Below are 72,089 nucleotides of genomic sequence, written 5' to 3'. Positions count from 1 at the left end.
TGACCCCACATAGTGGTTTCTGTTCTACTTTTGGAACATAGGGAAGGCTAAGCCCATAACAGGTTTTCTTGAGAAGGAAGAGTCCCATTTCCTCATGAAAGCAGAAGGACCTCTAATGGGTAGTCCATTTCCACTTTCCACAGACTTTTTAGGAGTTAGTCAAGCCTCAAGGAAGTTTCCAGGGAATGGAGCCATAGCTAGCTATGTGACTCACTTAGCAAAGAACTGATGCCTGAACAGAAGTCCTGCCCCACAGCCAATGGTCAGTTTATTTTTAGTCAAAACTCAGGAAAGACATGCAAAGAAGTTCTACCTCTTTCCTTGGTCACAGAACACAGAGGTCAATAAAAATCTTGACTTCCACTAAGGGGCATGGGAGACCAGGAAACCAGGCCCTAACCTTGGTTCTGACACTTAACTTTTTATGGGTCCTACAGAAAATTCTTTCACTTAGAGACTGAGTGGCAATGGTTCTGTTCTCATTTCTGCAGTCCCACTCCCTGAGTTTATCCTAATAGGATGACCTATTAGGTCATGACCTAATGACCTAATATGTATGACCATGAGAGAGCTATTTAAGCTCCTGTGTCCTGATTTACTCATCTATATAAAAAAACCCCACAGATAACAGTATTGGTTGTGGGCACTAAATGCTAAGGTACAGTACTTGGCACATAATAAGCACTTAGTAACAGTTGGCTCCTGTGTGGGCCTGTTTTATCTCCTGTAAAATGAAGTTCTAAGACTAATCTTCTTCCCAGCTCTGAAACTCTAAGATTTGGTGACAGAAAGGATTTGGGGTTATTGTTACTGTTTCACAGCTAGGATCAGCAAATGTTTTCTGCGAAGATCTGGGTGGTGATATTTTAGGCTTTGCATGTCATACAGTCTTCATCATGACTAGTCAGCACGGACATTGTAGTGTGAAAGCAGCCAAAGAGAACACTTAAAAGAATGGGCACAGCAGTGTTCCAACAAAACATTATTTACGAAACAAAGCGTAGCCTAGATTTGGCCCATGGGAAGTAGTGTGCTGACCTCTGTTCTGTAGGATAAAAATATGTGGAGAAGAGAAGTGGAGTGTAATTTGGGTTGGAAAAAGGACATGGGAAATCGTGTACTGCAGACTTGTATAAGCTTTGGCACATTTGTTTAGCTCAAAAACTTTTTTTGTATTGAGCATATGAAAGAAAGCAGATGTTCTACAACAAAGGTAGTTAATAGAAATACAATAAACAGCTTTCACAAGCTTAAATATTTATAAATATTGAACAGGCATAACTATGTAAAATAAGTGAAATGGAAAACAGTGAGTGGCCCAGAAATTCACATTTGCTACAATTTGAAAGAAGGTAAGAAGATGGCAATCACACAGAAAGCATGAGAAGCCCAGGTTGTAGCACAAAGCCAGGGTTGATTTGGACTCCTTAATTAGGGAGACAGTTATGCATTAAACTGGCTCCAACACTTGCAGGGTGATTGCTCAACCTTCAAATCACATTCGATCTGATCTGGTTATCTGAATATTACCATGACTGGACTGTGGGCTATTTTCTTTATTCGGTTGGTCTGTGACTAACGACTCAGCATCAGACTTTCGTGGTATCGAGGTGCCCTGGCAAAGTGGACGAGACTTGGTGATAGGCGTGTAGTACCTGGGAACACAGCCTGAAATTATGTCGAGGAGAGAAAAAGAAGAAGAATGCGATGAATAAAAAAGAGAGACATGACGTGAAAGGAGCAAATGAAGAAATGCGACTGGAGCAACATAGAATTAGAGGCTGTGTGCCCCCTGCCCCCCTAGGGCATTCGCTATGGGAGAATATAGGGAGATTACATACAGGGTCAGCAACTACTCCCAGCCCCCCAGCAGCTATCCCGGGCACCTCTGTAGGAATCTGTGTGTCACAGCGGCCTTTCTCCTTCCTACCACATCACCCCCTGATAGTTCTCTTAACTAGCGTTTACTCGTTTAAAAAAGAGTGAATGGGATGATAGCATTTGAGCAAAAATATTACTGTTGATATTTTTCCATCCTCTCCTTAAAGCGTCCTAATACTTGGCTTGCATCAAGGATTTTGCACAACAGAAGACTTGATGTCAGCGGCCTTTCTTGTCTTTTGTGAACACTTAAACCCTCTGAAGAAATTATACCAGGTGTTCCAGGGAGGAAAAAGAGAAAAATGGTGACTTTCAAAGTGGGGTGAGATTTCCTGAGATGGTGAAGGAAGGTGAAGGTCAGAGAGTCCCTGTAAGGTCAGGGATCACACACTGCTCCTTGACAGAAGCCTGAGGGAGGGATGAGAGCCCCAGGACAGCTATAGAGGGCATCTAGGAGAGCTGGCTCTAGATTCAGGGGCCCCAGCCTCACCTAAGCTCCCAGCACCCTGAGGATGGCTGCTGGGGCTAGTGGCCCCTTTTGGACCATGACAACAGGCGTCCTAGCAGCAGCCCTCAAGGACCATGGCCCGAGACCAGAGGGGCCACCCTGTTAATGGACAATACAGAAGTCCCCTTGCACAGGCCTTGAAGGTGGGGAGTCCTAGTAATGACTGGAATTACATTTCCCTATAGCCTTGAGGGAGGGGGACCCAGGGCAGATTTAAACTGATTTGAAGACAGGATTCTTGCAAAATAGCCTCTGTGGGCTGATATTCATGTACCAATAAACGTCTGGGGGTAGGGGATGGGAAGGAAGAGGGGCTCTCACATTCTACTTGGCACAGTCTCTGGTTGAGAACCAGCAAGCTCCCTGGGGAGCAGATTAGGTGTGTGGAGGCAGGGTGACCGCAGCGGCTGAGAAAGAGCAGAGGGCTGCCTTATAAATCCTTCAGCGGGTAAGTGAGTGCCCAGAAAAACAGAGAGAGTGGGTGGAGTAACATAATTGAAAACAGCTGATCTGCAAAGTAAGCCTAATTTTTTCTGAACTAAGAATGAGTAAAATGTCTTTTCAAGAACTGGGTATAAAAATGGACCAGGAGATAAAGAAAACCCACTATATTTAGTTGTTCACACACACACACACACGCACGCACAGCTAATACAGTAGCCCTGGAGGCATTAAGGAAATCTTCTCCTCCTGTACTTTTCATAACTTGTCTGGTTATTTGACAACCCAGTATTGGGAAACTGGGGAACATAAGGCTTCCTGACCCACAGATAGACTTTGAGAGCCTTTGGGTCCCAATCTCATTGGGAAACATAACCACTCAGGGGGCTCAGGGTGCACTTCTAGCTGCAAAGGCTGTGCTTTTTTGAGAAAAGCACAAGAGAGTAGAGAGATGAATGGGGACACCACCCCATCAGGCCAGGGTACCTGGGTCAGGCCTGACCTTCTGGGCAGCCGGTGCCCCGAGCTAACCTAACCTCACATCCACTTTCTCCCCCATCTCTTGTTTCAGTGAGATCAAACCGATCCAGGTAGTGGGTCACTTGCTTAATCAGTAAATTTCGTGTAACCTTCATTGTTATTATAAAATATTCCAGTCATATTCTGAGTAGTAAATAATTCCCTCAGGGCAATAATTCAAACTAGATTCTCTGGACCCAGAACTCACCGACTCACCCCCTCTTTGTCATGCTGCTTCTGCGAGCCCAGCGATGATTGCTTTCACCTGCATTCCACAGATGTGGCACCAGCTGTGGGCACCCATCAGTGGCACTAAGCCACTGAAGTCTGTTAGTAACCACACAAGGTCAATAGTTGATTTTGAAATGTCACATAAAGGAAAGCAGAAATCACATAAAGGAGAAGGAGTCCTTTTAGAAACAAACAATTCAGAGGGTCTTATATTTAGCCCCTGGGAAATATGATTTTACTTTTTTGTTATGTCAATAGACCCATTATTAAGGCCCAGTTCTGGCTGGAGGGAGTCCAGTAAGCTAGACAGACTTTGAAAAGAAGGACCCAAACAAAACCACTCATTTATTTTTATAAAATTCCATTAATTGATAATGAGAGAAAACATCCATAAAGGTGAGAAGACAATAAAACATATCTTTTCTACTTGAAGAATTATGCATCCCCAGTACACAGGAATTAGCCACTATCTGCAAATATGTTATTGAATTTCCCCTTTCTTTATACACACATCCTGTTTTTTTCCCTACAGAAATTGATCACCACAGATGTGGTCTTGAAATCCCTATGGTTTCTGAAATCCTGTTCAAAAGGAGCAATGTATTTTTCTATTCCTGCAGTTTGAGCCATGCCAAAGCAGAGGAACTAAGTCAAATTATTCAGTTTCTTTTTTTAAAAAAAGTAATATACTGGTAGATTAGCAGAATGCCATTGACATGGTCTATCTTTGTTCATTGGCTTAATCATCAATCAATAAGCGCTTAGTGACCATCCACTACGTCCCAAGCACTGGGAAAACAGACGCCAAACGTGGGTCCCTTGCCCACACGGAGCTGAATTTAGTAGGGTAGGTGGACAGATCAACACAGAATCAGGATAGTATTTTGAAATATTATGAAAAGTCTTTTTCTTTCTCAGAAAATCTTATTTTACCGTGTGATTCTTTCACCATTTAACCAGACCAAGAGACTAAGGCTGATTGCCCCAAAGAAGAAAAGACACAAAAGAATTGAGCCAGAACAGAGTCCAATTTCTGGCTGAGAATATAAAAAGAAAGCCTTTTTTGAAAAGCTTTCATTTCTAAGAGCCTGGTGATTGGGGAGGGGGTGAAGAAGTTGGGGATTTGCTTTTGTTTTATCTATTTTTTTATTTATTTATGAATTCTAAAACCTTGGCTCTGACTCAGTAGAGCAAAGCCTGAAAGACTAGCCAGTTTCTACCAGGGACTGGGGCAGAATGCATGATGATAGAAGCAGCAGCTTCCCAGCCTTGGAGGGGACTAAGACCTTTTCCGAGTTGGGAAAAGAGTTTTGAGTTGAGGAGAAAGAAGAGCTAGAGTGTTGACATGCAAATGTGGGCCTTGCCCGAACTGTGGGGTGGGAATGGAGGGTGTGGGAGGGTGCCACCTGGAAGCATTAGGGTCCAAGAAGAGAAGGTGCCCTGTTCCATTTGGAGTAGCCCTGTGGCCTTCTGTTTGGCCATTGCCCATTGTCAACTTCTTGTTAGATATTTCTAATATTATTCTTACTCTGGAGAGTTTTGGTGGGTTTTATTAAAGAGTGTCCGAGTGTCCCATGATATGGCCTGTACATCTGAAAGAACTTCAGTGAGGATGAAGAGCAGAAACTGAAGAAGAAATTTCCAGAGACATGGAGAGCAGCTTAGAGGCAGTTGCCCAGGCCTAATGGGGGAAGAGCACAGTTCAGTGGTGGCAATACTTCACTGCTTTACACCAGTCTAACCCTTATACCAGTTTGCTTCTGAAGAGCGCTCCCAGGATTCCAGCACAGTGGGCTGGGCGGTGGTGCCATCAACCAGTAGACTACTGAGTGGTAGGAGTGGCCGAGGAGGCAGGTAATGTGTTCAGTCTTCATCCAGGCCTGTTACCAGGTCTAAAGAAATCCTTGAGCAATTGGAGAACTGCAAACTGGTTGATACTATGGAAAGAGGATTGGAAGCTAGTGGAACACATGAGCCCACTGTGTATGTTAATGAGTCGTGATGTCTCTCAAGGGAGGTCCTCTGTTGTTCGGTTGCAGGGCTCCGCCCTTGGCATATTTTTTTCAAGAACTTGGATATGGACACAGAGGATGTACTCATCAAATTGGTATAGGATGCAAGTTCTGAAGAAATAGCTGTTACAGTACATGACAGAATAAAAAATTCAGGAGGCTGAAGCACGTGTCTGGACATAACAGGATGACACTTAACAGAATAAATATAAAGTCCTGCATTTAGGTTTAACGCAGAACGAACAGCACAATTAAAGGATGTGAAGACCTGGCTTGGCAGCAATTTCCCTGAACAATTACCTGAGGGTTTTAGTTGGCCTCAAGTTCTTGTGAAGCAACAGTGTGATGTGGCCACTTAAAGGCCACCCTCTCTTTAGATGTGATGAAGTGGAGCTGCAAAGACCTCCTTCCTAGCAAGGTAGGAGCCTCAGTTTTCCCAGGCTAAAATCAATTTTTGAGAAGAAAAAGAAATAGTTTAAAGAAGCCACAGATTAAAAACCATGGCTTTTGGTGACCCACTCCAGACATGCCAGACAGGGAACAGCTCCTCACTTGGTGACTTTATGTCTCTGACAGCATTGTTGCTTCACCCAGAGACAGCGAGGTGCTCCTTTATTTGTACTGTACTTACTCCTACATTTCTCAGGGTCCTTTCGGGCAGGTCAGGTCCATGTGACTGAGTTCTGGCAGGTAGGAATGCAAACAGAAGTCATACGGCACCTCTGGTTCCTTTTTTTTTTTTTTTTTAGATTTTTATTTATTTATTTGAAAGAGAGAGAATGAGAGAGAGCACATGAGAGGGGGGAGGGTCAGAGGGAGAAGCAGACTCCCCGCCGAGCAGGGAGCCCGACGCGGGACGCGATCCCGGGACTCCAGGATCATGACCTGAGCCAAAGGCAGTCGCTTAACCAACTGAGCCACCCAGGCACCCGGCACCTCTGGTCCTTAACCATTGGTGTGCCTTTCCTATCCGTCTGTCTCATCCCTTGAAGCATAAAGTTGGAGTTTTGTGTTGAGATGCTGGCCTGGACAGAGCCTGGACCTCGGGGTCACTGAAGGGCAGAAAACTGTGCTGACCCACATGACTTCACATGAGTAAGAAATAAACTCTTGTGGTTATCAAGCCCCTGAGATTTAGAGGTATTTCTGTTGCTGCCACTGCCATAACCTAACCCTATTAGTATTTATCCAACTAACCCTAATAGTATTTATCCCTCAGCATCCCTGGGGTCTGCTACGGTATGCCAGTGGTCTGGCCATTCTCCTCTTCTTCAGAGAAACTCAGCCTATGGCTCCAGGTCAGAGTCCTTTGATGGATTAATGCTGTAGTCACACACAGAAGGGCTAGGTAATACGAATTTTTGGTAACATAGTTGGAAGAAACCACTGTTTGATTTAGATAATCTATATTTCAAGGAAATTACCAGTTTATACCAAAGTATAAAAGGATTCACTCGTAAAACCCAATACATTTCCTGGGTTGTCTCATAGAATATTCTTATATGCGATGGGGGTTTTGACTAGATGACAGCCAAGGTCCCCTTCAGTTCTAAGAAGTAAAGCAGAAATCGTAAGTACTGGAGGAAATCTAAGAGGCCATCAAATGCCAGACTTTATGGATGAGGAAACTGAGCCCAAAAGAGGTTGTCATATTTGTCCCCAGTCTCAGGTCTCCTGAATTCTATTTTCAGTGCTTTTTCCAGTATATGGCTTTAAAAAGAGTATTTTAAAACAAACCAACCAACCAACAATAATGAAAAATCCTCCAGATTTTTTTTACCTTGAAGGTGAGCTAATTCCTTTCTCTTGGACCCATTCAATCTTTATGACTCCATGAAAAAGGGAGGGAAGTGTTCCATCAGCAGCAAAGAGAGGGAGCAAAGAGTGTTGCAGACAGGAAGAAGGGGAAATTTGTACAAGCATAACACCTGCCTGCCTCTCACAACTCTCTATGCCTTTCTTGGCCCCAAACCCCTGACCCGTTTTTCTTCAAGCCCTCCTCCTAGCCACACATATAAACACACACTGCAAAATCTGCCTGGAAGAGATTCCTTATCTTTTTCTCACTCCAGTTTAAACTTAGTCCATTACAGTGATATTTTTTAGTTCACTTCAGTTATAAAAATTCTGGTTTATAATTTCAACCCCCCAGAATACCCTATCTCAAGGATCTTTCCCTATTCTTTACCGCCTAGTTTTAACCCGTTGCTACAGAGCTAGGGAAGAAAGGGAACTTGCTAGCTGATTCAAGTGATGACTCCTCAGTAGAACCAGGGCAGCCAGCAGCTCACGTCAACACCTGCCAAGCTCTACATCCATGATCGCCACTGACCAGCTCCATCATGGGCCATCCTGGGCCCAGCCGGTCCTTTGTTGAGGATCCCACTCATCACTGCCATTTTCTCCCTCTCACCTTCTGACCTGACTATTTGTTACTTCGGTTGGAAATCTCACAGAGTGACCAGCAGGTCCCTGTGTCCCCTTCTTCTGCAATCCATCCAGGTTTATGGAAAACCTAAGAATGTCTTGATTCACCCTTCACTTGATTCCATGGGAAACCAGGGGAGTGATCCTGGCCCTTTCATCATTCACTACCCTTCTCTGCACCTCACCCAAGACCCTTTCCCGTGCTCCAGGAACACCACCTGCCACCATCCAGAAGCAGGGAGATGCTAGTCTCTGCTTTATGCATCTGCCCACATTTCACTAGGGAAGTCTTGGAAGAGCTCTGCCTTTGGGAAAGCAGATGTGAGTTGAGTTGGGAGGTGAAATAGAGAGGGATACTTACTGCTTCAATAATAACAACATCTACATACCACCTATTATGGGACAACTACATTTCAAACACTCTACATAACTCCCTCATTAATCCCTCACAAGGACTCCAGTGAGGTGGGAATTCTACAGAAGGTTGACTTTTGTTGTTTTATGGACATTGAAGTGGGAGTGTGGTGAAGGCTGCTTCATGGGTTTTGCTGAAATGCCCGGTCTTCACATCCCTGGCGGAGGGTGTCTAGCTCCTTTTGTTTTCATGTCAGAGCTGTCTCCAAAATTACCCATTCCTGCCAGCCAGGAATCTTGAAGGAGCAAGAAAGGATTTTGTTCTGTACAGCGCACTCTTACGCTACAGTGATCTTGGTGCTGCAAGAGGAGGATATATGAATGCGTGTATCTCTTTACATGTTTTCATTGTGCTTTTTAGCGATAAATGTAATAGATAATATGGCAACAAGTTCAAACAACACAGAAATACAACAGACAACATAAAAACCAATTTTCTGTTAGCTAATTGCCTCACCCTCCCTTACATTTAACTATTTTTATCAGTTTGGAGTGTTGTGTATGTGTTCTATGTATATGCTCTTTTTTTAAAAAAAAAAGATTTTATTTATTTATTTGACAGAGAGAGAGACAGCGAGAGCAGAACACAAGCAGGGGGAGTGGGAGAGGGAGAAGCAGGCTTCCTGTTGAGCAGGGAGCCTGACGCGGGGCTCGATCCCAGGACCCTGGGATCATGACCTGAGCCGGAAGCAGACGCTTAATGACTGAGCCACCCAGGCGCCCCTATATATGCTCTTTTAAGTGTATGTACAAACATAGATACGTAGATATTTGCTTTCATTTTTATAGAAATGGGATCATACAATATATATCTATATATATATGTACACATGTACCATATTTGTGTATTTTTCTGAGTCTTATTTTCATTTCACATTACTATGTCAGGACATTTAGATCTACCACATGATTTTGGTGGTTCCATAATATTCCCTGGTATGAATGTTCTATGATTTGTCTATTTTCCTATTGATGGTATTTGGGTTGTCTATAATTTGTTGCTGTTCCAGTAACATCACAATGTGTATGTACACACACACACACACATCTTTCCCTCTAGACTCAGAACTTTTCTGAAATAGAATCTTGTACGTGGGACTGCTTGGTTGGAAAATGTGTTTATTTTAAATTTGCTAAATTCTGCCAAATTGTCTTTCAAAAATGTCATACCAATTAACACACCCATTAACAGAATATAAAGGGGTTTTTATCTTCTTATCCTCTTATAAACACTATAGGTCATCAAAATATTTTTAAATTTTGCCAACTTAACAGAAAACCTCTTTTGTTTCCATTTAAATTACTATAACTTAGTTTGAGCATTTTTCAAATGCTATTGACCATTTGTTATTTTCTGCTCTAAAATGCTCTTCTTATCATTTGCCTATCACCCCCCATTTGGTCTTTTATATGTTTTGTAGGAGCACTTTAGTTATGATGGACGTTAACTTTTTGTTTTTTATATGTGTTGCAAATAGTTTCCCACAGTCCCCATTTGACTTTTAAATTTGTTCATGTGAGCTGATTTTGCCAAGTAGAGGTTTTGACTTCTTAATCATTGCAATCTGTCAGCCTTTTCCTTTATGGTTTCTGGGCCTCCTGTTAGCCTTAGATGGTTCTCCCCACTCCAGGTTTGTGAAAATACAGAGTGTGTGCTTACTTAGAGCATGAGATGATTAAATTCAAAGAGGCAACAGTAACATAATTGATGGGATGCCAAGGAAAATCGCCCTGAGCCCTGTGAGGAATTCGCCTGGCCCACATTTCCCCTCCACTGTACTTTTCCAGCCCGTGGTTATTTGTTATGCCTCCAGGCAGCCCTGACTTTCCACTAAGTTTGCCTCCTTCCCCTCTCATTCCTGTGCAGAGAGCTGCTGGTTTTCTGTTTTTTGCTTTTGTTTTCCCAGTCTGTTTGTGGCAATAAGTCGGCGGGGGGATCCATTTACCTATAGGTCTCCCATCCTGAGGCTGCGTGCAACATTCCTGGTTATATTTTCATCTTCCTGCCCCCCCCCCCCAACTAGATACTCCCCCCTCCGCCTCCCCCCCACTTCCTGGAGTGAGCAAGCAAGGCAGACAAAAGCAGCCATTTGACACATCTGCCCTGGGTTGGCTCAATTCCAGTGGGAAAGTTTGATGTTGCAATCTTTTAAAAGTCACTCACATTTCCCTGATTTACAATCATACAGGCTTCCTTGACTTCCTTCTAATTCAATTAGGACAAAGAAAGCAAGCTGAGTTTGCTGCTGCTTGGGTCCTGGGGGAACGAGCCCCAGGCAAGGAGATGACATAAGAGTCATTGTCTTGGGCCCCTTTCCTTCCTGCGAGGCTGCCCTTTCTCTCTTGGCTCTCTGGGCACAATCAGCTGTAAGGTTTCTTTCCCTAGTGGGGTCAACCACAAGCCAATGAAAAGCATTATCTTAGGATTTTTGCCCCACCATAGTCTTTGTCAGTGTCCTGACATCAGTTCTTTACGTTCCTTAAACATACTGTCAGAGTAAAAGCAGTGTGCCTGCTACGCAGATGCGACTTCATGACACTACCCAGCAATCCACCATGACCATAATTCCTTTCCGTTGAAAGCCTCCTGTGTAGACATCTTGGACCCCACCCCCTCTCGCCAAGTTCTCCAGGTAGTTGTGAGGGCAGGCGGAATGCAGGAGATGGAGGATTAAGCCCAAGGGCTAGGATTTCAGGTTTCAGTGAGCAAGCTTTAGAAGCATCCCACAGGTACCTCTGGACTCCCCATTGCGTGGTCAGGCCCTCCTCCTAACTTCTGCCCTGGAGGAACACTACTTCTCATTGGCCTCTGCTGGTGAATGCTACAGAGCAAGAGATTGGGGGCGCTTCCAGCATCTCCTTTTGTTTAGGTTGTCCATATTTCCTGATTTTTTTCTCCTGTTATCCTAAGCATTGCTTTTAATCATAAAACAAGGTTTTAGTCTAAAATTTTAAAAGCGTTATCCTCAGGGAAGCTCCCAAAAATCCCAGAAGAGTTTAAAGGATATTTCAATGCATGGGTAAGTTCCCAGCACTTGGGAAGTACTGGCTAAATGTCAGCTGTTATCAATACCATTATTATGATTGCTATTACTGCGCAGAAAGAACCCATCTGCAGGTAGAGTTAGCCCTGAGGGAGGGGCACACAGTTGCTTCTACCATCCGTTTCTCGTCTGCTCAGATTAGCCACATTTATGTTTGGAGTCTGCTGAAATTAGCCACGTTTACGTTTAGAAACCATCTGAGAGGTTTTCACCTAGTGAGGGTCCCAGCAGCACGAAGGATGCTGATGTCTTGATGTTTCTCCCTGTGACCTGGATGGTGGTCAGATAATTCAGGGAAAAAAAGAACTTTTATCAACATAAAACACTGAAGAGAGACTAGAAAAATGGAGAGGGCAGAAAGAAAAGACGGGAGGGGCTGACTTCCTACCTGATCCTGAAGCAGAGAAAGGTCTTTGGTCTAGTAACTACCGAAGGGCGCGCTTATCATATGTATGTAGGCTTTTCTGAGATAGTTCTGATTTTAGCTACTCCGTCCCTTCAGCAAATACAGGCAAGGGTTCTGATACTTAAATTAGAAAGCACGACCACCATATGTCTCCTTAAGCACGGAAAAGTTTCTAAATGATGCATGACTCCCTCTGTTCGGCATGCACCGTAAACCTCGCATGCCCCAGCCATTTTGAAGTCCCCCTTCACCAGCAGGACCCCAGGGGCAGCAGCTCAGTGGTGCACAAGGTGTGGAGAACGCGTTTTGACCAGAGGGTGCCGTGGCCTCCGTGGCCTCCTTGCGCTCGCACACAGGGCTTCCGCTGTTGCGGTGCCAGGAACCGCGCCGGGGAGCCAAGTTTCCAGGGCTAATGAAGATGGTTTAGGGGTGACGTCCGAACGGGTTGTGTGGCACAAAGCCTTCCCTGTATGGAATCCTGGCACGGCTGTGCAGGGAAGCGTGAGTGGGCGGGGCTGGCGGGGACCTGAGAAGGCACGCGGCCCTCCTCCGCCGGGCTGGCCGTAGAGACGAGTTAGAGCGCGCGACTCCTTTTTTGGTCCTAGCTCTGTCAATTTAATCTTTCTTTCTTTCTTTTCTTTTTTTTTTTAAGCTTCGCTTGAAATAGTTGGTGCTTCATCCAGTAAAGCATGCCTCTGTGCCTAAGTGGTGAGACTGACTTTTTAAAATGCAGGATTTACGATTACAGGATGAACAAGGGACAACACGATTACTGGAGCAAATGGCCCCTGACCACATAGCAAATCAAATAAACTTGAACCTTAGGAGGACGACAAGTGGACTGTGATCTAATCACTCACGAAGCATCAGGAAAACCTGAATAATTCCAGAGGGAACACTCTAGAGCATATATTCATTGGCCATACCTTTAAGCTAAATACTCACCAGCCACTGAGGAACCTAGAACCTTCCAACACACTAAGTGCAACACAATAGGCTGTTCTCATCCAATGGGAAAAAAAAAAAAAAAAAAAAGACGTGTAGCCTTTCACCTTGTCTCTTTGCTCTCAAGCCTGACCTTTAGCCCCCTTCAGAGATGGACGAGCCCAGTACAGTCCCTAATGCCCGGTGAGCTCAGCCTATGGGGCTGAGAGCCTGACCTAACAGTTAAATTGCTCATGCTTACTGATTTCCTTAGGTTTCTTTGCGTAGAAGGAGCACACGAAAGGCTCTGTAGGAATAAGGGACATGGCTGCGTAGCCACTGTCACCGCCTCACCAGGCTGATTTGTAAGATTAGAGGAGCAATTTTAAACCTGAAGAGGATATTAATGCTCTTTCCAAAGTTAAAACAAGAATGATCTGAACTGACTTAAACCTTCCGAGATGTGTTGCCTTTACAGGACAGCCTGTAATGACATGTCCAAAGAGAGTCACCATCCTTGGTGTTTAGGAAGAGCTCCCGCAGGAAGGGCTTCGCTCACCTGTCCTTCACCATTCCTTCAACACCGTGGCGTGGGCACCTGATGGCACGAGACCGAAACGTTCCCTATGTTGAAGAACACTCATAGGACTTTATTCTTGGAGTTAGGCCCTTTTCTACTACCATACATTAGTGACTTTCTACAAAGGGATCCTTTCTAGATTTTTAATAACGAGGACATTTATGAAGTGCTTTATTATACATTAAGCACTATATATGGATTTTCTCTTCTACTTCTCACAAAAATCCTGTGGGGTCACTTTTATTCTCATCCCCATATTATGGATGAGCAAATGAGGTATAGAGGCGTTAAGTAGCTTTTCCAGGGTCACAGAGCAATCCGTGGTAACACTGGGACTGTACTAGAGATATATCGAACAACACAGTCCTGGGTCCACTGAGACTCTTTTTTGGGGGTCTGTTTACAAAGAACTTTGTCCCATGTACTTCAAAACAGCCCTGTACTCAAAATGATATTATCCTCATCTTACAGATGAAACGAAGGTCAAAACATATACTTAGGTCCATTAGCTTTTTAAATAAATCATTTTAAATGCCAAACAATCATCTGAACCATTAAAAACTCTTAAATATGGTATTTTTCACATGGTATATTTTAAATATTCATCCCCTAAGAAAATGTTAATGTTTAATTTTAACATAAAATTTTGCCAACTCCCTTTCTGGATAGGGATGCCAGGTTTAACAAATAAAAATACAGAACGCCTAGTTAAATTTGAATTTGAGATAAACAGCAAATGATTTTCATGGGGCACTTATACTAAAAAAAGTATTCATTGTTTATCTGAAATGCAAATTTAACTGGGAGCCCTGAATTTTATCTGGCAACCCTATTTCTGGAGACCTGTTTAGTATGCAATAAATGAGGAAACTTGAAGCCAGTTGGAGAAGATTAGAAAACCATTCCTTTATCATCCACTATGTTGGTACTAAGCACAGGACTGTGGAAGGTGACTGCCTAGCAGCTCCACCACTCTGTGCCCTCCAGGAGTTTACGGTGTCAGGCAGTCATTATCAATGTAAAACGTAGTGATAAGTGATGATTCTTTAAATGCTTTCAGTGCTTGCTACTAGAAATTAATCGTAGGGATTGCCACTTGTGTAGCATTTGATGATTTGTGCTAATTTAAGAGTCATAAAATCTTATGGGTATTCCCATTTCACAGATGGAGAAAAAGACAGAAAGGTTACTTGTCTAAGGAAACAAAGCTCATAAGGAGCAGAACCGGAGTGCAAGTCTCCTGATTGCAGACTCACTCACCTTTCCTCTGCACTCCACCGCACCATGCTTCTCAAAACAGCGGGCTGGTCACAGAGGAGGACCACAGGGAGGATGCTGCCAGATAGAAAGAAATGCCCTGCCTTCCTGGGCACCTTTATGATGCCGCCATATGGAGCCCCGGATGACAGTAGTGGGTGATGATTCTCCAGGAAAGTGTCTTTAGGTTGGTCTTGGGCCTCTCAGACTCTGTTAATGGAGCAGTCAGGATGGGCTCAGGTGAACATAGAAGGCAAGTTTTTTGGGAGCAAAATGTAATCCAGGAGAAGCTCAGGTCCTCTAGACGTGGTTTGGCCGCCATCCAGGTCACATTTCTCTAAGTGGATATGATGGTGAATTTCATGAGTCACCTTGACCAGGCTGCAGGTTCCCAGATATTTGGTCAAACATTATCTGCAGTGTCTCTGTGAGGGTAGGCTGTCTTTGGATGAGTTTAATATTTAAATCAATAGACTGGTAAAGCAGATTGCCTTCCCTAATGTGGGTGGACCTCATCCAATCAGATGAAGGCCTGAATTGAACCCAGAACCAAACCACTGACACTTCTCCAAATAAGAGGGAATTCATCCTGCCTGATGGTCTTCGAGCTAGAAAACCCTCCGCTGCCACTTGCTGCCTTTGGACTTGAAGTGAAGCATCTACTCTTCCTGGGTTTCTCTAGCCTGTTGGTCTTTGCACTGGAGCTATACCATCAGCTCTCCTGAGTCTCCAGCTTGCCTACTGCAGATCTTAGGACTCGTCAGCCCCTGTAATCAATCAGCCAATGAGCCAATTCCTCATAATCCCTTTCTCTCTTTCTCCCTATATAGGGAGAGAGAGGGAGAGTATGTGTGTGTGTGTGTGTGTGTGTATACATCCTATTCTATTTCTCTGGAAAATTCTAAAAAGTACAGTGAATGTCCCCATCACCGCCTCTAGATCTGACAAGGAAAGTGAATGGGTCTTACCTCTTAAAAACCCAGCATGGCTTCATTCCCCAGTAGCTCATGTTGTCCTGCCCTTACTGCAGTCAAGAAAACTGACGTTTCAGGATAGTTCACTGAGCCGTCTATCCAAGGCAAAGGTTTTCGAACATTATTTTTATCAAGTCTATTTTTTTAAGCTTACAAAGAATCTCAATATGTAAAGTAGATAAAAAGGGGATCGACTTTGATGAAATTGGCAGCCCTGGGGCAGGGTGGGGTGGCATGGAGGTCCCCTCTTGTGCTGGTAACTCCTTGCTCAGGGCCTCTGTAGGTTTTGTTTTCATCATGTGGTGCAGAACTTTATCTCTTTTTTAACATCTTTTCCTTCTTGAAAAAAAAATTATTATATAAGTTACATATACTTACTGTAGAAAATTAAGGTGTGCTCAAATAAGAGCAAGAATTCCCCATTATTTCAAATTCTACCAACCACAGGAAACTAACATTTTCATGTTTCATGAATTGTTAACACACATGCACAAATAAACACATGCATATTCATATTTATATTTGCATAATATACATAGACCAAAGCCTTTCTGAAATAATTCCTTTCAGAATAGTTAGCCATAGAATTAGAATCCATCCTTTCATCAGGAAGTGGTAGAGTAGAATTTATATTGACTAAGAACAGTTTCATCTATTTAAGCTGACTTTTGATTACACATACCCGAGTCTTCATATACAGATGAGTTCGTTCCTTTTCCTAACAGGTACCTAGAGAGACTATAAATTCCAGTAATGCTGAAAAAGTTTTTTTTTTTTAAAGATTTTATTTATTTATTTGACAGAGAGCAAGAGAGAGAACACAAGCAGGGGGAGTGGCAGGGAGAGGGAGAAGCAGGCTACCTACTGAGCAGGGAGCCTGACTCGGGGCTCCATCCCGGGACTCTGAGATCATGACCTGAGCCGAAGGCAGACGCTGAGGCAACTGAGCCACTCAGGTGCCCCTGAAAAAGTTTTCTTCAGAATGTCTAGAGTCCTCAGTAAATTTCTCTTGAGTATTTCTAGTTGCAGTAAATCTATATTCTTTAGGAGTGACTCGAATGTCTAAAATGATAATAGACAAATCATCTTCGAGGGGGAACATTTTGCAAGAGTGCTGTCCAGAGTACCCATCCAATCTTTGCTCCTGTTTCTTGCCTGCACATGCCCTACTCTTTTTTTTTTTTTTAAGATTTTATTTATTTATTTGACAGACACAGCGAGAGAGGGAACACAAGCAGGGTGAGGGGCAGAGGGAGAAGCAGGCTTCCCGCGGAGCAGGTTGCCCGATGCGGGGCTTGATCCCAGGACCCTGAGATCACGACCTGAGCCGAAGGCAGTCGCCTAACCGACTGAGCCACCCAGGCGCCCCTGCACATGCCCTACTCTTGTCACTCGGGTTCCCTAACAGCTGTCTGAGTTTTCCTGAGTCCGTGCTCTTGACATACCATTCTACCTCCTCTGTGGAAAGCATACTCGTATTTTGAGCCAGTAGTTCTCCAACATCTGTGTGCATCTGAATCACCCAGGTTCTGGTTTGTTAAACCACAGCCAGCAGGGCTGCACTCCTGGAGTTTCTGATTCAGTAGGTCTGGAGTGGGGATGAAAAATTTGCGTTTCTAACACATTCCCAGGAGATGCTGACGGGGATCACGCTTAGAAGCACTACTCTGCAGGGCTTCCCAAATGTTGTTGTGTCTGTAATCATCGGAGCATCTTATTAAATGCAGGGCCTAATTCAGTAGGTCTAGGGTGGATTCTGAGGTTCTGCATTTCTAACACGCTCCCAGGGACCCCACTTTGAGCATTTTGATTGTAAGGCTCAGTTCAGAATACCCCTAGTTTTTGCTTTGTTTTGTTTTGGAGGAAGAGGGCTCCCCTTTCCTCCTTTCTGTCCATGGTTCCTCAACTTGTCTGCACACTGAAATCACCTGGGGGAGCTTCAGTACCTACTGGTGGCTGTGTCCCATCCCAGAGATCATGATGGATCTGACTTATGGCCTGTGCTTTGGGATTTTTAAAGATCCCCAGGTGACTCTAACATGTAAACAAGTTGAGAAACCACTACTCTAAACACTCAAGGTACCTCCTGTGCCTCCATGATATTTTCATTCTACCTAGTGCCTGTTTGCTTATTTTGTCTTTGCTTTTGTCTAAGCTGCACTACCCGCTCATTAACCCCTTGAAAGGAGGGATGGAGTCTTTGTTTCCCTCACCGTGTTTCATACACACTAGTTAGTGATTAGTGTTTGTTGAATAAATAAACAAGGAACAAAAATGAAAATCAAACGAATATGTGTAAGACATTACCCAGGCCACCAGCCCTCAGTAGAATAGGATTCCCCAAAAGGCCCTTTATCTAAAATAATTTGACTTTCTCAGACTTTTAGGAACTGCTGCTCTTTACACGTTCAACTTTCTCACCTTTTGCCTTAGGAATTCCATCAAGAAACTTCTCTGATACAGGCTTTATTTCACACGGTTGATTTTTTTCCACTTGCTCCTATGGGTAGGGAATTCAGCACCGTGCCAGATCCAGGGACATCTGACAGCCAGCTCCTGGGGTTCCAGAAGTGCAGGTGCACAGACTCTCTGCCACAGGGGAGCTCTGTTCTTCATCTGATGGGACCTGGAACATCAGGGTGTGGCCTCCCCCATCCCTCATTGAGGGGGCCCCTTTAGGGGCCAAAAACCTCAGAGAAGATGGGCTCGGTTTTCTCTGCTGTCACACTTTCCCCATTCGGACCTCTAGGCAGCTGCAGGTGTAGCCGCGTCAGCCGAGTGTAGGCAGCTGAAGCCCGGGGCTCAAGGTCCTCTGTCTCGTGATGGAGTGACCACTTCTGTGGGTTCATGATGACAAGCATGGTTTCCTACCATCCTGTGGCTCCGTCGTCCCATCTGGAGAGGGCATTCATTCTCTGAGAACCTAGAAAGTCTTACACTCACCCGCTGTGCTCCTGGCTAGTGGAGCCTGGCTCCAGGTCCTCAGGCTGCTTCCTGAGGTTCTGAGCAGATTGGTGTCCAGTCCCACCACCGTGCCTCCTCCGGGAACAGTGCTGAGGCCCTGCCGCGATGCAGGGGTTTGGAGAGAAGGGAGCTGCTCAGAACAGAAAACCAAATCCCCACCTAAGCAAGTAGGATGTAACTTGTTTTTCCTCATCAAACAAGGCTTTTGGCTGATGCTGCAACTCAAAATACCATTAGGAGCAAGGCCCCTTCTATTTTCTGCTCTACTGTCGTTACTGAGAAGACATCATGGTTCCATGGTTGCAAAATGTGTGCTGTAACTGTGGGTCTCACATCCTTCCTTCTAGACAGAATAAGGCAGAGGCAGGCAGCATTCCTTTCCGAAAATTCCAAGAAACCGAGCTGATGTCACAAGGCTACCCGACGCTGCAAGAGAGTCTGGTAAAGAGGAGTTTCAGTTGGTCCCAGGGTCAATATATCCACTAAGCCCATACTTTTAGGAGCCTAAAAAAAGTCTTAATTTTACTTCCTTTTAAAATCAGAAGTAAAAAAGAATACAATAAACATGAATATCAAATAATGAATCCAGCCTGGATTGTATTTGTCTCTCTACCCATGCAATTGTGAAATATAGTTTTAGTTTGGGTTTTTAAGTGAGAAGAGGGCCACAAATGCAAAAGCCCCTAAAGACTGTGAAAGCTATAATACAGCCTTGGTTGGGATGACCCCACTGCATTCCACACTGATGCCAGCCCGGCACTGTTGTGTCTTTGTTCCCTCACCTCGAAACCAGGCCTCAGAAGATTATGAGCATTAACAAACCAGTACACATAAATAATAATAATTCTGTTGTGTCCACCAGATAGCTCTCACTCACTAGAAGTATCTGTTAGTGTTTGTTAGTTTTTCTGAATGGTATACGAGACAATTTTTTTTCTTCGAAATAAGATGCTATTGTGCAATGCTAGCTAATTCTCTTGACATCATTTTCCAACCCAAGGATCTTAGTAGCTTCAACCTTTGGTGGCCCATTATTTATCATTGCCCACTCTGCTAATTCCTTTTCTTGATGTTTTGCCAGTAAATTGGGTATGACTTAGACCAGTGACTGCCACAGAGTATGTGCTTCCTAATTACCTGTGTACCTGCACAGCCCGCCACCTTGGCTCTTTCCTGAAAGACCATTTAAGGAAGAGTCAGACTAGTGATTACAGTATTTTCATTTGTGGTTAGAAAAGAATGGGTTTTTCTTCTCTGCAAACATTTGGCCGCCAACTGCCAGGAGTACCACTTATGAGCCATTTGGAGGAGCTGCTGGTCCTTAATTGTTTCCAGATGACATTTAAAATGGATCATGTGGTTGAATTTGATTCCTGTTCTCAGAGTGCAGAGGATAAGCTTAGCACCTCAAAGGATGCTCAAAGCATCACACCTGGAACATTCTACAGAGAGCTCCTACCATGTAACCTGTCCCTACAGAGGAAGCTTTAGTTAACCGTACTAATGCAAAATCCTCAAAGCAAGGACGTTTGCTTGTTCAACTTGGTATCCCCATGGCACAGCGTACAGAATGGCCTTTCTAGCCTCCTACTGAATCTTGGTCCAATTGAATTAAATTACCAACCTAAAAGAAGTTGACCTTAAAACCATTTTATGCTTCCAAAACCAATTCAGAATATTAGGTTTTCCTGGGAAAAACAAACTGTCCTTACTTACAATCTTGGCTAAGAGGAATGCCAATATCCAATTAAATAAAGTATCATTAGCATCATGTTCTCTTAGACAAAAGGATATCCCTAAAATCAGCTTAAGATGAAAAAAGGAAAGAGAGTAAAGGTTAAAAAAAAGCTTTTGAGAGGTGACATTAATGGGCAAAATGCTTTCCTTTCTAAACTGAGTTTCTTCATCTAGAAAATGGGGGTAGTATTACCAACCTGAGAGCAGGTTGTGATGAAGATCCTCAGGAGAAACAGCGCCTCTCACAGTGTGGGACCCAGACAGGCGCTGTCCCTACTGTTACTGTTGGTGTTTTTATTTACAGGGCATTGTTGTTGCCAGTCTGGCTCAGGAAATCCCTTCCGGTTGTCATCACCATAGTAGGGGTTGGGAAAGACGATAGTTGGGAAAGAAGAGTATGAGAAAAGCATGTACTCCTGAGGGATGTCTCTCCTTATCCCTAAATGTTCTTTTGTGAGGAAAGGTTTTTTTCTTATTAGTTCACAGCTCTCAACCACCATGAAGAAAATCTTTGAGAAAGCAGTAACCAGAGGCACAGTTCTTTTGCTGTCTACTAGATCAAGGAGTGGAGTCTCATGCATACCGAAGACATTTTGTGATTTTTTTTTAAATTAATTTTTAGTTAATTAATTTAGTGAACTATTTCCTGTGTAACTTACTCTCTTCAGTTACACAACAGTGTGCCAGATTTTGAAAAATGAAACACCGGACTGTGGGACTGCCTTATTGCATATGAGCTCATACCCTGTCGGTGGATGCAGGGATGTCCTCTGAAGGGTGGAGATGTCCCTCTGCCAACCATCCAGGGCAGATTATAAATCATGGCTTGATCCTATCTTCAAGGCAGTTCCCTTTCCTTAGAAATGAGATGATGTTGGAAGCCTCAGTTCTGGCTAAAGGAGAGCAAGGTCAGTACTTTTATGCATGGAGAAAAGATGGTTCTTTCATGGAAGGCTCTAAGTAGCTCAGGACCAAGATAGCCTATGGAAGAGCCTGGTGGAAGCCCCTAGGAGGATATTCTAGTCGACTCCTATCTACAAACTAGTTTTTAATCTTGGTTTTTTTGCAAGATTATTGCCTAACAGCCTATACTTTGATAACCTTTTGTTAAACGTTACTACATAGTCTCAGCTGGTACTCAGAGGAATTACCCATGTCCGTGTGGGAGAATCCTATGTTCCTCCTTAGGGAGGAGGCAAGTTATAGGATGGTAAAAGATGCATGGCTAGTTAGCGAGGAATGTCATTCAGAGCAAGAAAGCTGGCTGAGGGGTACAGGGATCACCAAGTCATTTAATGGAACATGAAAACATGCCTAAGTGAATTCTCAAACATTTAGTAAGGGTAGTAGAGTAGATAAGAATCTGGTACCACCAGACCTTCATCACTCGGAATGGGATTCCAGACTATTGGTGTGCTTGTTTGTTTGTTTACGGTCATTGTTTTCTGAATTGAAAGGAAGAATTACCCAAAAAACTGGAGAGTTTGCCAATACTGGGGGTTTATTAGTTTGCTCGGGCTGCCATAACAAAACACTACAGACTGGTTGGCTTAAAGAACAGAAACTTATTTTCTCACAGTTTCTGGGGGCTGGAATTCTGGGATCAAGGTGTGGGCAGGACTGGTTTCTCGTGAGGCCTCTCTCCTTGGCTTGCAGATGTCTGCCTTCCCCCTGTGTTCTCATGTGGACTTCTTTTCTGTGCATCGGCGTCTGGTGTCTCCTGCTCTTCTTTTAAGTACTCCAGTCCTGTTGAATGCGGGCCCACCCTCATGGCCTCATGATCCCTCCTGAAGACCTCATCTCCAAACGCAGTCGTATTCTGCTGGAGTGCCAGTGTGCTGAGGCCTCCACGTATGAGCTGGGGAGGGACACGAGTCAGAGGGTAATACAGCTGTCAAAATGCAATATCATCCAGGCCCTTAAAAATGAAACAGGGAGATGCAGGTGACGTCAGCGTCAGGGTGAGTCTTCCTTCTCTTCATTCTGATCTTCTCTCTTGTCTGCAAAGCACGGCATCATTTTTCACTGATTGTCTTTCTGGAAACCGTAGGCTGTGTCCTAAACGCTCACTTTCTAGAGGTTTCGATAGTTCTCCATCCAGGGGTGAGTGAAACGGTGTGATGGACAGGACTGCAGGGTTAAACTCAGTAAACAAACGAGTGTCCCGCCCCCACCCTGTCCTGGGCCCAGCAGTAAGGGCTTGGCTAGGACACAAGCTGTGCTGTGCAAATCTGCTTTCTGCGCTCGACTTCCCAGCTCCCCCTGGGCCATCCAGGCCTCCATTCACACACACTCGAGGCAGAGCGCTCCAGCGCTCCCCGGACATTTCTCTGGCAGGTTTCCCCTGCTTCATTCTTCTTGTTAATGGTAGCAGAGAAAATTACACAAGGTATCCAGGATGTTGATTTGCTACTTGCCTCGCAGCTTACTTCAAAGTCCCCTCAGAGTTTTCTGCATTTTACTTTCTAGAACAAATATTACTGCTATAAACATCAAGTACGCCTGTGCAATTATTCTTAATGGTTGTGGTAAGCGAGCTCTGGATTTTCAGGTCAGAAGCAGTCTGCCTTTTAGCAATTAGCAATTCATGGCCATGTCGTAATAAGTTCAGTTGGCGCAGGCTCATGTCTCCAGCTCACGGAGTCAACAATGACAACAGCAGCCGCAGAGTGTAAAGATGAGCACGTTCCCGTTGAGTTCTCTCCTTTAGCTCTTATCCTCACACTGTCGCACTACGTGGCATTGCCCAGGTTCTCCTCTAGTTGCCTTGACTGAAGATGGCATCAAAGGAGACCTATTGGATTAATCAAACCATAAAGTTAGACAGGAGCACAAGAAATTGTTCAGTTAAATCTTCCAGGAAAGCTTCAATGCAACCAAACCGTCAAAGTTTTCCAGGGCAGAAAGGCAGTGTTTCCTCTGTATTTCGCTGTCAGAAAGGCTTCCTTGGTCAAAGTCACCACCCTGCCAGTGTCTGAACTTGAATTAACTCTGCATCTTACCATATCTCCTGACTGATACCCAGTCTCAGGAAAAGGCCTGGTATTCCAACATTTTGCAAGAAAATACACAAACTGAACTCTGAGCAGTGACCCTGGGTTACCCTTGAAATCTTGATTCACGGTATTAGTCGTGGCCAAGCCAGAAGGCACTCAGCCTATGGCTGATCTAAAAATTCTTGCTTAATCAATGACTCATGTGGTCAATCCCTTGAAATCTGGTCATAAATATGAATTTCCAGGGAAACCCTCCATAATGCTGTTGAAACCCAGTTGTTTTTATGTTAGAAATTTGGCTCTTTGCTTATTTTCGGCTATTTGCTTATCGCTTTGCTGTGCCTTTGCATCGATGATCAAAGCCTACTTTATTGGGTTCCCTTCTTTCTGTGGTCTCCCATTCTGCTTTCTTTACGTCTTCGGCCAAGAGCAGCATTTTTAGGAATACCACCCGCCCAGGTGGCAACTCAGCAATGGTGTCAGTCGGTTCTGGCTCTAGATCCCAGCTTGTGCTATTAGACAAATAGGAAGGGGGATTTGCTCAGTGATCTGTTGTTTGCAAAAAAGAAACCAAGACTTAGTGACATGTGGCCAAGGAAGGACTTGGGCTGTACAATACTGAATGTTAAAATCCTGGATTTCTGGGCATAGTACCAAAGTGGGAATACTTGGGGAGCCATTGGCAGAGTTGAGCTGCATCCCTCACCACTGCCACACCTAGCCCAGTGCAGACACTGACCGCGTGGGTGAGGAAACTGAGTCCCAGAGACATGTATGGTCATTTGCCCCAGTTCATGTAGTTCACTGCTGCGAAGTTTTGTCTATAACTTGGGTCCCCTGACTTCCAGCTCAGCATTTATGACATCATACTCTGTGGCTCTCAAGGTCTTCCTCACCATCCTCCCCATCTCACAGAGCCACCCCAACCTCAGAACTATCCAAGTCAGTTCGCTGGATGCCAAACAAAATAACAAGTCTGAGTACATGAGCTGTGCAGACAAAAGTTCTGAGTGTAATCTCCTCTCCACAGCCCAGGAATCATCCGCTTCCTCACCAGCCAGCAGTGGTGGTTTTGCACACTCATTCTACAGAGAACATTCTACAGAGAACAAAAACCATGTCATATCATGGTCTCCTCAAATTCCTTCAGACTTTGAGTGTTTCCCAACAGAGGTTCAAAGCCCTTGCCTCAGTGTTAGAGGTACCCCTTAGCCTGCCCTAAGCCTCCCTGCTTCCTTTCTCCCCAGCTGCTCCTCCCCCTGTTTGTCCTTGTCATTGCTCTCTTCTTGCCCCCCTGCTATCCCATTCCCCTTGGCCAAAGTGCCCCTCCTACACTGTTCTTCACCTAATTCTAGCTGAACCTCTAGACCCAGATTCTTTATCCCAGGTTTTGTTCAAGAGGGATCCCTTCCACGTCCTCTCCAAAGTCATCTAAGCACCCCCTAAACCTTGAGTATATGAGGTCTGATACTGTCTTCGGTAGGCATGTCAGCCAGGCTTCTTCTTTCCTAAGGCTCCCAGGCTTTTCCATAACTCCAGAGCACACCTCGTGCTCCTCACCTCTGTGCCTTTGCCCACACTGTTCTTGCTTGGACCTCTATTTCTCATTTCTGCCTACTAGAATCCTACCTGTGTATCAAAGTTCAGCTGAAATATTCCCTCCATTAAACTTTCTCTCATCTTCTGTATTCTAATGCTGCTGTAACAAATTACCACAAACTTAGTGGCAACACAAATTTATTTTTTTATAATTCTGGAAGTCAGAAGTCTGAAATGGCTTGCACAATCAAAGTAACAGGTTTGTATCTTTGCCGGAGGCCCTAGAGGAGAATCCATTCCTTTGCCTTTTCCAACATCTAGAAGCCACTGGCATTCCTTGGCTTGTGGCCCCCTTTTTCCATCTTCAAAGCCAACAGGTTAGCATCTTGAAATATCTCTCTGTTTCTGTCATCACATTGCATTCTCTGTCTGAACTTCCTGTTTCCCTGTTATAAATACCCTTGTGATTACATTAGACCCACCTGGATATTCCAAGAACCCTCCCCACCCCAGTATCCTTTACTTAATCACATCTGCAGAGTCCCTTTTACCATGTAAAGTGACACATTCACAGGTTCTGCAGATTCCCCTCATAGACATTTGATATTTTGTATTTCTTTTACCTCATAACATTGTGTTCGAGTATCTATAATTCAGGGTTCCTCAGAGATTGTCTTGAGCCTACAAACAGGACACATTCTTTGAGAGCGAAGACTGTGTCTTGTCTTTATATTCTTAGAGCCCCAAGCTCAGCCAGTGAAGCTCTACTACTGACAAGTGCCTTGTTGGCTTGAAAGCCAGGCCATAGAGAGATGTGCCTTCTTTGCGGCTGACTGACTTGTGTTCCAGAACAGTTGGGCTACACACGAGGCCCTGGAAACTAGGTGGGGCGAGGCTTCCAGCTTCACATGGTGTGGTATACTCATGTTACAGCATATTAGCATATACCGTGGTTTAGCACAATGTATCTACACATAGCAAACCTAATAAAATATACCTGAGCCCTCATATTTTCTCTTGGTAGTTGTATAAATTAGTGCAGTTTTTCTAGGGAATAGTTTGGTAACAGATTTGAAAATTTTAATTGTGCGTAGCCTTTTTCCTTATGATTTCGTTTCTAGGAACACTCCAACCTTTCTCTCCCACTGTGATGCCCACACATGGACACAAAGATAATTTACACATTACGTTCATTGTAAAAGTATCTATTGTAATGGATAATTGGAAGCAATGTGAAAGTCTATCAGTATGGTACTAGTTATTGAGTTATGGTATAGTAAAAAAAACAGAATAGTAAGCAGATATTCAAAACAAGAGAGAGATGCACAAACTAGCATGGAAAATGTTCATGATATGTTGTTTAAAAAAAAGCAAGTTGTATACAGTACATCTAACACAATTTGGCTTTTGCAAACAAAATCATATGTATAATAATATATATACAACAGAAAGATCTGGAAGATAAAGAGATTTTCTCTTGGGTCTGTGATTTTGGAACATTTTCACCTTCTTTGAATATTTGAACTTGATTTTACAGTTATGGTTTGCTTTTATAGTTGGAAAGAGTGAAAGAAACCTATTTCTGAAAAATACAGCAACAGATGCCATGTGAATTCTGGAAATGAGAGAGGTCAGTAATGGGCATTTGGTTAGAGACCAAAACACAAGGCATTTTTTCAGAGGAAACTAAAAGCCGAGAAGGAGGTGACACCTCCTTTAAACTTATTGAAATCAACTGCTTTACATTTACTTTCTTTTCCACATTGTGACGGCAATCACGTAAAAATGTTTCTCAGTGGTATTAGGATGTCAAGATTCCACTACTCTCTACATCTGACCCTTTTCAGTACTTCTGCAGCTTGACCATAAGCTTAAGGAGATCTTCCAGAATTCCCAGGGTGAGGAGGGAGAAAAAATGCCTTTTTGTTACTGAATTTGCTAACCGTCCTACACCAGTTTGATCATTCACCGAATCTGAAGTTTTTCTTAGTATTTTGTTTGCTTTGTGGATAATGGTAGATGTTTTTGGTAGGCAATATTTAGAAGTGGATGAGATTAGTTACCTCCCCACAAAGTCACCACCAATGGTTCATAGAGTCTGAAGTGCCAGCTCTCTGTCTTTCTAACTCTGTGCCCTTTTCCTGAAAACCAGTCAGGAGCTCTTCCGCTTCATCTCTAGCCCCCTTACAAGCAGTGTAAATAATTTTCCCACATTTCTGCAGGTACGTACACATTCACCAGCCTGACCTTTCCCATTCCTCGATTACACCCACAGTCGTACACATCTTCAAACAACCCTAGCCCCATATTGGTTTTAAAAAATAAGTCTCTACTGAAACGGTAGGACCTTGTTTCTGGGATTAAATCTGTGCCCTGGCTATCTCTCTAGCTTTCTGTCATTTGTACTTTTATGCCATTTGATTCTTACATAATTTTTGTATATTTACCAGCCTCCCTGCTCCTTTTTTTCCAAGGAAAGGCTCTACGCAGCTCTTTACTCTTGGCCCCCCTCCCCCCACCCCCGCCCCGTGCTATTGCTATCTTTGCAAATTATTTGCTGACTTCACCTGGACTTAAATCATATCTTGTCTGGGTCCTACTTCTGACCTCGCTCTGGCTATGTCTGCTCATCCTCCCCACTCTTTCAGCTCAGGATTCCCCTAACAACCTGTCTGTCGTTTTTGCTGTAACTTTTAAAAAATTACAATCAATTTTTAACCAGCTCATAATGTTTCCAGTGCCCATTGCTTCATGCATGAAGGGTCAGAGGAATCCCTTGGTCTTGATGATTAGTCTAATCATAAAATGATATAAATGATTTATAAACATTAAAAATGTTCACCCTCACTAATACCAGAGAGAAAGTAGAGGCAATGAGGTACTATTTTTCACCTGCGGAATTAGCAGAGATTGGAAACCAGGTATGCACTGCAAGGCTGATGGGGGTCCTAGGGCAGACATACTCCCCTATTGATAAAAGTGTAATTTGGTGCAAACTCTTGGAAAAGCACTTCGGCAAAATATAAAAGGAAACACAACAGATACATAAAGAGCTTTTGGAGCATAAACGTCCACCACGGCATTATTTAGAGTGTGAAAAATAAGAAACAACACAAATGTCCAGTGTAGGTAATAGGTAAGGTTTGCTATAATGGAATATTTCCAGACATTGGATGTTTTTCTCTTCCTCTTTTTAAAATTAAACTTCCCATTTCGAGAGAATTGTAGATTCACATGCCATCATAAGAAATAACACAGCGGGATCCCATTTATGCTTTCCCCGGTTTTCCCAGTGCTATCTTGTAAGGCTGTGTCACAATACCACAGTCAAGATATTGGCAGAGACACGGTCAAGATGCAGAACATCTCCATCACTGCAAGGATCCTTTATGTTGAACTTTTATACCCTCCCTCCCGCCCACACCCCCTCTGTAGCCCCCAGCAACCACTAATCTGTTCTCTTTTTGTATACGTTTGTCATTTCAAAAAAGTTCTATAAATGAAATCATATGTAAGCTTTTGGAATTGGCATGTTTTCACTGAGCATAATTCTCTGGAAATTCTTCCAGTTTGTTGCACACATCAATTCATGTCTTTTTATTGCTGAGTAGTATTCCATGACATGGTGTACACAGTCTGTCTAGACAACCCATTGAAAGACATCTGGGTTGGGCGCGTGGGTGGCTCAGCTGGTTAAGCGACTGCCTTCGGCTCAGGTCATGATCCTGGAGTCCCGGGATCGAGTCCCGCATCGGGCTCCCTGCTCGGCAGGGTGTCTGCTTCTCCCTCTGACGCTCCTCCCTCTCATGCTCTCTGTCTCTCATTCTCTCTGTCTCAAATAAATAAATAAAATCTTTAAAAAAAAAAAAAGAAAAAGAAAGACATCTGGGTTGTTTGTAGTTTGGGGCTGTCATGAATCAAGCTGCTATAAACATTCACACATAGGCTTTTCCACGAACATAACTTTTTGCTTCTCTGGGATAAATACCCAGGAATGTAATCGTTGGGTCATATGTCAGTTGCATGTTTAGTTTTTTAAGAAACTCCAAACCGTTTTCTGGAGGGGCTGTATGTATCTTTTCACATTCTCACCAACAAAGTGTGAGTGATCCAGCTTTTCCTCATCTTCATCGGCAGTTGTCTCTCTGTTTTTTATTTTACTTAATCTGATAGGTGTCTAGTGATACCTCACTGTGGTTTTCATGTACATTTCCCTAGTGGCTAATGATGTTGGGTATCTGTATACTCAGCTGCTGTCTGTGTATTTTCTACATTGAAATGTCCCTTTATGCCTTGTGCCATTTTCTAATTGGATTGTTTATTATTGAATTTTTAAACACTGAGATATAATTAACATATGAAACTCATCCTTTTAAGGTATAAAATTCAGCAGAAGATTGCGTAACCCTCACAGTTTTTATAATTCCAGAACATGTTAATCATCCCAAAAAGAAAGCCCATGTCTGTTAGCAGTCAGTCTCCATCCTCTCCTTCCCCAGCCCCTGACAGCTTCTAATCTACTTTCTACTTCTGTAGACTTACCTATTCTGGACATTTAATACAAATGAAATCCTACAATATGTGGCCTTTTGTGACTGGCTTCTCTCTATTCAATGTTTTCAAGGTGCAACCTTAGTGTAGCCCGTATCATTCCTTTTTATGGCTGCATAATATGGCATTGTATGGATAAACCACATTTTGTTTAGCTCTTTATCAGCTGACAAACATTTAAGTTGTCCTCACTTTTTGGCTAGTATGAATAATGCCGCTGTGCATGTTTGTATACGAGTTTTTATGTACACCTGTTTTCAATTCTTTGGTTATATACCCAGGAGTGGAATTGCTGAGTCATATGCTAAATCTATGTTTAATTTTTTTAAGAAACTGCCAAACTGTTCGCCAAAGCTGCTGCCCCACTTTACATTCCCACCAGCAATGTATGAGTGTGTGGGAAAGGTAAAGATTTAAGGCAAAGACTCTGCCATCTTAGACAAGGTAGTTCCTTCTGGGCAGTGAATTACCCTTCCGCTGACCTGCTGATTCTGCCCTCACACTCAGAGACACAAGTGACTGCCCCTCGAGTTCCCTACGCAGGCAGTGAGCAAGGGCTGTCTTTCACAGCCTTCCCAGGGGCTGCGACCACACTTTTTCAGTGTCCCCTCCGAGCTAATCCTCCTCAAGAACTCACATCAAATACTCCCTCGTTATCACATCTGACAACGGAGATCCTAGCTGTTAATGACAAATCAGAAAGTTCCAGTTACCCCTCTCTCCTAGAAAGCAGTGTCCCTCAGCTCTGCAGGGAACATCTGCTTTTCAGAAACTAGGTTTGAGATTTGAAGGCGTGAGCCAGCAGGGCGCTCACCCCTGCAGAGGCCTGAGGAGCACTGCTGCTCGCTCCCCTCTCCCAGATAGCCAGCCCCTTTGGCAAGGGCTGCTCAAGGAAAGAACAGGAGGTGGTCTAGGGCCTTTGAAAAAGAAGCCACTGTCCATCTCCTTCTCGGGGCCCGTGAGGGCAGCACCGCAGGGAAGAGCATAATGGACACTTGGCTCAGGACTGGGGCTGCCCCACGTGTCGGGGGGAGCAGAGCAGCTATTAGTCAGTAACCGGGACTCCACGTTCTCAGCTTAGCTGCATCATAGGGCACCCTGATGGCCAGGGCCTCACTTGGTATGTGTTTTTTGTGGAAACCTCTGCCATCGAGCCTGTCATTTCTAAAAAGAAGCGGGGTCAGCTGCGAACAAGGGTCCTTGCAAGAGGGCAATAGGGGTGGCGAGAGTTCCAGAAAAGGGGTCACAGGGACACTGGCTAAAGGAACTGAGGTAGTTTGGCCTGGAGGAGAAAAAGGCAAGGGGAGCAGGATGCCAAATGCTGCTGTGTGGAAGAAGGAGCCCGCTTAGTCTGTGCAGCTCTGGGAACTCAGCTAGGACCCAGGGCTGGGTGGAAAGTAAGAGAAGGCGTTGGGCTCAGAAAGATTCCAACTAATAATTAAAGCTGCCCAACTTGGAAGAATCAGCAAATTAATGCATTCTTAAAATTCTCTATTCTATGAGGCTTTCACTTAGCCACATGGGTCTCTCAGTGAAATAGCTAAGCTGTGCATTAATGGCACTGTGTATTGTGTGAGCAAAGAGATTAATTCTGTATTGCTTCCAGTAGTTATGCTCGAGGGTAAGCCTAATGGACACATGCAATAAAAGAAAAGGTGACCCCCTTTTCCTGCCCTCATTCTCGAGCCGCCTGCTGCTCAATGGGCTTTTCCCCAGAGTGCTGGGGTCTCAAGGACTATGGAGTTGGGGGCCTGCTGTACAATCCCACTTCTCTCAGCACCCAGCCCCCTTCTTCTGTGACCATTAACCCAGCCTTTTTGGAGATGTTGGATAGGGATATAATGACATGTTTTTGAAGAATCTGGAGGAAAACGATTTTATTGCTAAAGAGATTTGACCTTGTAAGGGAATGAAGTAAAGGCTCTAAGAAGAATTGCCAGTCTTCTACAGACTCATCAAATTTGCAGCTCAGGAGGGTTGATGTCTAAGATGTGCCCCCCGCCCCCGTGTGATTGGTTGGTGCCTTAGTAGACCATCTACTGCCAGGCAGTCCGAATCTTTCCTTCATTTCCCCATCAAAATTTATTGGTGCTATGTTTTCTCAGGGTCTTATGCCCTGCAGTGCCATAAGTTCATGGCCAGCAACTTTAAAGGGCTTCCATCAGAAGAATGGGAAGACTTCAGCATTGTGGCTGGTTGGCAAGTATTTCTGGCCAAGAGTGAGTTCCTTAAAACAAAGTGTATAGGTGGTTGTCTAGCTCAGAGGTTTCCAGACTTTTTGGTTCTTACACTCTCTAAAAGAATCCTAATAAAGTATGTATCATCATGCAATTTTTAAGTTAATAAAGTTTTTCATCATAAGTTTAAATACTTTCAAAGAATGTAATTTGGAGCATATTATAAATGTTAACATTTTAAAATGAAAGTTGAATTTCTTTTGTAAATTAAATCTAAACACTATGGCAATTGATAATCCATCATTCCATTTTCTTTTAAAAAGAGATTTGAGAGAGAGAGCATGAGTCGGGGGGAAGGGGCAGAGGGAGGGGACAAGCAGACTCCCTGCTGAGCAGGGAGCCCAATGTGGGGCTCGATCCCAGGACCCTGGGACGATGACATGAGCTAAAGTCAGATGCTTAACTGACTGAGCCACCCAGGTGCCCTATCCATTACCCATTTTTTAAAAAACACCACTTATGAACTTGCAGAAATTTGACTCTTTTTCTTTTTCTCCTTCAACTCAAATTTTCATTCCATTCCCCTCCCTCAAATCTTACTCTGATAGAGTGTTTGTTTAAAAAGACTTTATTGGGCGCCTGGGTGGCTCAGTTGGTTAAGCAACTGCCTTCGGCTCAGGTCATGATCCCAGGGTCCTGGGATCGAGTCCCACATCGGGCTCCCGGCTCAGCAGGAAGCCTGCTTCTCCCTCTCCCACTCCCCCTGCTTGTGTTCCTGCTCTCGCTGTCTCTGTCTCTGTCAAATAAATAAATAAAATCTTAAAAAAAAAAAAAGACTTTATTAATTACCCTATTACATTTATCTTTAATAAAAATGTAAATTAAAAATTTTAACTTTTATTTTCTGTGACCATAAAACTAAGCATTAAAAAATCTGTGTGATTGAATTATTAGCAATACACTGATTAAAACAACACAAATATATTATACTAATTATTAAATGCAAAAAGTGAAATTATATTCTAAGTGCATCTCTTAGTGAGATGAAGAACTTTTTTCAGTTCATGTACCTGTGGAGGAATATTACTTATTGCTAGAATGAGATGGTCGGCTTCAATTCTATTTCTATTTTTTGGTTTTTATAGATGTAAGCTGCAGGAATTGAGAGTGTTTTATTATAGCAATGTAATTCGATTATTTGAACTTCTTCTATGTTATATGCCAGAATTCATATAATGAGCTATTATCAAAAAATATTTTTAATCTTCTGTCACCTGACAACTTGATCAGGTTCTTCTTCATTTTTCTTACAAGCAGTGAATCAGAAAGCACGTGACTTGCAAAGAGCTTTGTTCTCGTCGTTAGCATAATTCACTTTCTCAATTTATGGGAAGTATACCAAAAGAGCTCTACTAAGATTTATCATTGTTTTTATGCTGTAACACTTTCACATAGACTCACCTTTTAAAATTCTGTTCTTCAGAAATCATAGGAGAAACAGATACATTAATTTCATTACAGTTTTGCCAAAACAGTGCCTTGTGATAAAATACTTTGACCTTATTTTTGCTTTAAATGCATTGCTATTACTTTGGAGCTGAAGATTCAGCTCATTTGTAGAAAATGTCTATCACAAACCTCATTGGCAGAGCCAGTCTTCATTGCCAAACCAAGTAGCCAAATCAGATACACTTTCTGTCAGAAAAAAACTTTGGCTTCATTTTTCAATTCACTTAGCTGTTTTGAAGATTATAAAAATCAATGAAGATTAAAAGCATATCTTGTGAAACTGATCACTAAAACAAAAAATTAAAACGATATAGATGTAATATAATTAATTCCATGTTTAAGTTATAAAAACAAGGTAATCAGTAGATTCTTTTTCATATAAAATAAGAATGATAAAAGGCATGGTATATCTCTGGTAAAAATGGTTTATTAAATACTGCTGACTGGCTTTGGAGAATAAGAACTAGTATAAAATTTAGAAATACTACTAATAATATGGAAAGGTCCTAGGCTGCTAATCAGTTTGGCAGCACATAATTTTTTTATTATTATGAAAAAGATATTAAGCATTAAATAAGAATAAAGAGAATTGACTATAACTGAAACAATTATTTCATGCTCTGGTTTGATACAACAGGTTTTGACAACTGTATTAACTAATGCACACCAAATCTGAAAATGCACAGGGAAGTTTATCCTTGGGTTTTCTCCATCTTATCTTGTAAAAATTGGTATTCCTTGAAGGCATTCTAATTTCATTTACAATAATCACCATTGCAAACCTGTGTTCTTCCCAGTTAAGCTATATTCTAGGGATGAGTATGGAGAATTGTGTAAAATGATTGTGTACAAGTGCACGAAGAGGCCATTTTTGGTATTCATTGTCTCTGATTTTCTCTGTGCTTCATTCTCTCAGGACTCTCCCCCTCAAGAGCAAGGCGTTCTTTGACAAGCGTAAGGAGGTAGAAGAGGAAAAGGTATTAAAAAATTTGTCATTATTTCTGTCATTCTACTTTACCATATATATCTGAATTCTAAAAAGCCATATATGAGTCCAAACACTTTATTTCTGTGTTTTCTAACATAGCACTTTTAACATGTGTTTAAGAAGGGAAAGCCAAAAGTTCTGTGGCTTTCTGATTAAAGGAACCTTCAAAGGACCATAAAGGTTCCATTAAAGGAAATTTTCCTTTTGTTTGCCACATCTGGGAGTTTGGGATCATATTAAGGGCATATACTTTGTTGTTATAATGTGGGGCAGGGACTAATATGAATACAGATTCATTCTCAGTAGATCCATTTGGGGAAAGAGTAGGATATGTATAGGGAATCTGGAAATTAGTTCACTTAAAACTACCCATGAGCATGTACTCCTTGGAAAGACTTCACGTGTCCTGAGGCACACATACCCTAGTTTGAAAATCAGGAGTTTATCAGACCCCTATCTAGCCTAACCTGACCCAGTGCAAGATTTTTTACCATAGGGGTCTCAGTCCCTGAGGGAGGGCCACCGAAGAGTTTAAAAGAGGGTCTGGGAATGCAGATGGGACTGCAGCAGCCCCGTTTGGGGAGCAGTGATGAGAAGCCTGTTCCCAGTCTGGTGCTCACAGACCTGCATGTACTCCAGCTGCTGAACAGAAAGATCTCAGAAGGTCCCCTGGCCCTTTGTGGGTGAATAAGCACGTTACCATTGCCTGAACCCGGAGGATGAGTGCTGCAAATCCACAAGGCAACGGAGGCAGGCAGGGTACAAGAAAATAAGAGGTCATGAGCACTGGATCGTGGAGGGGTAGGGGTGGTTCCTCACCAAAGGTGCAGGCCCCACTCAGCTCCAACCCCTCTATTGCCAGACCTTCCAGTTTTCCAGGGAAGACAAAAACCCGCATTTTCACATGAAATCTTCCCATCTGTAAATGTTGGCAATTAAATCAAGAGTTTTATAAAACACTTAGCAGGCAAAACAAGCCCACAAGGCCTATCTGATCCATGGTTGCTGGTTAGCAATCTCTGCCCAAAGGCCACAGGGTGTTATTTTTGCCTCACAAGAGAACAAAGCAGCTCCTAATCAGAGTTTGCGTCTCCCCCCTGGACTCCAGCGAGCACTCCCAAGTTCTTACCTCTGCCTCAGCGGTTATTAACCCCTTAAGTCCATAGCTTAGCAAGTCATAGCTGGGTCCTGCAAGTTTAAAATGCAGTGACTATTTCAAGCTTCCTGGAAGCTGAGGGAATTGTCATCAGCAAACCAAAGTCCACTGAGTTGAATAGAACTTTAGACCATATTCATTCTAGCTTTCCTGTTTTTACAGTTCCTGATACATTCTCTTAAATTTTCCTTTCGGGGCTGACAGCACTTGTCTTAATAAATGGAGGGTGTGCAACCCCAATATTACAGTTCCTGGATACTCTCTGTACACACCTTCAATCTGGAAAGCTGGACCTTCACTCTGGAACTCTAAAGACTGTAAAAACCTCTTCAGTGAAAGAAGTAAGCTATGATTCTATTTCAGCCCTTCTCACTTTCAGCCCCTGGCTTACAATTACCCTGAGTGCTTTAACTTCAGATGGTGTGCTGGTTTTAAAATGTGGCCATAAATTCTTCAATATTCTTTCCTTTAGGAGGTAGAGCTTATTAATTCCCTCCCCGTGAGTGTGGGCTATATTTAGTGACTTGCTTCTAATGAATAGAATATGATGGATGATAGTGACTTCTGAGAATAGGTCACAGGCATTGTGGCTCGCTCCCAGCTCTCAAATTACTTGCTCTGAGGGAAGCCAGAGGTCATGAGGACACTTAAGTAGCCTTTTGGAGAGGCCCATGAGTGGAGGAACGGAGTTCTCCTGCCAACAGCAGATTCTTCTGCCCTGGTCAAGCCTTCAGATGATCGCAGCTTGCTGACTTCTTGACAGCAAGCTCAGGAGAACTGAGCCAGAAGCACCAGCTAACCTGCTCCTGAATAGAATAGAATCTGTGAGATAAGAAAAGTGTATTGTTTCAGGATGCACGGTGTGGCTGTAATGTGTTCTGTGGCAACAGATAACTAACACAGATGGGCATAAAGCAACCTAGACCATACCACCTCCATGGCCTGGCCTCATCACTTCTCGGTTTCCCATTTAGCAATGGCAGGAAGACAAGATGCATCCCCTCCCAGTTGTGAAAACATACAGGGGATGGGAGGCTGTTGGGTGAGGAAAATGGCAATTGTTTGTGAGGTAAAAGGTAATCAAGTTTAAGGAGGACTTCTCTTACATCCGGAAATATTAACCTCTGGATGGGATTACCGAAAAAGGTAGTGGTAACTCCATTTTAAGAATTTTCTTTCAGATTGAACAAATTCTGAGTATGTGGTAGGCAGCTGGGATTTAGCTCTGCTCTAAGGCTCCTTTCTCTTAATAAAAGTTGAGGGTAAGTAGGAAACTTAACCAAAATCTGAGATGTGCATGAATTTCAAAAGTAACTCCCCAGCATAAATGTCCCTCCTGACACACGTGTGCCAAGACTCAAGATTTCTCAGAAAGCATCTGACCCCCACTTTCCAGAAGCTGAGTGCCCAGTTGGAGCTGCGCCCTCTTTTGCTCCTCTCCCTTCTCTCTGGCCTTTATCTCAGAGGCCTGTGCCTTAGCCTCTGTTCACGTGAACCTGAAGTATCTGGACCCAGCCAGCCACTTCAGCAACTTGTGGTAAGCCAGGTGAAGTTTCACGTCATTGTGGAGGAGGAGGGAGCAGCTGCATTTCTTATGCACAGGGAGAGGATGCACCCCCCTGAATTTCTGGGTTGCGGGGTCACAGGAGACCTCCAGAAGATTCTGATGATGCCATCTCATCATGCGCTAGATCCCAGGTAGCATTTGGGATTAAGCATTAATGACTTAAAATCCTGTCTCAAATGTTTATCTTCCTCCAAGTGGAAGCCTTTTATCTGTGTATAAGCGCAAATATTCCGTGAAGAAGTGAGGTCTGGTATATTTTGGATAAAGAATGCCACAGCCTAGCCCCTAATCACGTAGAACCTTCAGAAGGGAACACGCGTGAAAGGCAGAGCTGATAGATGCCCTTCAGCCTACTCTGGGGTCTCTGAGAACACACGAATTACCATGAACCAGCGAAAGCATTCAAAAGTAGCCCTCTCCAATGATGAGCCAAGCCAGTTACCTTACAGCTTGCATATTTATTGAACAAATACTACTAAAATAGCTAAAATACACTGGGTACTTATTGTGAGTGCATCAGTAAAGATCACATTGTTACAAAAGCCTGCATTTTCAGCAGTGCACAACTGCAACTCTACATAAATGCCACAGATGCAGAATACTGTTTTCTTGCTCTATTTACACAGCTGATACACCTACTCTAACAAAGGAGGGAGCAGGAAAATGCACAAGAAACTCAGGCCAATGCGGGAGCAAGAAGATAACGAAGAAGTGCAGTGCATGCATCATCCGTGTTAACAGTCAGAAGCGGAACAGGGCAGAACACAGCCTGCCCCGTCAAAGGAAGAGCTAAAAGACAGTTATATAAAAATTAAGGTGGGCTTTCAGACTGGCTAACACAACAACAATCCGTGAGTAGATGGTATTGTCTGGTTTTATTTTTGTTTATCCATTTCATTGGGAGCAAGGACAAAAATGTAAAATCTACACCTTGCTTATCAAAACTGCCAAAGAAGAGTGCTCTGCCTTTTTTTTAATTTTATAAAGACATTTTTTTCCAACTTAATTTTTGGGAAAGGTGTAATTTTCAGATTCGACTCAGATGCCAGTTTTTGGGGTTTTTTTTTTCCCCAGAGGGCCTTTATTTGAAATGTTTGCCCTTTTTCCCCCCAAATATCCTTTCAAACAAAAAGAACCAAAAGAGACACCTAAAAACGCCTGTCAAAGTATTGCTTTTCTTTCTCTAAGCTAGGCAGGCGAGGCTACCGGAAAGAAGAGATTTGGTAAGTAAATTACAGTTTTGTGATTGCTCCCGCTCCAGGGACTGCACGTCCGTGAGCGCCAGCCGGCGAGACGTGAGTCTCTCACTCTGGTAGCGTTCACTCAGCCTACAACGCTGAAGAAGAAAGCCACACTGAAGACACGAGGAAAACAAGTCAATCCAGTCTAGAGAACAACATTCAGGGAAACAGAGTACCAACACCTTCTTAGAACATGGAAATAAAATATAACTCCATCAGAGCTACCTCGCCAAGGAGCATGTTGAAAGTCCAAAATAGCACCATTCATCAGTGTCTCAGGTCCTGTGGCAGCATCTCGGTCACTTACCACAAGGAAACAATGAGTTTCAAACTACTTCTATACATCAAAAGAGTACATGGATAAAATATAGATATACAGACAATCGATGAACATAAACTACTAGGCTTGTTACATCTAAATGAAAAAAAAAAAAATGGGGACTCTCAGCCTCTGCGAGAAGCAGTCGGGAGCTGTGTGAGTGAAAAGGCAGGAGTGAACCGGTTGTGTGAGAGCAGAGGGAGTTTGAGTTGTGGAAGACATCGTTGTCGAGAACCAGGCCTGAAGGCCCACCTGTAAGGGTTGTAAACGTGGATTCACAGTGTGAAATTCTGAGCGGTTTCACTTGAGTCAGAATGATTAAAAACTGGTTTGATGATACCTATTTGTCCACTGTAAATTCTCTAAAGCAAGGCTCAGAGTCCCATAGTTTCTTCTTATACTTGATGATTTACACAGAAAAAAATCCCATATATGATACCATGACCTCATCAATACCCATACACCATATGCAATACAAATGGAGGTGTGATGATTAAAAAGGGTGGAGGTAACCGATGCCTGGGGAGTGGAGTTCAATGCTGCCAGGTGGAGTCAGGGAGGCGGCCCCAATCTGCTCATCCTTCTTGCGGTTCACTTCCTTTGGGACAGGAAGTCTTCCCTGAAAAGCAGGTGGATGCACACACACACACACACACAAAGACAGTTAGTCATGCTTCTGAAACCATTTGAAATCTTTTGCTTCTCCCTCCCGCCTTTTATCCCTGAACTCCAGATGTTTTGCAGAGTTTACATATTAAACACAGTTCACCCGAATGTAAATATTAGGTCTGTGGGGGCATGAAGTAATTAAACACTCGCTGCCTTGGCTTCAGGAGAATCAAGTGCTTCTTTAATGGCTATGCCCAGCCATGTGGGAGGCGGCATTCACCAGAGTCAGGTTTCTGAGAACAGTTTCTAGTAGGAGACAGGGCCCAACATGAGGCTGGGTAAGAGGTGCTCATAAGAGTGTTAATACATTTTCTCTAATGCATTCATTGGTGGAGGTGGGTAATTGCCAGTTTTCCAATATATAATAAAAATATTTAAAAGGAGGTCACAGCTTGTACAAAGGTCACTTATGTATGGTTTATTCTCTGAACAACTGGCCCAGTCCATGTGGGCCTGATAATCAGAACCACAAGTGGGCACCAAAGGTGGGAGTGCTTGCAAGAAAGAGGAGGATAGTGTGACGCTCAGGCCAGGAGATAGTGAGATCCACCTCGTTTGGCCTGGGGCTATTCTAAGTCTATCCTCACAAGCCTGGTTGTGAGTGAGGTGTTTGTGTTTCTGTCTAGAATAATCCAACCGCAGTGTGACTGGTGCTCCATCAGGCACCCATGGGGAGAAGCTCTCCATCATAACCAAAGAGCAAGAGGACAGGAGGAGTAGCCCATTTGCTCAAGGGATGGTAAGTCTTAACTTTTAACTTTACCACAAACACCCTGTATATCCCAATCAGATATGAAAATAGTGATTTGACAATAGTCTGTCTTTCAGCCAAACCATTAATTGCTGGAGTTTTCTCAGACACATTATCCAATATGGTTTTAAAAGATTTTTTTTTCCTTTTTGCTCAGATCACATGTTTCAATAGGACATGTACAATAAGCTGTTTTGACTGGTTGAATACTTGGGTTAAAATAATAATCTTGCTTTGAGATCTGTAAATTACTGTATTTGAATTTCTTTTTAAGAATTCAACTTTCAAACAACTTGAAACAATGTTTTCAGCAGCCCCAGGATGAACTAAATGTAACAGATAATTCAGCTTTAATAAGTCTTATTTCCTGTATATATATTTTTTAATGTTAAACACCTGGTATGCCTAAATTTTGTGTTTAAAAATCTCAGACTTTGAGAGCATACATTTTCAGGAAGTACAGAAAGTCCACTCTGTGTGTACTTTCATGTTCCAGTCTCAGAATGTGATTTAGAAGTTGTTTTGGTACCCCTAAATAGCAATAGGACCAAATGAGAAAACTGAATTAAAATGTACTCACACATACTTAAGGATCTAAATAAATTTCTAGAATCTGCCCATCATATTGGGCAGTGTTTTTCAGTTGTGCAAATAATTTTAATCTTGAAATTTTGGCATACAATCCCAAGATTTAAAAAAAATGCACTGTAATCCTGGTGCTTTTAAACTGTCTGTCCCTCCTCTCCTCTCAGCCAGTCACCCTGGTTCAAGATATGACAAACTGAGGTTTGGGACAAATGAAGAACTCAGTGGCTGCTAATTATCACAGGCCAGGAAGGAAAATCAAAGCTTCCTAAGTATGATTTCACTCAACTACAACTATACTGTGCCCTTAAAGCTGCTCACTTCAGTTCATACTCTGTTCAGAAGTGAGTATATAGTCAGTCTCTGTATAAGTCTCCATCTTACTAACCCATTACCTCCATGGAAAATACACAACAAAAACAAACGAAGATTGGGTGGGATTCTGGGTAATTTGGGGAGCGGTATTTCCAGGAAAAAAAAATGTGAAGGAGATTATTTCAGATTTGAATTTACCATTTTTACTATTTTTTTCTGTTTTGAGACCACCCCCCCTCCCAAAACGTTCATGTCTTCATTTATTATTCATGTTCTGAGTGCCTACTGTGGTTTGAATACTCAGATTTTAAAGCTACAGGGATTAAAACAGAGACAAAAATAGTCCCTGTCCATCCTGCCCTTTATTTTCTGTATGCGAGATGCCCGAGTAACTGGACAACGGCAAGGCAGTGGTGGTAAGTCATGCAGGCTGGTGTGCTACTAAAGCGTCCTGAGGGGCCACAACCCGACAAGCCAGAGAAAGTTCTGCACATCCTCCCTTTGGAGGCCGGAATTTACTAGATTCCAGTCTTTACTTCCTATCCCTCATTTTTTGAAAAAAGAATAAAGTCTGCCCCTCACTGAAAGAACTGTAGGCTTCTATAGCAAGGGGAGGAGGTTTTTGAAGAGAGGACACAATGTAGTCTTATTTCTCCAGAAGTTGGGCCTTGTAAGAGAAAACAATCAGGCAAAAATAATCCCATCTTCCTCCATCATCCAGCACCTAATGGCTCCCAGAGGACTGAGGATCTTGAGCATTCTAGAAGGCTGGAGGAGCAGGAACAGATGTGTCAAGTGGTTCCCACAGACCGGTTCTCCTGGATGCTTCTATAATTAATCTACCTCAGGTTGGATGGCCCTCTCTCCTGAGAACTGTTCGTGTATGAATCCCTCAGCTTCTCAGTAGTATGCCTCGGACAACGTAAGTCAAGATTATTTTTCTTGATTATGCAAAGATATGCTTTTCCATAAGGAAACTGCTGGGAAGGACAAATATATTATGCTTAGAGGATTATTCACATATGGAGAGAGGAAAGAAATTAACAGAAGACCTGAATCTCAGGATCCACTGTGCCATCCCTGTGGAGCATGCCTCAGTGGAGGCAAGGCCTAGGTCCTGGGTTGGCCTTCTAAGAAAAAGGGAGGCACTGTTGACCTCATTGAAGAACTTGCCTAGTCTTGCCACTCTGGCTGATGTCACCAGTATCAAAGAAAGGACTTCTGGATGGCTGAATGGGGCAGAAATAATGAAAACACTATACTCTCCCTTACTTCTTCCATTATCATGTCTTACCCTCAGCTGCTCAGATGAATTATGCCCCGAGCTTCCCAGTAAAGAATGTCTAGAGTTATGCTATTGCTGCTGGTGGGGTGCTGGTGGGGGTGCTGCTGGAGTGATGGTGTGGAGGTGTGGTGGTAAGGTGAGGTGGTGGGGGGTGGGTAGTGAAGGGGCAGGGGGTGTGTCCTAGGGCGGCAGTCAGGTGCTGGTATGGTAGGGTAGTGGTGGGGTGGAGGAGGATTGGGGTGGGGTGGTGGATTGGTATCAGGGTGATGGGGGTGTGCGTGTGTTTTAAGTAAAGTTCCAGTACACTAGCTCACTTCCATCCCACCAAGACAGCACATGGCAGGGCCAGAATCCTTTTGTTCACCTACTTTCCTAACAGTGGTTTCAACCTGGACCTTCAGAAATTCTCTGGAAGATTAAAAGTGATTTGGAATTGTTTTCTCTTAGTGCAAACTGCCAGTTGACACAATCTCTTCAAATTCTGCCTGTCAGTAAAAGATAGGGAACTGCTGAAACCATTTAGTGTAAGTAAGAGTTTCTCAAACATTAAAATGTCAATAAGAGCTGGGAAAGCCTCACCATGTGTCAATCACGCTTATGAAACTTCTGAATGGATATTTTATTTTCAGTGCACTTTATTTTTCTTTCTTAATTGCAAAATCAACAGGTCACTGGTAAAAAGTACAGTCCTCTCTCCTTAAGGTCAAATTGGTATTTACCTTAACAGGCAAGTCCAAAGGTATCTACCCTAAAAACTGGTAAGTGTTGGTGTTGTTGGAAATGGTGTTAAATCCAAAATGTAAATTTGACAAATTTTTTTAATGCAGAGAACTATCACACCTAAGATGTCAGAACAAAGAAAGCATGTTTGTAGAAAATACTTTTAGGCCTAAAAATTAGAAGAAATAAAAATAATAGTTTATGTTGTTTCTTGGGTAATTTGATCATTCAGGCATGATTACCAGACAAAAGTGTCATTTACTTTAATCATCATTCTTGAGTTTATCTACCCAAGAATGGAACAAAGTAAAAACCTGTAAAATGTACATTTGATAGATTCTCAATGAAAATCTGCTTTGGACTTGTCAAGAAAGGAAGATAATGTGAACTTTAAGAGTCACAGCACTTTAGGATATATACATATATATTTCTAGTATATCTTATTTCCAAGGTCATAACAGTACCATGTTAATAGGTTCTTACTGTAGACTAAATGGATATTAAAATAAAAAAGAAATAACTTTTTTTTTAGTTGCCTCTAAATTGAAAAACATTTTTAACAAAATGGTAGCTAAGGATCTTACCTTAGGAAGCCTTCCCTCCATTTCCTTATTTGGAAATGGTTCTTGACTGACCCAGACAGAGAGCTCTGGGTAATAAACCTATAGAGACATAAAAGCACACACATTCAGATTAAAAACAGCATCCATTCTGAAACCACATGGGATCAACTTCATGAGTTCAATCCTCAATGTCACTTCTTTCCTGATTACAATTTAGAGCGCTGGGAAAGCACCTCTTTCAGACTGTTAGAGTGCATCCAAATGTATACCGCACCCAGGAGAGTTCTGGCTACCAGTGTCTTCTAAGTCCAGTAGAGCAAAGATGTCAATCAGTGTTCTCATCAGCACGCTAAGTGGCAGCCTCCTGACATGACTGGCTGAGCAAACTAGGGCACTGGGGAGGCCTGACTTTCAAAGCAACCTATAGTAAGTATACTTAAAACTATATGTTTATGAGATAAATGTGCCACACACCCATAAAACCGTTAGGGGGTTATCCCAATAATTGATTAAATGGCTCAACATTATGCACAAAGCATAAGGAGGACAGGAACAAGCAGCCTGCATTCTCCCCAGGTCCATGGGGCCACTGGCAACACTCTGCCCAGTGCCTGAAAGAAGCAAAGTGTCAGAGAGAGGCAGGGAGATGGGCAGCATTGCCATGAATAATTCACAGAATACCAGCTGATGAATCTGGGGATGGGGGCATGTGGGACAAGGTAGAGAGCCTGAGTGGAATTGAATAATTCTTCTTTAAATATACAAAGGGTTATTAGCATAAGAAGTTCACTGACCAGCTGTTCTCCATCTCCAGGAAAGACAGGAGTAGGGGGTTAGGAATTAAATTACAGCATGGATTTAGGTCAGCTATAAGGAAGGACTTGGCATAAGAACTGTAAAATTACTGAAGGAATTTAGAGAGGAAAACTGTGAAATCTCCTTTAAGAAATTTAGAAACAGAATCTAACAACCATCTGCCAGAGTTAATTCACATCTGATACAGCCCTGCTTGAAGGGAGGGGAGGAAATTAGATAAGATTCCCTCCAGATCTGATTCACTAAATGCTCTAAATAAGCCTCACATTCAATACATAATATGGAGAATCACATCTCATTAATAGGTTAACAAACAGGCTTAACGTTCTTGTTTTTGGAAGCCATAGATGTGGTAGCCTAGTCCCTGGGCTAACTGCAATATCTTCACTGTCCTGGTCAATCCACTTGGTCAGGGGGCCTGAGCTAGGAAATGTGGATGGCTGTGTTGATTCTTTGGGATAGTCTAACAGTAACTATCTTTGCTTTACTCCAGTGACATTAAGACACATCCCAGGTTACAAAGCAGTTTTGCATATATTACCCTAATATATCCTGACAATAAACTTATCATTTCAGAGATAAGAAAACAGAAACTCAGAAAGGTCACCCACTTGTCCAAAGCCACACAGTGAGTATAGGATAGGACTTGAACTCAAACCAGATTTCCAGATTCTCAACTTCCCACTATCCTGATGCCCTCAAATCACCCCAGAATGCAAATTGCCTACCACCTCTCTCAAAATTACACTAGTCCACACACACCACACACATTTCTATCTTACATATTTGAGAGCTCATCCTGCAAGAATGGAAGTCCGACTTCACACTGGGTCTGCTTTCGGGGCCATGTGGTTCCCCCAACCTGAACCTCCTTCAGCTTTCCCCTCCTCTGCCCAGATCCTTCTGGGAGAATTCCACCATCTGCCTTGTTTGGGACAAGCAAGTCACCCCTGACATTCCCTTTAACTGGGAATGGGTGAAGAAAACAAAATTGCCATCTAAAATATACAAGCTTTTTTTAAGGCTTAAAACAAAGTCACAGCATACCAAATCCTACTTTGTGGTTAATTTTAAGGAGATCCCAATTGGGATCAACTATCGATTCACTTAATATAAATAGATATAAAATTCACCTAATATAAATACATTTCTACATTACTACCTTTATGAGTAGGTTTTAAGTGCAAATTTTAAATATTATACATATTAGCAAGAAATAAAGTTTTATTGTAAACAGAAATGATAAAAATACATGTAAAAACTTAAGCACATGGACGCAATGAAAAGTTACATCAAGTAAACGTATGTCTGTGTTCTTGAGCTTTTCTGTGAGTCTATTTTAACAAAATGACACTGCTTTAGCGTTTAGCTTCCAGGTTCAAAGCATCACTACAAAAGCCACCCAAGTCCAATCTGCAGGGGAAAATACCTAGCCTCAGAAATCATTATACTTATTATTCTTACAATTTGTTTTTCCAAGAACTTTTTTTTTTTTTTAAGAAATACAGTCAATGATTTTTTTTTGCCAAGAACTCAGGAACATGGGTATCTGATAGCAAAACCCACAACTAAAGAAATTTCTTCCCCTAACCCAAATTTTTCTTTTGAAACATAATAATTTATCTATAAATTGACCAAGGGCACTTCTAATTAGGCATTTTTTAGTGTTTGAATCATCAAGTAATCATTGTCTACTTTAGGAAAAATAAATGTCATTTTGGCCTTGTGGTAAATTCTTCCAGTCTCCTTCAGAATCAGAACTTGAAGCCAAAAATGGCAGGGATAGAGGCATCTCAGCTACATTCTTAAAACTTGGCTTGGTTGGTCTCTAAGAACTCAAAATATCCCTGGATATAGCATCTAAAGGGGATATTTAAACTTTTTTTGGTTTTTTTTGGATTTGAGAAAAGTTGGTAGATTATTGGAAATATATACTACCTCCATTACAGCTTTGTTCTTTCTTTTACCTGTGGTGTTTTGAAACTCTAAAATGAAGGACTTAAGAGAAAAGATCTGTGACAACCATTACCCTTGCTCTCCAGTACCTCAGAATACCTTTGTCCATGCATGCATTCGCCGCAAGTTTGGGAGGCACCTGCAGTGTGCTGGACAATGCTAGGTTCTAGGGATCACGAGAAATACAGTCCCTGCCTTCTAGGAGCACAAAAGATCATTTTATAAAAGTGTGTTCTATGGGCTAAATTGTACATTCCCCACATACAAAATTCATGTGTCAGAATCTTAATCCCCAGTTAGAATGTGCATACATTTGGAGATAGGCTCTTTAAAGAGGTAATTAAGTTAAAATGAAGTATTTAGGGAGGCCCTAACCCAGTATGACTGGTGTCTTTATAAGGAGGAAAGGAAGACCCAGACACACACAGAGGAAGCCCACGTGAGGACACGGGGAGAAGAGGACCATCGACAAGCCAAGGAGAGAGCCTCAGAGGAAACCAGCCTGCTGACACCTTGACTTCAGAGTTCCATATATAAAATAATTGTTTTGCTCTTGCTCAAGTAAAATCCTCAGAACCCCCTGGAATACTGTTCTTCCAGAAGTTAGAAATCACAGAAACAAGCTATAGCCTCAACAATGAAGAAAACATGAGTGTTTGAGAAAATACAGAGGGAAGGAAACTGATCGTGTTTTAAATTGGAGAAGATGCAAAGGTTTTGCTTGAATTCTGGGAAAGGCTAAGGGTTGATGCTTGTCACTGAATATATTAGTTAATGCATTTTTTTTTTTTCCAGTGCTGCATTATCTCACCAACAGCTAAGTTTAAAAACAACAGAACTGATGAAACGAACCACACTGGCTTAAGCACACTAATCATGATAGATAGGTATTTAGATATCCATGAGCAGCTCTTAGGTAAAAGTAAAAATTTATTTTACTAAATATTTTAAACCTACTACATATCTGAGTAAAATTTTATGGTAAAAATATGCTATTTCTTACTGATTCTTTTCCATGTATGTGATGGTTGGGTATTCAAGTTTCAATGGTCTGTCATCCAAGTTGAGAATGAAATGCTCATGGTTTCCCCTTTTTTAAATCTCTTTCTTCGTTTCTTTCTTGGCTTGTTTTACTCTCTGGATAATGCACTATGAAAAATAACTTCATTTTTTAAGTCTGTAAGATAATTAGCTTGCCAATAATTATTACTTGGTATCCAAATTAGAAAAATAAAATGTGGGGGAAGTCAGAGGCCACTCCTGGAAGGTCCTAAAACCATGCAAACTAGATTATCACTTAAATTTTTTTTAACAGTCCCCTAAGCTTTTCATTTAAAAACTTGCAGAATGTTTTCCAATAGTATGGTCCACACACAGAATCAAACGAATTGACATTTCCAGTCACTTTTATGCTGCACGTAAAATTCGAATTGTACCTGTTTATTACCCGTTTCTACCTGTATTTTTCTCTGGACAGCAGAGTAAGTGTCAGTTGGTACCTAAGTTGGCAAACACTCTGGTTTGGGAACTAAATGAAATGAAATGAATTTGTATGTTTCTCTGTTCATTTACTGTCTTTATCAAGAGCTCTTTGAAGGGACTGTTAAAGGAGAATGATCCCCAAAGGCAGGGCCATGGCTGTCTTCAGAGCCTAAACACATCACATATGTATATGCTGCTTGCTTAATTGGCTAACATACTTTCTTAGAAACCTGCCATGAAGATGCTGCATGGCTTGGTTGTTAACGACCATAATTATAAGATTATTTTCTATCCTTGGTGGAGTTGTGTGTGCTTAAGGAATGCACACACATGGCCCTTTTATGACTTAACAAGGACAGGTACCCACCCCCTGCAATTAGGAAAACAGCAGGGCAGCAGGTGTCCAACCTGCATAATTAATTCTTCGAACAGCAAAGGAGCATATTTTCATAATCTCTCTGCCAATTAAACAGTGTGTGTGTGTCCGTGTGTGTGTTGGCATGTGTACATGTTCTATTCTGCCTAATTGGCTGGGAGGTCATGAAAGCTGGTACTGTATTACAAGGAGAATTTATATGCATACACATGTACTTCATTTCTGCAAATACCCTTTGAAGTGGTGCTAATAAGAATCTCCCTTTAAATCTACTCTGCTCCCAGGTGTTGCTGGCCATGTGAGAGGGCAGAATGTAAACTGAAACCATAAATGAGTTACAAGGATCATTTTCTCTGAACAGCATTACATCAAAGATTAGATGGTGCCAAAAGAGGATGCACTGAGCTCTCTCTCTCGAGACCTAGTCTTAGCAATCTGCCCAACCCTGCGAGTGCTGTTTGGAGTTGGGGCACCGCTGAGGAAATGCACTGCAACCAGAAGATAAAAAATAAAATAAAAATACAGAACACTGGGCCATTCAGATAATGTATGTAAGTAACCTCTGCCCATTCTGGAAAGCAGAGTAAGTGTCAGTTGGTGCCTAAGTTGGCAAACATTCTGGTTTGGGAACTAACTGAAACATGCAGCCCCCTAAATACATCCATATGCACGCACGCACGCGGAAGCCGGCTGCGGTAACAGTGGGTAATTACAGAAAACCCATTACCAAGCCCTGACCATCGCACTCAGCCGTAAATGCCCTTTCAGGGCGCTGCTGCATCACAACACCTGCTGACACTCAGCTTTTCCATGGCCTGACAAGTTCTTAACCTGCAGAAATGGGGGTAGGGGAGACAACCGTGGTTCAAGGGGGAAGATGATGGCTGATCTCACAAACTGCTTAAGCCCACTGGCATTTGCTTTGCTTCGGGTGCACAGGTCCACTGTCCACCTTTTATTAACATGCAGCACAACAGGTTACTGCCAACATTACCTGTCAGGCGGGCAAAAGATGTGTAATTCTTTGTGAGTTGGGATGTCTGAAACAAGCTGTGTCGACTTTAATAGTAGAATCCTTTAAATTCACTCTGCTCGTGGTGAAGCCATCTTGAGAGGCCGCTGATGAATATGTGGGAACCTGACAGCTGTGGAATTTTATTTCTAGATTTCAAGGAGGCAGAGAAAGGAAAAGGAAATCTCGCTGGCAACAAAACGAAAGTGTTTACATGTGAAATCAATCGTCAGCACAAAGAGCTTTCCCAGTCACTCTGTTCCACAATATAATATGCTGCTTGTTTGGCTGCTGAGTCTTTAAAAATTTGATTTCTAAGAATAACAGCAAAGTCTTTCAAGAGGAGCAACGAATCAAGTCAGGAGCAAGCCACAAAAGGTTAACATCATTATCCAGCCTTGCTTTTTCACCACTCTCTCAGACTGCTGGGTGATGTGTCAGGGCTTTGGTGGTGCCTGGTTCAAGGCAGGGTGCAGCGGCAGCTGGTGAACACGGTCGGCTGCGAACACGTGCGGCACAGACTCCTCCCCCCACCCCAGCCTTGTTTCTTTCCAACAGGAACATGCTCAGCACAAAGCAATCCACCTAAAGACTCCATAAATCCAAAAAAGGGAGTTACTGATCGAGGAATTCTCAGATTTCTGCCAAGGCACCCTCCCCTGGGCTGGAGGTCAGCCTGGTACAGTAATCAGAGCCAAATTGCGGACTGGACTCAAGGAATGAAGTTGAACACTTCAAATCTTGACTTTTAGTGGATGATTTTTCTTTTCGGCGATAAAGACAAAACAAAGTACAAACAGCTGATAACAGACCAAAGTAAACCAGAAGGAAAAGTACAAGAACAAAGCTTGGAAACAAATCTCAGAAGGGATATCTAAGAAGAGATTTTCCAAACAAAGGGAAAAAATAAAGCAGCTTTTTAAAGCTCTGGTTTGAGATTAAGCAGTTTGTGAATGAACAATAAGAAAGTAAAGGCCACAAAACAAGATATTTGCTCTTTTCAGCAGGAAAAAAGAAATGCTGGCCTTTGTTAACTAGCAACACACACACACAAAAGGCCCCTCAGGCATTTAAGCACAGCATAAGCTTTTCCTTGCCCCCATGACCTCAACAAATATGTTAATAAAATCTTTTACCTCCCTGGAGTGGAACCAGAGTAAATATTTACTTAACACATTGAGTTTCTAAGTCTGGACCACCTTACTCCCTTATAGAAATTGGTTTTCACTTGTAATTAAGAAATTAGAAACACTACATCGAGCAATGTTTCTTCTACTTTTAAGGTGAAAGAAGAGCAGGGAAGTAGGAAGGGGGGAGGGAAGAAGGAGACTGAGAAAGAAGAAAACTCTATTGTGCCCCGTACAAGACTGCACTTGTGAATTTCTGAACAAAATCTGTGCCACAAACGAGGGTAATGCTGCCATCTTGCTTTCCAATACCAGACATCAGGAGTTAGCCGTGCTTCTTCCAAGCACATTCCAAGGTTAATAGGAAACATCTAGACTTGCTTTTATTAGCTGGTTTAAATAATTTTAGGTATGCTAGGCTTCACCTTCAAATAACTGTAAGATGTAAGTCTGATTTCTACTCACCAAGGATGCCTTTTTTTTTCTTTCCTCTTGTCCTAAACTATGTGCTACTCATTAAAATCTTAGGAAAATTTTCACCAACAATATAGAAGAAAAAGTCCTCAAATATCCGTTTCTTTTGTTAAAGCTGTCAATCAAAGGGCAGTAAGGGGTTTTTTTTTTTTTTTTTTTTTTTTTTTTGCTTTTTAATCTAGACATAAGGATTTTGTATTTTTCTTGGGCTGGGTGGAGGATGAGATAGCCAGTTGCTTTTGAGGAGTTTGTGGACATATCAAAGCATTCCTCTGGCTGACATGTTCAAGACTGAGCTTTCCAGAAAGTGTGCATTTTGTCGCAAAGTGCTCATTCCCAAAGAAACTGGTCACTCTCTCCAGACGTGTGCCCTCTCCTGCTGGCACTGCAAACCCTCCAGCACTGAGCAAAAGTCATTTCACCGCTCACCATGTCGCACCCTGCCTTGGTCGTTTAAAGACTGCTATCTCTTCAACAACAAAGCATAACAGATCACCAGATTTGGAGGGAAAGTCATTTCTATTGCGAGAGGATGTGATTAAAATTGGTTTAAATCAGATGCTAGCTGATTATCTTATAAGAAGTTTGGCTGTAAAAAAAAAAAAAAAAGACAAATATAGCCAGATCTGTACCCACAGGCTTTAAGTGCTCAGGTCACACAGAGGCCGCTGAGAGGCTTCCGTATGAAAACTGGCAAAAAACTAAAAGGAACAGAGTAAGATTAGGATGAATGTGCCAGTTAGCTCTGTTTGAGGGCAGAGAGGGTTTGCTCTCAGTAGCCATGTGTCGCTACAGTCCTTGTGGGAAGCCTGCTGTTAGAGCAGCAACTCTGGCTTGGTTATGTTAATATTTTGGACCTGATTAAACCCAAGCTACACTGGTCATCACAGTTTTGTCTTTTTTTCCATTTTGCCTGGAAGGAAGTATTTAGAACAAAACAAGTATCTAGTAATCACTGCAGCTAATTACAAAGGGCATTTGCTGAGAAACCAAATTGTTTGAATACGACCCCCAAATGAACTCTCAAACAACTTCTCAGATGGCCTAGCAATGCACAAAATCAGAATAGCTTTCCTTCATCAAGTGTATTTGGAATCATGTTCACTGTAACTTCAACATTCCCATTTAAAAACAAACTGCTTAAAGGAGAATTAAAAGCTTATCAATGATCTTCAAATACACAAACCGTATATAGTTGACTCTTTAACAACATCGGGGTTAGGAGCCCTGAGGCCCCGCACAGTCAAAAATCTGTGTATGACTCCCCCCAAACCTAACTATTAATAGCCTAGTGCTGACCGGAAGCCTTCCCAGTAACAGAGTCAGTTAACACATATACCATATGTCATATATATTATTTACTGTATTCTCACAATAAAGTAAGCTAGAGAAAAGGAAATGTTACTAAGAAAATCATAAAAAAAATACACTGACAGTACTGTATTGTATTTATAAAAAAAAATCTGCATATAAGTGTACCAGTGCAGTTCAAATCTGTGTTGTTCAAGAGTCAATTCTACTACATAAAAATATAAAGTGATTCTAACTGAGGAAGAAAATAAACACATATTAGCCCAGAGAGACAGTGTATAAACTACCAAGAATGGTAATTTAGAAAGAAAAACAAATTTAACCTGACTCCATTTGGAAACTTTTAATTAATGTAGAAATGCAGATAGTTCTAAGACAGAGAAATGTAAAAACAGAGATGGGCTAACACGCCAATTATTAGTTATTACCATCATGAAGGTACTAAACAATAAACAACAAGGTACATAGCATTTGATCATCAGATTGCATGTGGAGTACTGTATTCAATCACAGTGAAAGACAGGACGTTTCTCTGGCTTTCCCTAAGCAATGTAAGATTAGCTGATCAATTTAGTAAAAATCCACATTAATAATCAGATGAATTGTTTCTATGATGCCAAAGAACAAGTTTAATTGAATTTCTGATTGAATTGATTGTGACAGGGTAGACAGTTAAGCTTCATATAATAAAATTAAACTTTAAAAAGCAGTCCTCATAAAAAAAAAAGAAAAAGGAAAAAAATATGCTTAATAAAGATGAAAAGATGTGGAGACTTGGCTCCCAGACCTTGATACAAGATCAGAACAATTTAAGATTCTATTATCAAGAAGTGAGCAAAACATCCAAGGGCCAGGGGCATTTCATGATGTATAATTAGACCCAAGTCTCCACAGGGCAGCATGAAATGGAGACTCAGTTACAGTCCACAGCATCTAGGCCTAAGAAACAGGCAAACCCAGGTAATTAAGGATCACAATTATGCACAGGAGAAGGACTCAAAGAAGATGTGGGCAGAATTTCCGATGCTGGAGTAACTGAACTGGTTGGGCATATAATCTCAATTATCCAGCCAATTAATCAAACAGTATGTACTACATACCCACTTTCTGTGAGGTCTTGAATATTTGGTAGGTAGCTTTCAATCCTATAGAATGAACATCTTATCAAGAGTACATCCCATTAATTCGGGCTGGAAGTGCCAAATTAACAAACACATTTTTTTCAAAAAAGTTTTTTTTAGAACGAAGTCACCAAATCCTGGGATGTCTATCCAGGAAAGAAGTGGGCTTATAATTAGGTCATCTTTTCAAACTTGAATTCTTTGAACCATACAACAACTGGAAGTCCCTGACAGCGCATGTTTCAAAGAGTGGGTCCATTCCCTGCACACTCTTCATCCTTTCAGCCAGTATTCACTGAGTCCCCACAGTGCAGGAGGCACTAGGCTAAGTATTCAACCATGTGCTGCCAAACCCACACAACACACTGATACGCTAAGATTCAGCAACTGCCTGGCAAAACAAGAACAGACTTCCAGATTGTGGTCCCAATAAGCCTTCTGGGTAACTTTCACTATGATCACTTAATGAAGGGCATGAAACAGTACTTCTTGGAAAAGTACTTAATAACAATCCCTTACTTGGGTCATGGTTATTACTATCTTAGTAAGTTTGATCCATCTAACTACTCACTCTAGCTTTTCCTTGACAGTTCTGAATATTGGCTGCCAAAGATGCACTGTCTTCTCCTAATTTCTCCTCTTTCCTGTCCAAGGACAGGCTCTATATCTGACACTGACTTTGTCCAACAAAAGCAGTCCTCAAAATGCCTGGACCCACTTTAAATACAACTTTTGTAGACTTCTCTCTGTTCAGCCACAGGACTGCGGTACTTTTCCCTGCTGGAATTGTATCAAACACAATTCAGACAGGAAGGCTGTTACCTGCCCCAGTAATCAAAGGACAGTGGTGTGTGATGGTGATCTGAGTACCATTGGAGTGGAGAAGGGAGAGGAGCTAGAGCCGGACGACCACACCAAACTTCTGTGCACATTACGAATCTCCCCCTTGTTCTAATCACTTAGTGGCTCATATTATTACTGGCAACCACTACTCAGCTATTCTCCCTTTCTTTCCAATCAGTGGCTGTGGTTCCCGATTTCAGCTTCAACGGGGCAAACAGACCTGCCTTTCACTGGCCACATTCTCTTGTGGATCTTCTCTTTCCTTTTTCAGACACGAGTCACATTTTATTTTAGTCTATGAAAGTAAGGATGAATGTTGAACAAGCATGGTCTAAATTTGAGGGTTTAAGAACATCTCCAGCTAGATAATCCTAACACTTTTTAGGGCACAACGCTTAGAATGGAAACCACTCTCAGGTAGTAACAGGCAATGATTTTATTTATGAAGATTTCGTCACCTTGGGACACCGGAGCTGGTGACGCTCTGCCGTCACGACTGCCTCAGTCAGGCTGCTGACACACCAAGCGCGGAACCGCTGGGAAAGCAGCATCCCCGACCCCGCACGGAACAGCACCGCACGGCCTGTGTTTTGGAGGACATGTGTGACTCTACCCCAGAATGAGACTTCTCCTTTAGCAGACCACTCCAAGTGAACTTTTTGGACTCTCTTAGGACCTCTTCTGTTGAAAGACGTGTACGAGAAGGGAGCTGTTTCTATAGTAGGCTTACATTTCATTTCGCTATCCCCCTACCTCCCCGGACTCTGAGTCTTCCTTAATGATCAGGAAAGGGGGGCTTTTCAGTAGTCAATTCAGAATCTGTCCATGCTTATCTCATTTCCTGGGCCATAAGTTTTATAACCTGAGCTGTCACAGTTCTGCAAAGCACTGGGCTGTTACTAGCTATAAATCTCAAGGTGAGTCACCTGCTTCTGCCCAGAAATAACCAATCTCCATGTATCCATGACTACTGACTCATTCATTTATTCCACAGACATTTACTGATCACTAAGGATGTACCAGTTCCTGGATAGGTACTGAAGCAGCGATCAGACTGGTTCAGAGACGTCGTGGGATCTGTTCCAAGGTCCCATTAGAACATGTCAATGAAGGTTAGGACTTCCTTCCACTTTGTGGAAAGAGAATGCCAATCAAATTCACTAGTTGTTCTAGAGTTCCCTCTCAGTGATGAAACTTTTCCACATCTGAATTCACCATCCTGACTGTAGAGGAAAAGAAAAAACAAAACAAAACCAAGGCATCACAGTCTCAGCTGCTACCAAAAAGAGGGATGATGCTCTTTTACTAAGGGTCAGTGTTCTTGTTTCGAGTTTACAGTGTTGGGAGGGTAGAAAAACAGATTGGCAGAAATAAGCCAGCCAATGAGTAGAATGTTGTAAGTGTGATGCTTGTATGGAGGAGCATGAGATTATTCCTGCTGGACGTGCAGGGCTGAATTTTGTAGAGGAGCTGTCATCTAAACTCAGACTCGAAGAATGGCTTTTGTCAGAAGGAGCATTCTTTCTAGGACTGAGTAAGCAAAGACATAGGAGGGACTCCTGGGGTATGTTTAGAGTAACAAGTGGCTGGTCCCTCTAGGAAAATATATTCCAGCATTGTTAGAAATAAAAGATTCGTTTACATAGTTCTTGGCACGGCTGCCCAGCCACAGAAATTAAACTTAGGAAGGTCTAAACAGAAATTACAGAATAAAATTACTTAGAAGTATGAGGTGAGAGTAAGCATAAAGAATTCAAGGAACCATGCTTATCTATGTTACTTTTACCAAGAGAATCGGGTAAGTCCAGCCACATCTGACAGGACTAAAAGAGCTAGTGAAATCATTTCACATTGAAAATCTCGAAGCTGGGGCACCTGGGTGGCTCAGTCAGTTGGGCATCTGCCTTCGGCTCAGATCATGATCCCAGGGTCCTGTGATCAAGTCCCACATTGGGTTCCCTGCTCAGCAGGGGAGCCTGCTTCTCCCTCTCCCTCTGCCTGCCGCTTCCCCTGCTTGTGCTTTCTGTCAAATAAGTTTTAAAATCTTAAAAAAAAAAAAAAAAAAGACAAAAAGAAAATCTCAAAGCTGATGTATTCTAAGCCAGGAGTCTGTGCTATATCCAGAAGAAATTCCAGAAAAATCCGTCTCAGTCTTGGCTTTCTCCAACTTTTGTGTATCATGTGATGAGATTCCCTTCAAATGGTCACTAGACTACTGACTAACTTAGTAACAGCCTACAGGCCTCAAATTATAAACAATTTTATGATGATGATGTCAGTGTTGCCTTGAATTTTGAGTAAGTGTGTCTGGCGAATCAGGAAGAAGTGGAAAGAGAGAACCAACTGGGTCCCTGTGCTTGCAGCTGATGAACACATGGCTACCCCCAGCTCGCCTCACAGAAGGGAAGCGTGGTGCCTCCTTCCAGCCAACTGGCATGGCAGCAACGCCCTCTCTGGCCGCGCGGCCAATGACGCAGCTGCTGGAATTTGCCAGGGGACGTGCTGCCACCTTCTCGAGAGAACGTGGCCCCTGCTCCCTTCGTCCTTCCCAATTCCGTGTACCTAGGGCCCTGCCTCCTCTCCGCCACTCCACCCCAGCCCAAGGACAACGAGGGGCAGCAACACAATAAGCTCACATCTAACCAGGAGTACATGTAAGTCTGTGATGTTTTCTGTTGGGCAGTCAGAAGATGAAGAACCTGACAGGTTGGGACCCAAGTGCTAGCCTTGGGTCATCTCTAAGATGCCAACTTGGTGGCTTCCTCAGGCTTAGCACATCAAGTCCTGACTGCTAGGTCTAGTTTGTGAGGTCTGTTCTTGACAGCACGGGGCCCCTAAATAGGAAGGACAGTCCCTACTGTATAAAAATGCATTATGCTTACTTACTCTTGCAAGCATACCTTTCTAATGTATTCCCTTTATCTAGAATTCACTTCTCTCTCATCGAAATCTATCCAAATATTTTTAATTCTTCATTCACTTAATAATTATTAAGGACTAGTATGAAGCCCTAGGGATAAAAAGTTTAAGAAGGCGTGGTACCTGCTCTCAAGGAGCAAACAGTCCGCTTCCAGGTTTCAAATGTAATGCCAACTCCAGTCACTTTTATTATTAAACTCTACACTGAGGACTTTGAAATCATATTCAGGCTGAATAACAATGAGTATCAAGCTTGATTAGCAATGTCTGCCACAGGTGCAGCAGGACGTGGTGGTGGCACGCATACTCGCCATCTCTGGGTCTAGCTTAACTTCTACCTCCTTAAAAAAAAATTTTACCCTATCATCCCCATTCCCCAGTGTTCAGTAATAGCATTCTTCTGCATCTTACAATTCAGAACTAGATTATGCCGCATGACATTAAATTTGTCACACACGTTAGTCTTCCTTCCACAACTAAAATGTAAGTTGACTGAGGGCAGAGGCCAAGTGTGCGTCTTCGGTAATGCAAAAGAACTAAGCACAAATAAAATGCTCAAAAAATACTTGTTCAGTTGGCATGGGAATAGAGGCACAATCCTACCATTAACTCTTCTCATTCTCTTCAGTACTTGCAGGCATGGCACCTTTGTGTCCTCAGGGTCATCTTCATAACATCACAGAATCAGATTATACTAGAAGTTAAGTGAGGGCTTTAAAGATCCAGGACCGGGGTCAGAGCTCCCCCTGGATCCCGGAGGGGATTCTTATGGCTACAGGAAATGTTGCTGTGAGCTTTGAGCACGACAGCTGGATCAAACCTAGCGTGTCACCAGGTTGATGGGAGTGTGGCTCTAGACCAGTCAGTGTGAGCAACTGCAGGCCACACTCTTTTGGCAAGTGGCTTTACGGCCTAACCACAACTTCTGTCTCTTGTTAATAAATAATGGAAAATAATTTACTATGAAAACTAAAATTACATTCACTTCAACTTCCTAGCTCCTAGAAGAAGGTAAGGATACAAATTACTTCCAGATCACCAAAACTAAACATAATCCAGTCATTAAGGATGAATTTTTAAAAGTCCAACCCAATATTTATTGAGCTTCTAACATGTACTTAAAACTCTATTAAGCACTGCATATGAAATTAACCCTCTGGGAGCCTATGATTTTTTGGTCAACAGAAGAAATGAATCTGATCCAACCAACAAATAATGCAGGGGAGTATAATCTAGTGTTACACCCAGGTTAATACCATGTCATTGCTACTAATAACTGAATTGATCTTTAGAATTTAGTTGAGAGCCATGTTAATGCTTAAATCCCAAGCCATTAGAGCTGCTAATACTTGTCATGCACTAGCAGATCAATTTCAGGGTCACTGCTATTTTTTAAACCACTGAGACAGAAATCCTTGAAGCTGTCCCTACCTGCAAAATAGGTCTAGAAATACCATTTCGGATAAATTTAGACCCAATAAATGGTATTTTTAGCAACCATAATTTCTACAGATGTGGGCTAAGATTTATGGTTAATCTGTTTTCCAGTTCAAAGCAAAGGAGTTTAAAAGTTGTTTTAATATGTCTTGATCAACCAAGATGACATAGTCCAAAGTACATTCAGTACATTTTCCTCTGATATATTCAAATTGGATTTGCTGATAAGATTTCCTTATCCCTAGTCTTTTCCTGTATAACAAAGGAATTACACAGATCATTCAGGCAAGTCCTTCCCACTCCTCTATCACTCCAGCAACATTTTGAATAACCAAGATGAATCAGGAAATCAAGTTTTTTGTTGTGTTTTAAGCACAATTATTCCAGTAACTATGTCAATGCTCCATTTCACTCTGGCTGGGAGGATAAGACCTTAATAGACTTTTCAGCCAGGAATACCACTACGAAAAAATATGTGCCAGACCAAGGAAGCCAGTATCTCTCCCCAAGGCTCCCCAGTCAGTCCAAAGTGGATGAATGCTTAATGTATAACACTCATCACCTAGAGGCTCCTCATCTAATTTAGTGAAGTGTTCATATTTTATTTTATTTTTTTAAAGTATTCACATTTCAGAAGTGTATTTTTCTACTTTAGAAGTATTCATTTTAAGATTTAAAATAAAGTGGATTCTTTAATGATGATCTCCTTTACATACAATTTTTTAAGAATTCTATCAGGTTAAAATAGAGTGACATTCTGAGTAACGGTTTATTCCAAGATTTCTGCTCAAATGCCTTCTCCTGTCTGAATTATCTATATAATCAAGAGGAAGCTGGACTGGGGTTAAAGCTGGATAGAAAATCCCTACTGTCCTAATTCCCCAAACAATCCCCAATCTCCCCCTCATATTGTGCTGGAAGGTCCTGTGTAAGATAGCACCATATAAAATTACCCTCTTAGCTACTCTTCAGCATCTCCCCAATCAACTGAGCAACCTGTAAATTTACATTCCAAAGCCCAATGGCACAGCTACCCATAGGACCTCATCCCTCCAATCTTTGTCTTTCTCTTTAAACAAGAAAACCTTATGTTAATGGAGAGATTATTCAAAGAGTCTCCTTGTAAGCCCATGAATGCCACTTCACAGACTGTACAAAAAGCAGAACTCTATGAACGGTACAATAGAGTCAACTCATCTTTTTGAAAAGCTCAGCATCAGCCTTTGAGAGAACTTAAATTGTTCCAACTCCTAGATCTCTATTAAAACATAATGAGTCCATGTGTATGTCACCATGAGTCCATGCACACACATACGCAAAGGCAGGGTTACTGCACAGAGGGTAGTCATGTTGAAAATCAGGACTTAACCTTGACATTGGATTAAATAGTTCATTTTTTCAAACTATTCAATAAGATCATCTGCTCATTCTGAAGTATTTTCTTCTCATTGACATATCTGAAGTGCCTTTAAAATAAAACACCTAAACACCAAAAACTCACATAAAATGTATCTTAGAAATTCAAATTTCGCAAAAAGCCAAATCTAAATTAAAGACATATGGACGAACTCACAATATCTTGTTAATTGCAAAAATAAATAAATAAATAATGGGCAACTGGAAAAATGCACATTTACTACATAACCTAAAAAGTTTGGGAATGAATTATTGAAAAGAACACTCTGGTCAACTAAGACATAGCAAACTATACTCAAAATTACACCTTTTAACAGTACTGAGTTGTACAACACAATACATTGTAATCCATAAAAACTGTGCCATCCCCCGCCCCCTGGAATTGTGCTCAGAGAGTCCCCTACACAGAATACAATGTGATTAGTGCCTGGGAGAGTTAACAAAGTGGTTGTATTTTTTTTGATAATGCAAAGGCACTCTAGGATTCTTGAGTTTCTTCAAATTACTGTTGTGAAACATAATCATTTTGGGGTATGTAAAATGTCTAGATGCTGAATCGCTCTGTTTCGAATTCTGAGGTCTACCAGTAATTTCTTACCGTGGAGTGAGATTATAAATTTGTCTTTGGCATAAGCCCTTAACTAAATCAGCTAAATACACTGAAATTAGATCCTCTTTAGTGTTTTAAATTATATAAATGGAAATACACATTTAACAGAAAAGGCATGTTCATATATTTTCCAGAGGTGGCCAGGTGTTAGATCTACTGCTTCCCTAGCCCAAGTTTCTACTGTATGTTGGCTAAGTCTTTAAGTAAGCCAGTTACAGAGATCAGCAAAGTAATTCCAGTTTTAATCAAGGAAGGAAAATAACTTCATTTTGCCAAAAAGGAGAAAAGGAGGTGCCACTAATAACAGTTTTTTAAAGAATAAAATGGAAACTTCTTTTTAACATTAATATATGCAAAGACTTCTAAGAGCTCAGGCCTCCCGGAATAAGCGAATTGCTAGAAAGTTACTTGGAATCACCCACAGACAATAATTGTCGGTGGTTTCATTTCAGGCAATGGGCTTGTGCCAAAAGGGACTGACATCTTGATGAAAGGATCACCAAAAAGTTGTGAGAATTTTTCCATGAGTAAAAATCCTTCCAAGAGCAACAAACTGTGATTTCTCATTCTGCCACCATACATAAAGGACAACTGTAAGAAATTAACAACATGTAATAATAATTCAGATTTGCTCTTCTGCATTCAAATCGTTCCAACTTTCATTCTCGGCTTTGGCACACACGCTGGCCTTTCACGAAGCTCATTCCACTCACTAATACAGAAACATGATATTTACTCTCGGAGCCTGACCTATAGGGCTGGTTCTGGCAGGGTTAGCGGTCAAATTTATGTTTAACCAAACTGGTCACCTGACATATTACAACATACATGAACCTTCATGGTCTACCTACGGTGACACAGAGGGTAAGGTTCTAGATAAAGAGCTACAAGATAAGCTGATGGGGTGAGTCTCAGTAAAAAGAAAAATAAACAAAAATACTTTGCAGCAGTTCATTTTATTACCATCCTAGCACTCTATGACAATGACTGATCAGGAATTTAATGTGAAGTTAGGAACCGTTTGCACAAAACCCACTGACCAGTTTAATTTTCTGTTCATCCCTTTTGCCCTTCCACCTTAAGTTCCTTAATTTGGCCACTATGCTCTAAGTCCGAGCAAGAGCTATTTTACTTGAGGCTTTGACACCCACCTGTTGAACTGACAGGTGAGGCATACACAAAAAATAAAGAGCTTACTTGCTAATAGGATTCAAACTGAACTCATTTAATTGCTCTGATTCATTCTTCTCTTTGGGAAGCTTATACTTGGGTTGTTCTCAAAGAAAACATCAAGTGTATCAGATTCAATTTTGATTCATTAAATTCCACCCTCGTTTAAAAAAAAAAAACCCTAAAACTAAATTTGGAAATCACACATTCTAAGTGGCAAAGAGGTGTTTTAGAGAGTATAAACATCTGCAGTGGGACATGCTGTACTTAACTGCAAAGTTGCAGGACATTTCTATTATTTTTTGCAGTCCAACCTTATTTCCAAGGAGGACATTTTTCATAGGAGGTCAGTATACTTAATCAGCTGCTTCTAATGCATACTTCATCTCTTCTGCTCTTTAATCAGTCATCAGACATGAAACTGCCCTCTCTGTGGATCATAATACTTATCTGAAATAGTCACACTTTCCTTTAGAGGTAGCATGCTTGACTTCTAAAACTGAGCAGATGCCTCTCAGAAGTGAAGTCATAAATCTGCAGAAAGTATCAATGCTAATACCATTTGAGATACAAGAGACAGAGTATATTAATATCAAAGTCTGTGCTCTTCATATGGATCGCTCTGAAGGAGAGCAGACTACGGCTGTTTGGTTAGCGGGATACAGACTCCTACTCCGTGGGTAAGTTCTGGCTACCTCTAAACTAGGACCCACTGCGTCGTCTGACACCTACTGCTGCCCCCTCTTCCGTGCATGTCACGACACATCACTCTTCTTAAAGAACAGAACGGTTTCCGTTGTTCAAGTTAAATAAATCTTCGCTTCTGAAAGAGGAATTTCAGTTTTCTACTCAAAATGATTGCAAATCAAAAGCTCTAATTCACCACATCCAGTTCATATAAATTGCTGCACGGCAAAGCTCCCACATGCCGGAAAAGCGAGACCCTTTTAAAGGTCAAATGGGGTAGGAACAATAAGGGGTGGAGGAAGGAGGAAGGCGGGTGTTTGATATTTACATGAAATAAAGACTGACAAGAATCTACTGAGAGTCTCCTCTGATGACCCATTCTTACCATTTTGAGAATCCTTAACAGTCTTGGCCTTGCACCCTCCCTCTCTTCAGTCCAGGAAGACCAACCTGCAAAATATGTTTAAATACAGTAGACAAATCGCCTCACCACAGGTCAGCAAATGAAAAATGCTGTTTAGAGGTTACAGACAAATAACCATTCTCTGTGGTTAAGATAAGTCACATGCAAATTATTGTAACCACTGGGGCCTCGGAGAGAGCTTTCCAAGGGTCTGTAGGCTTAAATTGGGGACAAAGGAATCCCTGGTTCCCGGCTTTGCAGGGTCCTGGGCTATTCTTAGTGTTTGGTTCATCTTTAAATTGAAGGAGTTCAAAAGGTTTAGCAACTTAAAAGTAGAACCAAGCGATAAAAATAGATTGTTTTCTGGCTGCTCTTTGTTCCCAGACATACTACTGGCAGTATATTTGCAATCAAGACAGCAGAATAGGAATCAGCCTTCCACCGTGTAGTGTAATGCCTCAGAGTGGATATTTTTGGAAATGGCACTGCATTACATAACCTTCCGTGTTTAAAAAAAAAAAAAAAAACTACACTGGGGGGGAAAAAGTCAGGAATATACACCATTATGCCCTTCTCTCCATACCAAACAAACACTAATGTATATGCTGCGGTGATTTTCCTCTCAGCCTTTATGTCAGAACACGGTTCTTTTGTTAACATAAGTTATGACAAAAATAAAGATGAATGGAGAAACTAAAAGTTCTCCAAGAGGGTATCATAAGCTCTTAGAGTTTTCCTATAATGTTATTATAGATACACATAAATGCAAATCAGATTATTATCATCATGGAGCAGAAAGAATGCATTTATTTTTAAGCCCTCCCTCCCCCAAAGTTCAACTGCTTTATAAGAAAATGCAGAAAAAGTGTTGCAAGATCGAATGCCTGAGAAGACCCTTGGCGGCGGCAGCAGCGCAGAGAGAGTAAGGAAGTGTACGGATGGAGGGACACAAATTCATTTAATAAAGGGGATGGGGGTGCATGCACCAAAGTGCATCTAATGCAAAGAAACAAAACAGTTCCTAACAATGCTTTATAAGCAAGAAGAACAAAAATTAACCACACCAAGAAGCAAAAAAACCCCACCCCTTCCCAAAAGAATTCTCCCTCTTAACTTGTGCATTAAAAAAAAAAAAAAAAAAAAAAAAGCCCAAGTTAAATTCCAGCCTTAATGCAGCAGGACCAAAATACCAGAATTTCTTCAAGATACACGCTTCAGCTCTTTCAAATTTAGAGGGAAGAAGCATGAACTCTGCAGGGTTGAAGGGTCCAGCTAAGAGCAATGGCAAGAAATCGACACAAAAGAGAAAGCAGCGCTCCCGGCCGGGGATGGGAATAGCATATACTTACAGACAAAAGCCCCGCTCCCTGTTCACTCTCTCCTCTCTACACCTGAAACACAAATGTGGATGAAAAAGGGCATCATGCTAGAAAGACAGCTTGGGGGGGGGGGGGGGGAGGGGAGGGGGAGGGGAAAGGGGTGGAGGAAGAGGAGAGAGGAGGGGGAAGGGAAACAAAACCCAAAGCGGCTTCACTTCCAAGAAGTGCCGCCGTGGAAAAAGAAGGAGGGGAAGGTCTCCCTGCCTCGCGCTCGCTCCAAGAGTGTGTGTGTCTCTTTCCCTAAGAGTCTCAGTCTCTCCCTCTCCTCTCTCTCCCCCCCTCTCTCCGCTGCCAGTGTGCTAGTGAACAATGAGCTAATTCTGATGGGGCTGGCGCGGCGCCAGCGCCCCAGCCTTGCTGCCACTGTGCGGCCGCGGTGGAGCCAGACTGCTTACTCGGCAGGAATCGGCGACTCGGGGGCCCCATCGGCGAGCGGCCAGCACGCGCGCGCCCCGGCACCCCACGCCCCGGGCGCCCCGCGCCGCCCCCACTGCGCCCGCCGGGCCCCCGGGGGACAAAGGGGCCCCCGCAGACCGGCGCGCCGCCCTGGCCCCGCCCCGCAGCACGGCGCGCACACACACACCCCGGCCCGGCCTCTCCCGCCCCCGGCGGGCTTCTCCGCCTCGACGTGCGGTTGCTTTTCAGACAAATAAGGAGGCGGAGGAGGCGGTTTGGGGGCGCGCCAGGCGTGGAGGCGGCCAGGGCGCTGCACAGCCCGGCAGGCCGCCAGGCCGCGGGGAAAGGCGGCGCGGCCCGTACTGTAATAATAAACCTGCGGCAGAGGGCATCTGAGGGAAAGAGGACGGTGACGGGCGGCAGCCGCCTTCCCTTTTATGTGCCTGTCCCGAGCGACGCAGAAAATGGTGCCCGCCGGCGGCGCCGAGCCGCACACCGCCACACAAAGAGCCGCGCGGCACGCTTTGCGCACGGCCCGCGTCGGCCCGCAGCCCCGCGGGGTCCGCGCGCCCGCCCCGGGCCGCAGGAAGCCGGGGTCGCGAGCGCCCCGAAGGCCCAGCCCGGAGGCCCCGCGGCTGCGCGCGCACACTCGGGCACACGCTTGTGCACAGACCCGCATCGCAGGCGTGCACGCAGCTACACGCGCACGGACAGGCAAGAGCTGCGACCGGTGGGATCAGCCCGAGACACACTCCCCTCTTGCTCCCTTTTCCTTGAAGGATTTGGCCTTTTACCCCTGCTCTTTGCCCTACTTTTTAAAATCGGAGATGGCTTTTTTTTAAACTGCTTTTCTGATTTTTTTAAAATTCTTATTTAAAATCTGACTATCTTCATAGTAATGTAACAGCTCAAAATTTTGCTACAACTTGGTTTTGTTGCCAACAAAACAGAATATCATTTTATGGTAAATGTCAGATGTTAGAGGGGAAGATTCTTTCCTAATTAAATTGCTTTGCCAAGAAGAAAGATATAAAAGATCATAACCTCTTCTAACTGCATATGCACATTTTACTTCTAATCACTGAAAGCGGTGTTTTCCCATCACAACAGTCAGAAAAGATGGAGTGTGGAGGAGGGAGAATTTACAAAAACATGGTTATGGATGGTCTTATTTTTTAGATTTAAGGTTTTTGGGGTACAGAAATAGCACACCTTAAAAAGCATTATTTTACACTCTTAATTCTGAAGAATAAATTATCTATACATTAGTTGCTAGGACCATAGATCTTTCACACTACAAAAGCCACTGCAGCGGCAAATCCTTAACTAAACTGCCAGTGGGTGTGACGTTGAAGGGGGCAGCTAAGAGTTTCCCTGAATTAATCTAAAACGTCACATTTTTCCTGCAAAAAACTTACCTTAGAGTCATTACTAGGAACAAAGGGAAGACACAAAACTCATCAAGCCTCCTAAATGCCTTCAGGGCCAGTGTTCACCTGCCAGGGAGATGGTCTGGGGAGTGAGTTGGGTGGTGGGAGAGGGAGAAACCTGGGGGCTGCTTCTGTAGGTGTGAAGCCCCAGCAGGCTAGTTAAGGGCACCTTAACAGTGAGATCTTTGACCTCAGAGTCAAGCTCAAAAAGTAATCCAAGAAGGCACTACGCTGCCACATCAACCAAAAATCTGTCCCAGGAAGGTATGTTCAAAAGTTACTTCTATAAGAAAACACACACACACACTCACACTGACTTTAGTGTTTATGCAAAACTTACCCTAAGATGTCCTTTAAAAACACAGGGAAATTTGGGATTTATTATATGTTAATTTTTCTCTACTGAAGCCACAAACATCCGGTGACATAGTTTTTTTTTTTTTTTAAGAAATAAGAACACTGGGTCAGAATCATAGTCTATTTACTGTGTTCCAGAAAACGGTTACAATCTGACTATCGAAGAAACATTCCTGAGTCCTTCTGGGTAGAGGCGACTGTGCTAATCACTAGGGACATAAAGGAACTCACACCATGCCGCCTCACTCAGGAAATGTAGCAAGAGCTGTCTCAGGGTGCTCCTGGCTGTCCCACTCTGACCCCTCCCATCTGTCCTGCAGGTTGTATGGTAGACCTACTCTCCTGAAATACCTTTCTAATCACAGTACCCCCAGCTCCATTACAGGATAAAGGCCATACTTTAGCCTTCCACTCAGATCTCACCACATTGTGACCACAATCCAACTTTCTAGCTTTGTCATCCAATTATTTCCCAGTAGTAGAATAGTATTCCTTTGATTCAGTCTGATTGATTACTTAGGGCATATATTTATCTCTAGACCATTCAGGAAGCAAAGTCACGCAAACACTGACTTAAAACAGGGTGTCTCAACCTCAGTGCTATTGACTTCCGGTGTTGAATAATTTTTTGATGGGGCCAAGGTATGAGGTGGAGGAAGGGAGATGTCCTGTTCCTTGTAGGATGTTTAGTGTGGCATCTCTGGCGTCTACCAACTGGATGGCAGTAGCAAACCCTGGTTGTGACAACCAAATGTGTGTCCACATATTGCCACATGTTCTTCGAAGGGGCAGAGTTGCCCCTAGTTGAGAACCATTGTCTTAAACAATCGGGTCCATTTGTTGAGATGGGTGAGGGGGCCTCCCACCTGAGTCATGTGGGAGGAGGGACAGAGACCTGAACAAAAGCAAGGTTTTCTTAGGAGAGATGAAAAAGAAGTAGGCAATGTCCATATCTTCATGGAGTCTACAGTCTGGGGTGAGGGGGTGGAGAAACCCCCAAAGCCAAAGCTACGGTGAGGTGATAAGTACAATTATGGACAGAGCTCTGCACAGGGTGCACTGTGAGCACACAGGCTCCTTCCTAAATCAGCCCGGGGTTCAAAGAAAGTTTTCTAAAGGAGGTAATGCTTAAGCTGAATTTGTCAAGAATGAAGAAAAGCCAGCAAACTGAAGAAGGGGAAAAGGGACGTTTGGGGTAGAGGCAGGGATAAATCATGAGCTAAGGAATTCGCTCAGTGACTGGTGACAGGCAGGGGATACCAGAACACAAGAATCCTGGGTCAGAAGCTAACCCTTGTGTTCTGCTCCTTACGGGGATGCCAAAGAACAGTCCATTCCAGGATGTGGTCACAATGAGGCTAGACTTTAGATACAGGATTTCCCTTCAACCTCCCTTAGGTATTTCATTCTCAAATGTATCTTCATATATTCAAATGCATCTCAAATATGTATTCTTGCAATTGTGTTTATTTTCAGTCTGTGTCATTCATGGCTTGGGGTAACAAGTTCTATGAGTTGAGCTCTGGGCAAAAGGCTGTATGTAAAAGTGGTCAGAGCCAGCTCTATGTGACCCTGGAGAACTTATTTAACCTTCTACACTGTTCAGCTGGGGTTTACACCAGAGGACCAGAGTGCTGTGTTATGTGAAGCTGCAGACTACGTTTGGCCTTTAGTTAGGTTACACATGTGCAAACAATAGGTATTATAGGTAGCTTTATACAACGAAACTTCTACAATGTGTCTTCCCTGAGCCTCATCTCCTGTCCCCTTCTGCTCAGTCTCAATGCTGCATAGTTCCCCCAGTGAGTGACTCTGTGGCATGAGTCTTAGACCTTTTCACTTGCTGTTCCTGCTGCCAGAATGCCCCTTTCCCTTTCTTCAGTGTGTTTCTTGCTCCTTCTTCATAAGTTTAGGTTATGTATCACTTCTTTTAGGAAACTTGCTTTGAAACTCTGGCCCGATTTAGAAAGGAGTCTTTGTGCTCAGAGGTTGCCACTGTCCTTATCACACCTTGGCTTTATTTTTCTGTCTTTACCATCAGACTGTAAGTTCCATGAAGGAACAGATTGTAGTAGACACTTTTGGTTACTTGCCTAACACCCATTGTCTCTTTCCTCCTCCTCTTTCTTAATGAAACCCTGATTTGTCCTAGTGTTCATCCTTCCCCCCATACAGTCCCTAAGTTCCAGGGAAGGTGATATCAGAGAATAGATCCTGATGGTTTTAGCCCATCAGTGTATTAAATTGTTTGGAGCTGATAATGGGCCAAAGATAAACATGTGACCTAAGTTCAACCAATCAAACTGAGAGGAAAGATTTGTATTGCATGCTTGAGCGAAGAAATTTAAATTCTACGCTTAAAGGAATATACAACTACTGAAGATATTTAATCTGAAAGTGACATGAACAGATTTTTTTTTCCCTAGAAAGATTATTCTTTGAGCAATTCAGAGGATGCTTTTGGGTAGGGAGAAGGGGAAGAATTGAGGAAGTGAGATCAATTAGGAGACTATTATAGTAATCCAGATGAGTAATCATGAATGGCCCATGGGAAAGGAGAAGAGGGAAGGAGGTACAACTGCAGGGTTCCTTGGGGGCTTCATAGAGTACTAGAGACTAGCTGGAGAATAGAGTCTAGGACGATCCCAGATTTCTGGCCTTGTGACTACTTAGATGATCATGCTCCTTCCTAACACAGAAAATATGAGAAGAGTGGATTTGGGAGGAGAAGGGAGTGATAATGAGTTCAGTTTTATACCTGTTGAGTATAGAACCAGTTTTATACCTGTTGAGTATAGAACCCACCCTTGGGAGGAGAAGGGAGTGATAATGAGTTCAGTTTTATACCTGTTGAGTATAGAACCCATATAGTCAATGTTCCAACAGCAGCCCTGAGTAAGTTTCTTATCACCATCTCCCTGTTCCTTGTGCTCCCTTCCTAAGATGGGCTGACTCGTGTCCCCTCCAAAATTCATATGTTTTAGTGCTAACCCCCAGTACCTCAGAATGTGACTGTATGTGGAGATAGGGTCTTTAAATAGGTAATTAAGGTAAAATGAAGTCATAAGGGTGGGTCTTAATCCAATGACCTGTGTCCCTGTAAGAAGGGGAGATTTGGACACAGTCACACACAGGGAAGCCCCCGTGAAGACATAGGGTGAAGACAGCCATCCACCAGTTTCTTTCTCTCAAAAGAAACCAATCCTGCTGGCACCTTGGTCTCTAGAACTGTGACAAAATAAATTCATTGCTTAAGCCACCCAGTCTGTAGTACTTTGTTATGGTAGCCCGAGCAAACTAATGTACCTTCCTTGCACCAACATCCAGAAGGGTAGAAGATTTATAATATATCTATTTGTTATGTGTTTTGGGATACTGTGAAATGGAAAGTCCAAGAAAGATCTTGAAGCTAAAGAAGTAATATGTTCTCCAAGGACAAGGCTTTGTCCAAATCTAGAAAGTCCCATTAAATATGTATATGAAAGTTTGCAGTTGTGGAGGCTCATCTGAAATTCAGGGTGCATGGTTCTCAGAACAGTATTCCAAAACACATATGGAAACCTATTTAGAATTTCGACCCTGTCTACTTACAAGTTTCCAGCTGTATTTACACAGCTGGTGAAGGCAGCACAGATGAGGATCCTCCACTTCACCACTTAGAAGCCCACACTGAGAATAAGTTCAGAAAATGCCTTCATATTTGAAAATTCAGTCTCAGGAAGGAGCACAAAACATCAAGAACTAAGCCACTGACATTGGGGATATTGGCAATGAAAGGAGGAAAAATAGGTGTAAATTTAGCAAAATGTGAAATATGAATGTAAAAGTGAATTCAGGATGACTTATAACCTATGTCATTCTATAAAACATAATGATGAACATAGCATTTAAAAGATAAAGGACAAATGTAAGAGGTGAGGAACTTTTGAAAATCATGGTGCCCTCAATCTCGTGTTTTGTCCAACATCTGGAAATAATTGGAAATCCCTGGAAAAGTCAAGTTAGCCCTCCTAGAGGCGAAGAACAAGCTAGCTGTTGCAGAAACAAAGAGATAAATGGAAGGAATGCCTCAAAGGAAGATTTATCCAGATTATCCTACGCAAAAGAGACCATATGAAACACATTTAAAAATTAGCCTTCTGCTCGCCTTAAAAGTTATCTGAATGGTGATGCAAAACTTTAAAAATAATACTAGTGCTTAATGCTGTTCCAAAACAAGTAAAAGGAAATTATTTTAAAACCCGTGTGTGCACCCATGTATGTGTGTATGTGTGTGGTAGTTAATTACCCTTAACAAAGAATGTTTTTTTTTCCATGGGAAATTCTGAATTTTAAAATTGGTTAAAGGGGTGCCTGGGTGGCTCAGTCGTTAAGCGTCTGCCTTCGGCTCAGGTCATGATCCCAGGGTCCTGGGATCGAGCCCCGCATCGGGCTCCCTGCTCGGCGGGAAGCCTGCTTCTCCCTCTCCCACTCCCCCTGCTTGTGTTCCCTCTCTCGCTGTGCCTCTCTCTGTCAAATAAATAAATAAAATCTTTAAAAAAAAATTGGTTAATCAAGTATTCTCCATAACACTAGTGAAATGCAGAATTAATGCTGTAAGAAACTCAAAAACTATATATTATTACATGATGTGGAGTTAGTGCTTGTCTCATCATTCAAGAGGTGGTGTAACAAAAAATGTCCCTAGATTTAAATATCCCCTGATACTGTGCTGTGTTTACAACATTCTATACATACTAACTCTAATTTTGAAATTAACTCAAGCACCTTGAGAGCTGAGCAAAGTTCTGTCCCATTACAGTAGGATCTGCCGTCCTCGGACTCTAGGACTCAAGAGAGCCTGAAATACCCAGGGATCTAGCTTGGGGCACCTTCCCCACCTGACCACTCAGTGGCAATGAAAGGAGGGGCTGACCAACGAGAGAAACAGCAGACTGGAAGACAAAGACTCTTTGCCTTCAGAATGAGTTTCTTCAAAAGTTGGGGTAATGTGCCTCTTCTCCTTGTGGAGATACTCAAGAAGGTAAGCCCTGGAATTCATAGAATTCCCCTGGAATTCATAGAAATACAGATGTAAAGAATAATGAATATGTTTGGGTTCAACTAATAATAATATCACACATGTCTGTTGCACTTTTTACACACACACACACACACACACATTTATTTATTGACTTATGATGGGGAAACAAGTAGAAAAAACAAAGGGAGCCACTTAGGATCACAGCTCAGTTAGTAACACTGATTAGACTGTCTAAATCATGACTACACTTCACTACTTTTTGCCAAAAGACCTCTGTTGCCCCGAAACTAGCATTTGAAACAAGCATTGCCCAAGTGCAGGCAGTTAGCTCATAGAGTCCTTGCATCAATTCTGTGACATCCTCACCTCACAGATGAAAACCTGAGGCAGAGAGAGATTACACCCTCCAGGCACTGAGCACAATGTCAATAGTAGAGCTGGGCCTTGAACCCAGAAGTATGACTCCAGAATCCATTCTCTTCACCATCATGTTCTCGTAGCTCCCCTGCTGTGCGCTGAGGCCTAGAAATATACCCAGATCCAGTGGACACTGGTTAGTCCTTCCCTCGCTGACTTCCCCTGATTCTTGGCTGTCCTCTCTGGCTTTTTTGACTCTCTCACAGACTCATCTTCCTTCTACACCATCAATTTTGATGGTTTACAGAAATGAGATGGTTCTTCAGGTAGAACAGTTTGCTAAAACGGCACCCAAACTGTCCCTAAAATAGCCTGTGATCCTCTGAGGTGATCGATTTCTTTCGCAAATGGCTTTGAATGACACCATGTACCAGTTACCTCACCAAATACTGGTAATGATGACATACTGTCAGAAAACACCAGCAAAAAACCCAGATTCTCTTCCCCGGCTACACACATACTCGCTTACACACATACCTATCACTACAGTTCCCTTTGAAACCACACAAATTTCATAACTTCAGATTCACCTTGGCTTTGGCCTTGTATGTAACCCTTTCATTCTAAATTAAACACCTTGCTGGAGTTGGAAAAGGTGTCCTAATAGTTTCTTCAAAATAGTGTAAAGTTTTATTTTTGTTGATCCTCAAAGGCATCATGATAAAATAGTGAGAACT

General features: G+C 42.5%; 1 protein-coding gene across 2 annotated transcripts; it reads right to left on the bottom strand.

Moving 5' to 3' along the window:
* Nucleotides 1-37,240: 37,240 nt before the first annotated feature.
* Nucleotides 37,241-64,256, bottom strand: NREP (neuronal regeneration related protein). 2 transcript variants are annotated; one of them, XM_035015636.1, is made up of 5 exons: nt 64,185-64,256; nt 63,760-63,801; nt 62,393-62,457; nt 43,272-43,349; nt 37,241-38,981 (listed from the first exon to the last, which is right to left on the bottom strand). In XM_035015636.1, the coding sequence occupies exons 3-5, from the start codon at nt 62,393-62,395 to the stop codon at nt 38,856-38,858; spliced, it is 207 nt and encodes a 68-aa protein (XP_034871527.1). In that variant the 5' UTR covers nt 62,396-62,457; nt 63,760-63,801; nt 64,185-64,256; the 3' UTR covers nt 37,241-38,855. The 2 variants fall into 2 exon arrangements, with proteins under 2 accessions (XP_034871527.1, XP_034871518.1); XM_035015627.1 differs by lacking the exon at nt 64,185-64,256 and having other exon boundaries at nt 63,760-63,863.
* Nucleotides 64,257-72,089: the final 7,833 nt, after the last annotated feature.

Source organism: Mirounga leonina, unplaced genomic scaffold, assembly GCF_011800145.1.
Source record: "Mirounga leonina isolate KUSES-001 unplaced genomic scaffold, KU_Mleo_1.0 Mir_104, whole genome shotgun sequence".
Lineage (NCBI taxonomy): Eukaryota > Metazoa > Chordata > Mammalia > Carnivora > Phocidae > Mirounga > Mirounga leonina.
Note: the sequence above shows the minus strand (reverse complement) of the source record. Positions and strands in the feature narration are given on the sequence as shown.

What these genes read in the sequence shown, in the direction of transcription:
- NREP (XM_035015636.1), bottom strand. An exon ending in TGGAGGGAAGGCTTCCTAAG is followed by an intron (nt 38,982 to 43,271) that starts GTAAGATCCTTA and finishes CCTGCTTTTCAG; the next exon opens with GGAAGACTTCCTGTCCCAAA.